Genomic DNA, 72,089 nt, shown 5'->3' on the forward strand with positions numbered 1-72,089 from the left:
AAAAATAAAAAAATGACATACTCACCTCTCCGTCGTTGGGTGTCAGATTCTCACCTGTCCTGCGTCCATGGCTGCTCCCCGCTATCTGCCACGTCATCGGTCAGTGACGTTCAGACTGCAGGGGGCGCGGCGTGCACTAACCACGTCACCGCGCCCTCTGCTGTCTGAAGTCACTGACCGATGACAGACAGCAGCAAGCAGCCATGGACGCAGGACAGGTGAGTATCGCTGTACTTACCTGTCCTGACGCTGTGTCTTGAGCCCCCAGCTTCTCCGCGCTCTCTCTTCCTGCCTTCAGCGGTCACATGGTGCCGCTCATTAATATGCGCATATTCATGAGTTTTAATGAGCGGCACCACGTGACCGCTGAAGGCAGGAAGAGAGAGCACGGGGAGAAGCTGGGGGCTCAAGAGACAGCGTCAGGACGGGTAAGTATGACCTGACACCCCCGCCCCCCTCCCCTTCTGACCCCCGGTGTATATGACTCGAATATAAGCCGAGAGGGGGACTTTCAGCCCCAAAAAACGGGCTGAAAATCTCGGCTTATATTCGAGTATATACGGTATATCTCCCGCTGCCCTTGCCGTGCTCAAGCAGCGTTTACACCTTCCGACTCACCGACTGGTGTGTGATGTCCCCACGTGTTGGAACTTTACACTACAGATGTTGGCAAGTATTTGTGAGCAGAAGAGGGCAGTTGTTAACTACCAGCATCAACAAAGCCATCACTATTCAGTTCAGACTCCACAACATAAGACCTCAGGAGTGGACATGGATTTCAGACATATGTACCATCCACCAAAATTTTGAGGACTCCACCAAGATGGTGAGCGGCGATGACGCCATAATTAACATCACCATCCCACTTCTCTGTGTTCTGAAATAATCTCTGCTCACAGTCAAAGAGGATGCATTTCAGGCAGAGCACGATGAGATGGAGCAAAGAACCATACAGGGTGATTACACACAGCCCAGCCTCATCTCATCCCAATGTGGAATGTAAAGCTGCGCAACTGCATGTAAGTTTTTTTTATTTTCTGTGTGAAGCAGACTGTGAGCTCTTATTTCCACTCACACATGATGGGAGGAGGGATGGATCTGTGCACAAGATTCTCTGTGTTTCTTTCCTTGCTGTAATACGCACTGGGAGATTTGTGTTTTTAAAGCAACAATACTGGATTGAAGTAGAATATAATAGTGTAATTTGAATTATTTGGAAGTAAAAGAAACCTATTTTAAGAGGAAACTTGTAAGTGATTGGTCATTAATGTGTTTGTACCTGCTTCTAGTTATGTGATTGAGGATCAGCAAAATGAGGTAACCAACTGCATGGCTGATCTAGTAGGTGAGAGGCCTGAGCCTTCCTACTTTAGCCAGCGTTTTTTTGTGTGGGTGAGATGCCTGATCCTTCCCACTGTTCATGGAGCTGGTCTAGTAGGTGTGAGGCCTGAGTCTTCCTACTTTAGTCAGCTGGTCTAAAGGGTGAGAGGCAAAGAGTCTTCCCATTACACCCTGTAGGTTTACCGGGTGAGAGGCAAGGAACCTTCCCCTACACCTTGACATGCTCAATATGACTTGCTAAAGTGTGGCCCATAGACTAAGTCCAGGCACACTGAGAGGGCAGTTGCAGAAAGGTGAGCTCTCTGGAGAATAAGTTGAAGCCATGGGCAACTTGTTCTGTGGGCAGTCAGGTCCCCTAATGGGATCCAAAACAGCTTTACAGATTGTAAAAGATAGAGAAGGAAAGGAAGCAGTGAAAGATATGGGACCAATATTTAAAGAGGCAACATGCCAGAGTGTGGATGTTTGGATGTACAAAAATGGCACAGTTTCAGGAAAGAGAATAAGGTTGGATAAAAGAAAAGGGAAAACAGCAACAAGTGAATAAATGGTGTTGTGTGGCAAAGAAAATACATCAGTATGGAAATAAAGAGACTACAGTGGGAAATAAGTTGTATTATTATGACTGTTTCGATGCACAAAAATCTATGACTATGGACTGCTACTGTGGCGCCCCAGAGGGTTCAGTCACCACAGAGGTACTGCACTTCCTCCTGAGGTGTAGTATCCCACTTCCCTGGTAAGATGGAACACCTTACCAGACTCCACCACTCACAACCAGCCCAGACACAGTAGTGTAGCAGAGCACTCTTCATGGCTCCCTGCTTGGAACATGAAGAGTGCTGGGAGGTGGGTGGAGCTTAGAATGCACCAGAGAGCGGGAGAATGTTAGGAAAAAGGTCAGTTGGTGAGAGAAGATCCCCAGAGAGGGATGGAGTGAAGGAGGTGCTGCAGCAGACTTCAGTGACCTGGAGCTGCTGGCACAGGAAAGAGCGATAGAAAGCCTGATTCTTCAGAAGGAAGAAAGATTAGTGCGGAACGTAAGGAGAAGAGAATTTAGGACTAGGGTCAGAGCAGAGCCCTTCCTCAAGTTTGAAGTGCATGGCCTGGGTCCGGTCCCCGAGGCTGTTTGTGAAATTAATGTTCCTGCAGCAGACACCGGAGGAATAGGAGCGGTGACCGCTCTATTCCCACAAAAGACTCGAAGACACGGTGGCAACCTAAGTGTGAGCCGGGACATGACGGATGGAGTCCCTGAAGCAGGCTACAGTTTTTTTTTTTTTTTTTTTTTTTTTTTTTCCCTTTCTCAGTTTGATGGCCTTGTCCAGCGTTAGTTATTTACCCTGCATAGTAATGCCTGCTCTGGCCTTGTGCTAATTGGTTAATTACTGATTGTGGCCTTTTGGTGGCTGAAGCTAGCAGACATTTCATTTCATATATATTTAGCTCTGGCTGGGATAGCACGCGTGCGGGCTTACGCGTGCAACAGATTAAGTGCAACAGGATAAAGTGTTTTGCAGTTAGACAATGCAGTTGGACAGGGCAGGAGACGGGTAAGGTGCATAAGTTTTTCATGCACGCTTGCTTCTTGGTCAGTTGTACTAAATATGCATTGATCATATCAACCTGCTGCTTATTTGTCTTCACTTCTGCTTTTTAACAACTCGCCTGCCCTTTTACACATTCTGTGCACTCTCTGCATATCCACCCCTCCCTTTTCCCCTCTCCCATGTTTAACTCTGAGGCTCTATTGACATTTCTTACCCACACCAAACCATCCAAAACCTCCATGCAGCACTCAAAACGTTCATACAAATCATCCCACCACCTGCTTTTTCTGTTTTTTCTCCTTTTAATAGTTGCAGGTGACATCTCCCCCAACCCTGGGCCTCCCTCCACCAGCATACATTACTCTCCTCCAGCTGCATATAGAAACCCTGCTAATCTTATTAACATTCAGTGCATGCCTTCTCCTCTCACTTTCCAATGTGCTCTCTGGAATGCACGGTCTGTGTGTAACAAACTGACTTACATTCACGATCTTTTTCTCTCTAATTCCCTTAACCTTCTGGCTATTACAGAAACCTGGATCCAGCATTCAGACACCACCGCTGCTGCCGCTCTCTCGTTTGGTGGGCTGAAATTTTCACATACCCCCAGACCTGAGAACAGACAGGGTGGAGGTGTTGGTTTGCTCCTTTCATCACAATGTGCTTTCCAGGTCATCCCCCCGGTTCCATCACTTACATTTCCTTCCTTTGAAGTCCACGCCGTCAGACTCTTTAAGCCCTTCTCCTTACGAGTGGCGGTCGTTTATCGCCCTCCAGGCTCCTCCCGCCAGTTTCTAGACCACTTCACCACCTGGCTTACTCACTTTCTGTCCTGTGACATCCCCACCCTCATCATGGGAGACTTTAACATCCCCATCAATGATCCGCTCTCCCAGTCTGCCTCTCATCTTCTTTCTCTAACTTCTTCATTCGGCCTCTCACAGTTTACTAATTCTCCTACACATGAGGACGGGAATACTCTGGACCTGGTTTTCTCCCGTCCCGGCTCGCTGCACAACTTTACTAATTCACCTCTCCCGCTCTCGGACCACAACCTTCTTTCCTTCTCTGTCAAGAATTGTCTCCTCACCCGGGACACCCCCACTTACCACACTTATCGGAATACACGTACCATTAATACCCAACAGCTTAGGGACAATCTCCACACATCTTTAGCCCCCATCTCCACCCTCTCCTGTCCAGACATAGCATTGTCACACTTCAATAATACACTGAAGAATGCCCTAGATGAAGCAGCACCTTCTATACGCAGAAAGACCCGACACAGACAAAAGCAGCCCTGGCACACAACACAAACACGCTCTCTTCAGCGCTGCTCGAGGTGTGCAGAGCGGCAGTGGAGAAAATCTCTCTTAGCAGAAGACTTCATCCACTATAAGTTCATGCTCAAAACCTATAACTCTGCCCTTCATCTGGCCAAACAATCCTACTTCACCACCCTCATCACCTCACTATCCAACAACCCAAGACGACTTTTTGAAACCTTAAACTCCCTCCTGAAACCTAAAGTACAGGCCCCCATCACCAACCTCAGCGGTGAGGATCTGGCCACTTATTTCCTAGAAAAAATCAACCACATCCATCAGGATATCTCAGCCCTATCTCCTCAGTGCCTGGATCCCCTTCCCTGCCGCACCTCAAGCTCACTAGACATCTTTGAGCCTGTTTCAGAAGAAGAAGTTTCCAAGCTCCTCGCTTCTGCTCGGCCTACAACCTGCAACAGTGACCCTATTCCTTCACAGCTCCTGCAGTCTCTCTCACCAGTGGTCACCACTCACCTGACTAAAATATTTAACCTCTCTCTTTCTTCAGGTATATTTCCCTCCTCATTTAAACATGCCATCATAACCCCTTTACTTAAAAAGCCATCCCTGGACCAGAACTGCACTGCTAACTACAGACCTGTCTCTAACCTTCCCTTCATCTCTAAACTCCTGGAACGCCTGGTCCACTCCCGTCTAATCCGCTATCTCTCGGATAACTCTCTTCTCGACCCCTTACAATCTGGTTTCCGCTCTTTACACTCTACTGAAACTGCCCTCACTAAAGTCTCTAATGATTTAATAACAGCTAAATCGAAAGGTCATTGCTCCCTGCTGATTCTCCTGGATCTCTCTGCCGCATTTGACACTGTGGATCACCAGCTCCTCCTCACTATGCTCCGCTCTATAGGCCTCAAGGACACAGCCCTCTCCTGGTTCTCCTCCTACCTCTCTGACCGCTCCTTCACTCTATCTTTTTCCGGCTCCTCTTCCTCTTCTCGTCCCCTTACTATCGGGGTCCCGCAGGGCTCAGTCCTAGGCCCCCTCCTCTTCTCTTTATACACTGCCCCTATTGGACAAACAATCAGCAGATTTGGGTTCCAGTATCATCTCTATGCTGATGACACCCAATTATACACTTCTTCCCCTGACATCACCCCTACCCTAATTCAAAATACCAAGGATTGTCTGTCTGCTGTCTCTAGCATCATGTCCTCCCTCTATCTGAAACTAAATCTCTCTAAAACTGAACTTCTTGTGTTTCTCCCCTCTACTAACCTCACTCTACCTAACATCGAAATAACCCTGGAGGGTTCAACCATAACTCCCAAGCAGCATGCCCGCTGTCTTGGGGTCATATTCGACACTGAACTTTCCTTTACTCCGTACATCCGATCACTCAGTCGCTCTTGTCACCTGCATCTTAAAAACATCTCCAGAATCCGACCTTTTCTCACCTTTGAAACTGCTAAGACTCTTACTGTCGCTCTTATTCATTCTCGTCTGGACTACTGCAACTCTCTTCTGATCGGTCTCCCTCTTACCAAACTTTCTCCTCTCCAATCCATCTTGAATGCGGCAGCCAGGGTCATATTTCTGTCCAGCCGCTTCACCGATGCCTCCATCTTGTGCCAGTCATTACACTGGCTACCTATTCGCTACAGGGTCCAGTATAAACTCATCTCTCTCACCCACAAAGCTCTCCACTGTTCTGCACCGCCTTATATCTCCTCTCTCATCTCTGTCTATCGCCCTACACGTGCCCTCCGTTCTACAAATGACCTAAGACTAACATCCCCCGTAATCCGAACCTCGCACCTCCGTCTCCAAGACTTCTCTCGTGCTGCTCCAGCTCTCTGGAATGCACTTCCCCAGACGATCAGACTGATACCTAGCCCTGACCTATTCAAGCGCGCTTTGAAAACCCATCTCTTCAAAGAAGCCTATCACATCAACTACTCAGCAAGCTAACTTTGCCCTGTTCCCTCCTTCCAAATATTATTCTGAATCTGCACCCTACTATTCATCTGTCTCCACACCCTTCATGCACATGATAACTGCACTTGATACTTGTCTATTGCGCTTAAACACACGGGCTGATGACCGGATCATGCAGCTTTATATGAAAATCCCTATTATAATTGCCAGACCTGAATTAACAAGCATTTCTCACCTACTGTGTCCCCCCATTTCCTTGTAGATTGTAAGCTTGCGAGCAGGGACCTCACTCCTAATGTCATTGTTTGAATTGTCTTAACTTGTATTGAATTTATTGTCTGTACATGTCCCCGCTTAATTGTAAAGTGCTGCGGAATATGTTGGCGCTATATAAATAAAAATTATTATTATTATTATTACAGTCACTTGTCATGCGAGTGGAGTTCTAAGCAACATCTGAGAGGAGGAACTTGAGTTTAACACACAACTACAAGTACTTCAGTATAAGCGCTAGTGAGGAGACATTCTGAACAGGCACACGAAAGGGAGAGATGGAAAGGTTAATTCCATCTGCCTTGGGGTTGGCTGAGCCCCTGATCTGGAGCCCGCAGCATTGAAGCGGGCACCTGTCTGTGCCAAAAAAGGTGAGTAAAAGAACTGGAACTGCACTCAGCTGTCTTATTGCCTTCTTCCTGCGCCAACCCGCTCAGCACTGCTACATCTGTGTGCCTAACACTGTACCATTTACCAACCTCATCTACACTGCCTGCAACTACAGCTCCACCTGTGGGGAGCTTCAACATCATTGCTGCACCACACCATCTGTCCCAGAGAAGCAACCCTGCAGCGCTGGTCAAACTGACCAGAAACCACAGGTGGCGTCACAAATCATCTTAATAACTTTATCCCCATCACTCTACCCCTTTTACATTGACTGCCTGAGGCCACGGGCCGGGTCCCCGACACTGTGACATCTCCCATTGAAAGCAACGAGCCCGGCACCGAGTACCCCATGACCTCTCGGGGCGAGTCACTACTACCCCACCTCTGTATAACCAGAGACCCAGACAAGACAGATGGACTTGTAAACACTGTGTTCAACCAAACCCAGACTGGAGAGATATTTGTATGACCTGTGCTGCAACCCGACCTAAGCGAATTGCGCTAAAACTGGTCTGGGCAAGATCACATGTAGTGACAGAAGAAGCTGACTCAGAAGTGGGGGCATTGACTTTTAGGGAGGAAGCTAACAGTAGTTCTGAGAGGGACGAAACTGTAGAGCAGCATGTCACCCCCACTGATCATCCGGTCACCTCCACCTCCAGACAGCCTACCACATCAGGACCTAGAAGGGAAACTAGAGCAAGACAGATATAAGAGTATTATCCATAAAGCCCTTCTGACCAGCTAGCTATGCTGCAGCAGCTGCATAACCCTGAGGACCAACGTTTCCCTTTTTACATACAAATAAAGGAAATACAGCAGGCATATAGGTGTACCTGGGCAGACCTAGAGAGTTTGGTGAGTGTAAAGGCAGGTGAAGTACCAGGACGCATACTGTAATTAAGACACATACAGATGTGGCAAAGGATCAAATATCTGCACTGTCCAGGGAGGACACGAAAGTCTTGCCAGTCTGACACTGTCACGCCACGCTCACCTGGAGTCAGGACCCCACACCCATTGTCACCACTTCCGGTGCCGCAGCTGCTCCAGGGGTCCCGTTGGGTGTGCACGCGCACCTCTCACACTTAGTCTCATGGCTGCACAATGTTGCTAGTGCGCAAGCGCGCTCTTTCCTACTTTGACTGCAGCCAAGCCATCTCTATGGTCCTGGAGGACCTGACCAGGAAGTCCCAGCGCTCATGCCCTATATCAGGCTACCTCTTCCTATGGGAGGTGCCTGATTATTGTTGTTCTTCCCTGCTAGGCCTGCTTTGTCCCTGCTCGGTCACTCTCTGTATTCAGGTCCCTTGATAAGTGCTCCGCCGTGCTTCCCAACATGCGCTCTGCTCTGTGTTCTGTTGTGCTCCATTGCACACGCTCAGCTTCTGCCTTGTGTCATTTCGTGCTTCTTAGTGATTCTTAGCACACCTTCTTCCTTGCCTTGCTCTCAGGCGTGCTTCCTAGTGCACGCTCTGTTTAACCTTGCGCTTTGGTGTGCCCTCTTGCACTTGCCCTGCTTTGCCCGTACCAGAGCATGCTTGTCAGTGCGTGCCATACGTGCTCCCGTGTATTCGCCTTGCACTATCCAGTATCTACCGCACTCCCATGTACACGTCGTGTATTGTCCTGAACCCTCCATACTTCTGTACACTTGCCCTGAACTATCCTATCCCCTGCGTGCCCCTATGTCCACTCTGTGCTATGCCATGCTTCCCAGCATGTGCTCTGATCTGTGTTCTGTCGTGCTCCATTGCACACGATCAGCTTCTGCCTTTTGTCCTGTCGTGCTTCTTAGCACACCTTCTGCCTTGCCTTGCTCTCAGGCGAGCTTCCTAGCACACACTCTGTTTATCCTTGTGCTCTGGCGTGCCCTCTTGCACGCGCCCTGCTTTGCCCGCACCCGGGCGTGCTTGTCAGTGCATGCCATATGTGCTCCTGTGTACTCGCCTTGCACTATTCAGTATCTAATGCACTACCGTGTACATGCCCTGTATTGTCCTGAACACTCCGTACTTCCGTACACTTGCCTTTTACAATACTATACCCTGCATTCCCATGTGTCCACGCTTTGCACACTCTTGTACTCTGCACATTCCCTGTTGCACTTTGCTAGACACACTCACTCATGACTTCTGAGAGCCGGCCACCTGGCTCCAGCAGTCGTGGTACCTTACTCCCTTGGGCTTGCCCCTGACACTCCCTGTATAGTGGGTGGTCCTCACTAGGTCAGCTCCCCTGGGTGGGCTGGTGCCAAGACCCGGAGGGTCCACTCCAGGAGTCATCACAGGCACGCATGGCTGAATTTATGTTATGCTGCCTTTCCTGAGACCCTCGCATTCTCAAAATTTTGAGTGACAGTCATTGATGGTTGGTGACACTTCTAGACCCACTCTACAAGCAAAACTTTCTCTATCTCTCATTCTCAAGGTGGACAGATCTACTAAAATGGGGCAGTACCAGAAGGCCCCTGCTGCGGAATTATTAAAAAAAATTCCCATGTGAAAACGCTGGTGGCAGAGCTCACAGTTCGTTGGACAACTAAGGAGTACAGGCAATAGAGACACAACTCCAATCCAGCAGAGGCAGGGGAACACTGGCAAAGTTCTGGGAGAGTTTTATCGGACTTTCCTGTCCCAATGTCCCTGAGGTATGGAGTACTCTCACAAGGAGTGCAAAGTTTTGGAAGATGCTGAGGGACCTTACTAACGTCCTCCGTGATTCCTCTGTGCCTTATAATTATTGGGTATGTAAGCTGGACACGTAGAATGGACTGGCTGTCTACGCCTTGGAGGTCCTTGCCTGCCCTGCCACTAGCGTTTTGTCAGAGCAGGTTTTTAGTGCTGCCCATGGGTATACGCTGCCTGATTTTGGCTATTTGCTGTTGTCCTCCATCTCATCATCCTCATCCTCCACTACCATATCACCAGGGTGATCAAGGTTCTTCATGCAAAATCCACATAATTTTTTTAAAAGGGGTTATGATGCCTGTAACGAAACATTTGCTATATAGTATGCTCATGTATACCCCCCAAGGGTAAATGTTTGACAGCCCATACACTTTGAGACCCACTGCTTTCTATTGGGAACATTTTGGGGCATTGGAGTGCCTACAAATTTTTGGCAGCCCTTGCATTTGCTGTAGAGGAAAACACTATGGGAGACCCACTTCCTATTGATGGGAACACTGTTTTCAGGAGGCCCTCCTGTACGTCTCTTCAAAGGGGTATTGGAGTGCATCCAAATTTTGGGCAGTCCTGCCACTCACTGCATATGGAATAACAGCATAGGAGACCCAATGTTTAATAATGGGAACAACAAAGCATAGCCGGCTGATAGTTCTCTAATAGTGATGAGCGAGTGTGCACATTACTCAAGTTTTCCGAACATGCTTGGGTGTTCTCCAAGAATTCTGGGTGTGCTCATAAATTTAGTTTGAGTCATTGCAGCTGCATGATTTGCAGCTGCTAGACAGCCTGAATACATGTGGGGATTTCCTAACAAGCAGGCAATCCCTGCATGTATTAAGGCTAATTAGCACTGAATATGAAAGCAAGTTCAAAAACGCTACATGTGAACATAGCCCAAGGTGTGGAGGAGCATTTTTGTTTTTGGTTATTTATTTTGCCTTATATACAAGTCATTACTCTGAAAAGGATGTTTCTTTTCTCCAGGGGAAGAGTCCTGAGGAGAGAATTTGCATATTCCCAGTGCCTTCTGGGATAAGTGCGCGCAAATTTTGGCTCATCTTTCATCGTTTTTAAGAAATCTCAAGATGGAAGAGGCCAGGAGCCATTTGGTGAGCTGCATTTCTTGCTACATGTTCACAGACTTACCAGTGGAAAAGCCAAACTTCACATGCCACAAATGCAAGCTTGTGTCCCTGTTGGAGGAAAAGTTGCAAAATCTCGAAGAGAGGTTAGCTATGTTGAAGATCATTAAGGAAGGTGAAGAGTTCTTAGACAGAGCAGAATTATCTCTTCATGTTACAGAAAGAGAAGAAATGCGAAGTGCACCTGAACAAACAGAGGGATGGAAACATGTGACCCAGAGAAGCAGGAGGATCAGGAGGCAGTCAGCACCCATACTGCTCAGGAACCAGTACCAGGCTCTCACGCAGGAAAACGATGAAGAAATACATCAGGATAAGACTTTGCCCACAGACAGCAACCTTGTACGCCCTCAGAGTCCTCCTGGATGGAGAAAGAAAAATGTTGTGAAGAAGAAACGGAGAGTGGTGGTCATGGGGGATTCCCTGTTGAGAGGAACTGAGGCCGCTATCTGCAGACCGGATATAACCTCAAGAGAAATGTGCTGTCTTCCAGGTGCAAACATTAAAGATGTGTCTGACAGGATATCAGGACTCTTCAGACCTACAGATGACTACCCATTCCTGCTACTACATGTGGGGACAAATGACACCGCAAGAAACGACCTGGAAACCATCTGCAGAGACTTTGAAGACTTAGGCAAGAAAGTGAAAGAACTGGGAGCGCAGGTGGTCTTCTCTTCCATTCTCCCAGTGGATGGCCATGGAACAAGGAGGTGGAATAAGATTCTGCAGGTGAACAACTGGCTACGTCGATGGTGCAGTCAGCAAAGATTTGGATTTCTGGATCACGGAGTGAACTACTTATACGATGGACTACTTGCTAGAGATGGGGTGCACCTTACGAAGACTGGAAAGCATGTATTTGGAAGTTGCCTTGCTACACTTGTAAGGAGAGCTTTAAACTAGAACAACATGTGAAGGGAAGCAAAAGACCAGAAAAAGTCACACACCTGACAAATGCTATTGAGAACTCTGCTATTAGAAGTGGAAAGGAAGAACAAAGACAAAAGAATCTAATTAATAAAAATATTGGAGAAAGAGAAACCAATCACAAACTAAAATGTTTCTATACTAATGCACAAAGCATGGGCACCAAACAAGGAGAATTGGAACTACTAACACAGGAAAAGAAATATGATGTCATTGGAATCACTGAAACTTGGTGGGACAATACACCTGATTGGAATACAAGACTAGAAGGATACAACTTATTTGCAAGAAACAGACTTGATAAACAAGGAGGAGGTGTCGCATTGTATGTTAGAAACGCGTATATCTGCACAGAGATTGAAGCTTCAGAGACTGGGAGTTCTGTGGAAACTGTGAGTTCTGTGGAAACTGTTTGGGTAAGAATACAAGGACAGAACAATGGAAAGGACACCATTGTAGGCATTTACTACAGGCCGCCTGTGCAAGCTGAAGCTATGGATGAACTCTTTATGCATCAAATGGCCAAGTTCCCCCAAAAATATGACATAGTTGTCATGGGAGATTTCAACTATCCAGACATTTGTTGGGAATCTCTCTCAGGCAAAACTAACAGGTCAAGGAAATTCTTATCCTCTCTTGCTGACAACATTATCTTCCAAAAGGTAGGGGAGAAAACAAGGGGAACTGCTACCTTGGATCTAATCCTTACAAACAGGGAGGAAATGGTTGAGGAGGTAAAAGTGGCTGGGACCCTAGGAGGTAGCAACCATGCTATTTTAGAATTTTGGATAACTAGAGGCGGAAGACCTGTGAAGACTCAGACGTCAAGGTTAGATTTCAGAAAGGCAAATTTTAAGGGATTCAGAAAGAGAATTGGAGGGATCCAATGGCTGGATATCCTAAAAGACAAAAATGTCCAGGAGGGATGGGAAATCTTGAAAAACGAAATTCTCAAAGCACAGTTGTTAACAATTCCGAAAAGAGGGAAGAATAGGAAGCATTTAAGGAAACCAGGATGGATGAACACAGAACTTAAGCACATGCTAAAAAGGAAGAAAAAAATGTTTATAAAATGGAAAGAGGGAGGCATATCTAAAGAAGAATATAATGCTCTCTGCAGAACCTGCAGGGCACAAATCAGATTAACTAAAGCTGAAAATGAATTGAGGCTTGCAAGAGATGTCAAAAGCAATAATAAAGGATTTTGGGGATATGTCAAAAGTAAAAGAAAAGTCAAAGATGCTATAGGATTTTTACAGGATGAAAATGATGATATGGTAAGACAGGATGTTGAGAAGGCTGAACTTTTAAATTCCTATTTTGCATCTGTTTTCTCTCAGAAAGGAAATGAAACATCAACTGTTCTTCACTGTCCTATTAAGGGAATAGAAGAATCCAGGATATCTATAAACAGAAAGATAGTGAGGAAACACTTAGCTAACCTAAATGAATTCAAGTCTCCAGGTCCAGATGAATTACACCCCAGAGTACTGAAGGAGATAGCAGAAGAAATTTTTGAACCCCTCTCCATAATATTTGAAAATTCTTGGAGAGCAGGAGAAGTCCCAGAAGACTGGAGAAGAGCAAATGTTGTTCCTATCTTCAAAAAGGGGAAGAAGGTGGACCCAGGCAACTTTAGGCCGGCGAGTCTGACTTCTATACCAGGAAAGATCTTTGAACAAATTATTAAACAACATGTATGTCGGTACCTGGATAAGAATGAAGTGATTAAACAGAGTCAGCATGGGTTTGTAACTAATAAGTCATGTCAGACTAACTTAATTTCCTTCTATGACGGAATCACTGATTGGGTGGATCAAGGAAATGCTGTAGATATAGTATATCTTGACTTCAGCAAAGCATTTGACAAAGTCTCTCATACAATCCTTATTGAAAAAATGACTAAGTATGGAATGGACAAGGCAGCTGTTAGGTGGATTAATAACTGGTTTAGTGATCGGGCCCAAAGAGTGGTTGTAAATGGCTGCACATCCAGTTGGAAGAATGTCTCAAGTGGGGTACCACATGGCTATGTCCTGGGCCCTGCATTGCTCAACATCTTTATCAACGATTTAGATGAAGGAATTGAGGGGAAACTGATTAAATTTGCTGATGACACAAAGCTAGGAGGGATAGCTAATACTAGAGAAGAGAGAGAGAGGATTCAAAAAGATTTAAATAAACTGGAAAAGTGGGCAGCAACTAACAGAATGGTTTTTAACAGGGAGAAATGCAAAGTACTACATCTGGGCAATAAAAATGAAAAAAGCATATACAGAATGGGAGGAATAGGGCTAAGTGACAGCACATGTGAAAAAGACTTGGGATTCTAGGATGTATTAACAGAAGCATACAGTCTAGATCACGTGAAGTCATTATTTCCCTCTACTCCTCTTTGGTCAGACCTCATCTGGAATACTGTGTCCAGTTTTGGGCACCACATTTTAAAAAAGACATCAACAAACTGGAGCAAGTTCAGAAAAGAGCGATCAGAATGGTGACCGGTCTGCAAACCCTGTCTTATGAGGAAAGGTTGCAGGATTTGGGAATGTTTAGTTTGCAAAAGAGAAGACTGAGAGGAGACTTAATAGCTGTCTACAAATATCTAAAGGGCTGTCACATTGTAGAAGGATTAACTTTATTCTCATTTGCACAAGGAAAGACTAGAAGCAATGGGATGAAACTGAATGGGAGGAGACACAGATTAGATATTAGAAAAAACTTTTTGACAGTTAAAGTGATCAATGAGTGGAACAGGCTGCCACGAGAAGTGGTGAGTTCTCCTTCAATGGAAGTCTTCAAACAGAGGCTGGACAGACATCTGACTGGGATGATTTAGCGAATCCTGCTTTGAGCAGGGGGTTGGACCAGATGGCCCAGGAGGTCCCTTCCAACTCTACGATTCTATGATTCTATGATTCTATATTTCCCAGGAAAATCCATTTTAGTTTTGTTTTTGTATGTTTTATTGTGCTTCTGTAAAAGTGGCGTAAGTCTCTGACATCATTGTTCACAGCAGTGACCTGGGAGTCAGAAATGCTTCCAGGGGTCTTCCCCATGCTGTTCTCATGTCATTTGAGTACTGTTCCCATTGATTTCCACAAATTCTAGTTCCTTTGTAGACCGCCGGGAGGCCAGCGGAAAAATGCTCATGTTTCCCATAGACTTACATTGGGCTCGTTGCCTGGGTCGAGGACCCGAGCATTCCAATTTTTTCAACCTGAGCAACAAGCACCTAAGCATTTTACTATTCGCCCACCACTACTTCTCACCTCTGCGTGTTTCCATGTTGGAGACTGGGTATTCATGTAAAGCTCTTGGCCACTGACCGCCCATGGTGTAAAATGTCCTACTTTCATACTTTGTGCAAGCTTAAAACTTGTATTATGAGTTAATCTCCAGTTTGTTATCTTATATGAATGTTCCGCTTCCCCGTGTTCATTAAAGTAATTTATAGGCTTCGTTGTATCGGGTGAATTCTTCGTCATTTGGATGAAGCGCTGTAACTTCCGTGTGTATTGTACAAATCCGGGTGTGGAATTTTCTTGATATTTGTCTTTTATGAATAAGAACATTTCATGTAGAGCTTTAGCCAGAACTTCTACTGCGTAATATAATCTTGGAGAAAACCCTGATGAGAGGTAATAACAATAACTAGGCAGAGTATACTCAACCGAAATATTATAATCATCCACTGTCCAATTGATCGAAAAGAAGTAATATCTCTCTTCATCAGTTAATGTCTGATCTAATATTTTCCATTCATTATCTTGGGTTGTATTGGGAATTTTCCTGTTGTTTTTCAAAATGTCTTCCATACTAGGAGAAATGTCAACTACTAAACTTCCGTTCAATATTAGAAAATCTCCCTGTTTAGTGAGGTAACTGGAGACCCAGAATGGTGGAAAGATGAAAGTTTTGTCAATAAACAGAGAAGATAAGAGCTCTATTATTTCATACTCTTGAGAGAAGGTCCCACAAATGATAATGATACTGACTTCTGGATGCTTAAAAATCGCTAAAATATTATACAACTCTATATCCCTTTTAAGTTTTATGGTGAAGGCCACACAGATCCCATGTTCTCTCATGAGTTTTGTTAGTGTCTGCAGTTCATTCTCTCCATTATCATCATCTGATACTAAAATCCCAACCCAGGTCCAGCCAAAATGCTTCAGCAGTTTGGTGATTACCATGTTGTGGATTTGGTGATTTTGGACTGTACTGAAAACATGTGGATTGAGGCGTCTGTCAGATAATGAGCGATCGGTGGATCCATAACTGATCTGCAAAACACAAGAAACATTTTGGGGGCGACTGATTAATGTGCTGGAAAAACACCTTCAGAAGCCGCAATATCTTTGAGCAAAAAGGAAATTTGTAGCGATGATCGAATAGTCAAATATTCAGAATTGGTGAAAAACGGCACAAATACTTTCTAATATTAGGGTAGTCGTACCGAATAACGAATCTAATACAAGTCAATTGGAAAGCCCATTATTTTTCTGCTGGACCCAATAAACAGGTCTGGGGGCTGAGAAAAAAGCTGAAATGGATGGAAAGAGCTGAAAACTAAATGGGAGCAGCATGGAGACGATGCCGGCATGACATTCTGACTCACATATGGGATCTGGGAATAATGTTGTCAGACTATTGCACCAGTTTTACGGATTTTAAAAAGACCTACCAAACCAAATCAAAAATCTTCTTTAACCACTTCATGACAGAAGCTTATTTTGGTTTTGCATTTTTATTTTTTATTTTTCCGGCAATATGGCCATGTGAGGACTTATTTTTTGGAGGACAAGTTGTACATTTGAAAGATTCTGGTAAAAGGGTAGGAAAGAAAGAAAGCGCACCGATCTAAATGTAAATGTATAATTAGATTGCAGGTGTCACTCACCTTTTATAAATCTTGATATCTTGCATATAGGTCACTTAGGACCATTAGGTGTTCAAAGGTGGATTTCTTCTGTGGTCAGTATGATGCAAATCTCTGATAGCTTGTACGTCACGCAGACCAAGAAACCATAGGAATGTATTCCAATAAACTTTATACCAGAACATTTGCGCTCCCGTAGGTGTAGGATCCAAGGCTTCTTATTATCCAAAAAAGTTTTTAATATTTCTCAAGAAAAGACAGTATAAAATGTCTTCCTCAGGTATATTGTGATTAATGTTCCAAAATTGTGGATAGCCTTATAAGAAGTAGTATTATGCTAAACAGGGTGTGGACCACTGAAATGAGTTCCTAACACACCCACTATAGAACTGCAATACAAAGTAGAAGTCTACAAGAGCACATAATGATAGCAAAAGCAAATGCATTATATCTATTTATATAAAACTGAATGTATGTATGTGTGCACCATCAACCAATCACGAAGCATCTTTCATTTCACCAGAGCTGGTTAAAAAAAGCTGAGCTGTGATTGGTTGCTATGAGCAACAGTTTTCCTTGCAACCAATCACTAAGAATCTCTCATTTCATACCTGAGGAAGACATTTTATACTGTCGAAACGCGTTGTATGTGCTTTTCCTTGAGAAATATTAAAAACCTTTTTAAGATAATAAGAAGCCTTGGATCCTACACCTACGGAAGCGCAAATAGCCTACATTTGAAAGATATCAAGATATCATTGGTTTTACCATGTCGTTTACTAGAAAAATGTGAAAAAAATTCCAACTGCGGTGAAATTGAAAAAAAAAAGTGCAATCCCACAAAATAAACTGCATCATTTTCCGGGACCTGTAGTGTCTCCATTTTTTGTGATCTCAGGTTTAATGAGGGCTTATTTTTTGCACGACGGGGTGACGTTTTTGATTATCCCATTTTGGTGCAGATACGTTCTTATGATCGCCCGTTATTGCATTTTAATGCAATGTCATGGCGACCAAAAAATGTAAATTGGCCGTTTTTAATTTTTTTCTCTCTACGCCTTTTAGCGATCGGGTTAATCCTTTTTTTTTATAGATCGGACAATTCTGAATGCGGTGATACCAAATATGTGTATGTTTGATTTTGTTATTGTTTTATTTTGAATGGGGCAAAAAGGGGGTGATTTGAACTTTTATATATTTTTATTTTTTTAATATTTTTAAAAACATTTTTCTTTAACTTTTTGCATGCTTCATTGGCCTCCATGGGAGGCTAGAAGCTGCCATAGCCTGATCAGCTCTGCTACATAGAGGCAATGATCAGATCGCCTCTATGTAGCTGAATTGTGACTTGCAATGAGCGTCGTCCACCGGGTGACACTCATAGCATTCCAGCACTGATAATCATAGCTGTCTGCCCCACGCTTCCAGCTCATCTCAGGACCTCCGCCTGGTCCCTGCCAGACCGGACTTTTACATATGGCACTTTAGTGAGGTTTGAAAAAGACCCGACATAGGGTGGAAACGTTACCTCAACGCACTATTCCCTGTGGTGTTTTCAATAAAAAATTGAAAATCAAAATTTCCCAGAGTGCAGCTGTTTACACTTCACCTGAGACCTCTGGCTGTCATGCCAACACACTGGTGACCCGCGATCACGTGACGTGGGTCACTGGTGTGTGCATTTCTGGCGCGATTGACAGCAGCATTTAAGGGGTTAAAAGCCATTGGTGGATCGCGATTCCACCTGCGGCTATGGCGGAAAAGATGTGTGCTCACTGCCGGAGGCAACATCAAAGGGAGGGATACTGACATCTGCGTACTATTACGCCCAATGTCAGTAAAGGGTTAAAAGGAAAAATGCTAAGAAACATTATTTCATTCACAATGACATGTTTATAGCACAAAATAAAAAAAGAAAAGAATATAAATCTATACCTCTCCTTCTGCATATTTTTACTTCAAGCGTTTTGGCTTTATTGTTTCCTTTATTTTTCCTTTATCATCTGTGAGTAAAGTTGAGCGAAACGGGTCGGTCAGATTCAGACATCGCCGACTTTCACCAAAGTCGGATTTCGCCAAGCAAAACCTGACCATAGCGTGAGGTCGGCCATGCGGTCGTCGACCCGAGCGCCAAAGTCGCGTTTCCCATAATGCTTGCAAGCTATCTGTGTGTGACTCCGGAAAAAAATAGACAGAGATTAAAATTTTTCCATATATACACCGTATAGAGCTGTCCGCTATTCAAACAGTATCGGATATCTGGTGTTTGAATTACGGCCAAGACTGTGGTGACCTGTAACCAAAACCCCACTGGCACGCTTCCAAATCTCCACTCTTGATAACAAAATAAAACTCGTACACCAAATTGATGGGTGACGGTCGGTCACAGCTTTTATTAAATGCTTTTAACACAAACATTTAAATGGCACTTAACTTTATTAACACGCGCTCGCCGCCTAATGCCCTGCTGCCAATTTGCAGGCAAGTCAGCCAGCGAGCCGTAACTTTGTGCCTTTCTTCCTTTCACCGCCACGGAGGATCCTGTTTCTCAAACAGGACTACGACCCCCACCCATCAACAACAACGCTTTCTCAACACCATCTTGAAGCCCAGATAGGAAGATATCGAGCCCGATATCATTCAAATGCACTCTGTCTGGCCTTAGCAGACCCACATTATCACCCTCCAACTGCCTGTGTCGGATGACTACTCCAAACTTCTCCCACACGAACTTCGAAATACGAGAGTTAATTGTACTCCTGGTCCGCTCAATGGCCATTCCATCTCTGGCTCCTTGACATACCGCCTACGGGATAATTTCGGACCAAACCAACACTAGTTCCAGAAAAAAGCTAGGAAAATGCTCCATATCTGCCCTCATCAAGGTTATGAGTTTCGCCACCTTGTGTGCACACAGGTCATTTCCCCCCGCATGTAAGACCAATATTACCGGCCCTGTAGATCCTCTTGCGATGTTCACTACTTCCGGTAGGACTTGAGGCCATAGCAAACCCTTGATGCCCCGCCACATAACATTCACCTCGAGGAATCCCAGGTGCTTCCCACCTGGGCGACATTCGGCCCGTTGCACTGCCCAAAAGAAGTACGAATGTCCTAACAACCAGACCATTGGTCTAACAGCATCTGTCGGTAAAACAAAGTGTTAATACAACAAATCAGGCCGGATATAATGAGCAAAGCATGCCAAACTCCACCTCCCTATTCTCTGTACCTCGGCATCCGTCAAACCCTCCTTAGCGTCCTCGGTGGCAGCCCCAATGCGGAACAAGTGAGTGCCATAATCCCTGGACGAAACCCCCGCTGCCCCTAATCATTCAGTAAATACAGCCTGAAATTGGTACCTTGTTAAAGGTGACTAATCGGCATGTGTTAAGAAAAAATCACCCCCTCGCCTAACGGTCGAATATGCAGTCAACATAGCCACCGGGCTCATCGGAGAATTCACCGCGTGCAGCAAAACCCAAGTACCCCGGCCCAAAGGATCAGTTTTCGATTTCTGAATCCGAACCTGAACCCCTGAATCCAGAAACATCACATCCTCGACTAATAAACCACCCGTTGAGCTCGACTTCGACCGCGGAACCAATTCACTGATCCTTAAGGCCCCAAAAAATGCCAACCCAAAAGCCGCCGATAAAAGGGCAGATTCAAAAACAGAACTACACACAGATTCAGTAATAGCTATAAGACAACCCAGTAAAACTAGTGAAATTGGACGTCTACACTCATTGCTGGGCTGCAGTTTTCTCCACCCTTTCATGGCCTTCTAATAATAAAAGACTTGGTAACATCCACCCAACCCAATAACTGAAACTGAAAAGCCAAACTCGACAAATGCTGCTTCGCCGATGTACCTGACAGGCCTCTGTTGTTAAGCTGACTAAGATATTCCATCGTGACTTGCAATCTCGCATCTGCGACCAAACAGGAGGCACCATTCATCCCAAGCCTTACCGTTTGCCTGCCAAGTTGAATCAAATGAAACGAACCTGGTTCTTTTTTTGGGACGATGCCCAGCGGTGACACTCTGAAATTTTGAAAAAGCGGACAAGAAAAGAGGCTGGCCATTCTGCAAAGAGCAACCTCCTTCCTAATTTTAGAGAGAGGAACCTCTGGATGTTCGCACGCGGATTTCAAATTGGCCGGAAAGCTAGGCGAGCTTTGCAATTTAAACAGAATGAAAAAACGAATGAAAAACCAAAACGCAGTTGACCTGCTGCCTCCTTGTTAGGATACAGGTCGAGCCACGGTCCTATCGAGACCACGCTCACCGGTGTCCTTCCGATCAGTTTGTTGCGGCTTAACTGGCAGTTTACCAGCTGGCCGGGGACACCGAGCCGCTGGGTGGGATCCCCCACACGCCAAGCATTCATGTTTGAATTTGCAGAGGCCATAGAATCGACAGTGTCCCTCATTAAACAACTAACAGGCACCGGGTCTTTGCATGACCACTGAATTCAGGCCTGTTGAGCCTTGTCCCGTAGTCGCAGCTGGAAAGGGGTATTGTTTTGCGTCATTATAAGATGCAACCAAACCTCCGTTGCTTAGACCCCCCAAACTATTTCTGGGTGTAGAGCAAGGCGCCTCCAGAATTCCTCATCATATCGCCACCAGGCGGAACCACCGTGCGCCTTGTAAGAATTGTAAATCATATCTTGATATATAAACAACTCCGAGCAACGTTCCGAGTGCTTCTGCCCGATAATGCAACCCAGTACGGCAAAAGCCTGCTACCAGTTGTTCATGGTTTTTGCCACCTTTTGCCGGACCCGATCCGAAAACCTCTCAGCAGGTCTCCGTTCCTTGTCAACCGTGTGTTGATCTACCGAAATCAATGCCCAAATATTAATGTAATCATTGTTCCAGATTTTAGATTTTGTATCCTCGTCTATGTGCGATCCCAGTGCGCTAACGCCACAAAATATGGCATCCTTATGCACCCCCGCTAGCGAGGAATCAACCCTATTAACTTCCTTCACCTCACCAGGTGGTGCGGGCAATTGCCCGATCAGCGCCCTCAGAGCCAAAATAAGTGCCACATTGTCCACAGTCTTAACACCCGCAACAAAACACTCACCCGAATCCACTGGCAGAGGAGAGACTCCCATAGGTGGGTTGTAAGGTAACTGGCTCCTCCACTGAGCCAGCAGAGGAACTATCCTGCCTATTTCCCATGACTAGCACCGCCGGGCTGCTGGGGTTAATTACCGCACTATACTGCGGTTGCACCTGCCTCCTAGGGTGCGCAATAGCGTTGGGCACCTGCCGGGACTGAGTGGTGGGAGTGAAGGGCTGTAACGGCGCCAATGCTGGACTATGCACGTCGCTCCAGTGAGACGCTGCAGCCTCGTGCATCTGACTGGCAGGCAGGAAGTGAGGGGGCGGGGACTTCCTCCTAGCCACGTGCCGACGAGAGACACCAGCGGCCACCGGTGAAATCTTCCGGAGACGCGCAGGAGGGCGGGAAAGCCATGCAGACCGCCTGCCTCCTTGCTGACCCGCCACCGCCGACTGTCCCTGAAGTAGCGACACGGCAGCGGCCAGATCAGCAGACGGGTGACCAGAGATGGGGCCAGGCAGCAACGCAGAAACTGACAGCTGGGAGCTGGAAAGGTGAGTGCTGAGCCCCGCAACCAGAGACTGTAGCCAGTGCTTAATTTAGATTGTGAGCCCCATCGGGGACAGTGATGAAAATGTGTGCAAACTGTAAAGCGCTGCGGAATATGTTAGCGTTATATAAAAAAATAAAGATCATAAAAAAAAAAAATAAAGATCATAAAGTGCTCACCTTCCTGCTCCACTCTCAAGCACAGGGCCTCGACAAGAGGGTCTGCCATGCCTCACACCAGACAGCGCTAGCAACAAGCGCTTCCAGGACCTAGATACCCGGGGGAAGAGGGCCAGCTACCCATGTACCTGTATTTTATACATACAGGAAGAGGCTGGGATAACCCCTTACTGACCCTATTGGTTCCCTGACATGCCAGCAAAAATTAACCCCTGCCCGACAATTAATAGGGTGAGCAGGCAAACGCGCACTACCAAACATGAGGGAACAAGGGGGAGGAGGGAGCACCACAGTCAGAGGCACTCTCCTTAACCAGTGCAGTACCTGCCAATCTATACAGAAACAGCATGCGTGTGAGACTCCGTAAAAAAATAGACGGAGATTAAAATTTTTCCATACATACACCGTATAGAGCTGTCTGCTTCTCAAACAGTATCGTATATCTGCTGTTTGAATTAAGGTCAAATCTATACAGAGACAGAGTGTGTGTGTGTGAGACTCTGTAAATACATATACCGACATTTCTAGTTTTCCATACACAGTATAGAGCTGTTCGCTTCTCAAACAGTATGGTACTGTAAATCTGCTGTTTCGATTATGGTCAATACACATAGAGACAAAGTGTGTGTGAGTCCGTAAATACATATACGGACATTTCCATTTTTCCATACACCGTTTAGAGCTGTCCGTTTCTTAAACAGTATTGTATATCTGCTGTTTCGATTACGGTCAAATACATAAAGAGACAAAGTATGTGTCTAAGTCCATAAATACATATACGGAAATTTCCAGTTTTCCATATGTGGTGCCCCTGCGGGTTCAGATGCCACAGAGGTACTGCACCTCAACCATAGGTGTGGTATCCCACGACCAGGTAGGATGTATGCACCCAACCAGATTCCAACACTCACACCCAACACACACAGTAGTGTAGCAGAGCACCCTTCATGGCTCCCTGCTTGGAACACGAAGTGTGCTGGGAGGTGGGCAGAGCGTAGCAAGGCGGGAGAATCTAGGCTGAGGTTAGACAGATCCCCTGAGAGGGAGGGAAGGAGCAGGACGTAGTCTGCACAGCTCCCAACTGCATGGGGAGTGCCAGACGGATTGGACTGAAGCATCAGATTCTCCGTAAGGAAGAGTGGTTCTTCCAGGGACACGTTGGAAAGTTATCCTGTGGTCCCATTCGACGCTGACCGTCGTCAGGTGGAGGAAGGAACCAGACTGGTCGTAAATGGAACGGTCCCTAGCCTAGATCACATTCCTCTGGGTGCCAATAGCAAGCCGATAGCTTTGGTTTCTTTATGGACCATCACCCTGACCACAGTTAGTACAACTGGAAAGGCGGCTATATAGAATCACAGAAACGGTGAGGTGTTGTCTGGAGAGGATTCGCAGCTGCTGGCCCAGAACGATAATTGTGAAGTGCTGGAGTGGAAGTTAGGCGGAAAAGCAGCATTTAGTTTGGAGATGGCCAGGAAAGGAACACACTGATCGGGAAAGCTGGAAAGATGCATTTCATCTTATCTGGAAGTTATCTGGACCCCTTTCCTGGAGGACTCAGCACTGAAGTGGGCACCTGTACTGCAGACAGACTGTGAGTAAAGCCTTTGGAACTACATGCAATTGTGTCCTCCACTTTATTCCTGCGCCACTCATCCAGCACTGCTACATCTACCTCACTATCTAACAACTCATCTCTACTGCCCTGGGACTACAGCCCTACCTGTGGAGGGACTCAACATCTCAGCTGCACCCAACATCTGTCCCAGAGAAGCAACTGCAGCGTCATTCTGACCAGGAACCATAGGTGGTGTCACGAATCACTACATAAACTTTATCCCCATTCAATACTACCCCTATTACATGACGGCCTGGGGCCACGGACCGGGTCACCGCCGCTGTGATATCTCCCATTGAAGTTAACGGACTCAGTACCGAATATCCCATGGCCCCCCGGGCATATCACATACACCGTAAAGAGCTGTCCTCTTCTCAAACAGTATCGTATATCTGCTGTTTCGATTCCTGTCAAATACTTACAGAAACAAAGTGTGTGAGTCCGTAAATACATATACGGACATTTCCAGTTTTCCATACACCGTTTAGAGCTGTCCGCTTCTCAAACAGTATCATATATCTGCTGTTTCAATTACGGTCAAATACATACTGGGAGAGCGTCTGTGCCTAAGGAAATATATACGGAGATTTAAATTTTCCCTTACACAGTTGTATGCTCCTCATACAGTACCATATATCTGCTGGTATTTTTGGTACATTTTCCCAAACATGAGGAGGTACGGTGGAAGAGGCCGCGGACATGGGCGGGGGGGCAGCTGGTACTGATGGTGGTGGTGCATCTGATGGTTATGCCAAAAGCACAATAGCAGCTAAGGCAGGAGATGTTGAGCCTGCGTCATTGTTTGGCTCAAGAAGGCCTGTAAGGTTCCCTTTTCTGGGAGTAGGTAAACCGCTTTTAAAGCAGGAGCATCAGGAACAGGTTTTGGCTTACATTGCCGAAACAGCCTCCAGCTCTATCGCCTCCTCTTTTGAAGTTTAAAAAACTGGAAGCAGTCAGTGCAAGATTCTGGTGAGGAACAACACCTTTCCTTGTGTCCTTCACCCCCACCAAAAGTGAAGGATGCGGCAGGCCACATTTCAGATTACTCCATGGAGCTATTTACACATACCATGCCTGGGTTATCAAGGCAAATCCTGAATTCCCCAGTCCAAGATGAATCTGACATGGAATGCACTGATGCACAGCCACAGCTAGGTGATTCTGCTGGTACATTGCCCTCGCAGTGTACTGAGCCAGAATGTGACCCTGATGAAACTCAGGTGCCCCTTCCCGCATACTATACCACCTTGCATGGTGACACAGAGGAAGGTGCAGATGAAATTGAAGAGGAGGTGATGGATGACCCAGTTGTTGACCGGATTGGCATGCATTGGGGGAAGAGGGTGCCGCTGGCAATAGCTCAGAAGAGGAGATGGATCCACAGCAGGCATCATCATCGCAGCAGCGGTTATCTGGCAGGCCCGTAGCTGTCCAAAAACGTGGTAAAAAAAAGTTGCAGGACAGCTTGGCCAGACTGTCAAATTAGCACAGCGTGCAAGCTCTGAAAATTTATACCATAGTAGGAAGAGTGCAGTGTGGCACTTTTTTGACCAAAATCCTATTGATGAGGCAAAGGTTATCAGTAAGAAGTGTGGAAGGACCTTTAGCCGAGGGAAAAATCTCTGAAATTTGAATACCAGTTGCATGCTTAGACATTGTCATGCTCGCCATGTCTGTCATGTCCGCCATGTCTGTTTTGCCTCATAACCCCTGGAGCGGTGTTCATGCGCATCTCATGACTGCTATCCTGCATGTTCCCTAGAACATGTCCGCCATGTCTGTTTTGCCTCATAACCCCTGGAGCGGTGTGCACACTCACCTCATGACTGTTGAGCTGCGGGATGCCTGTGTTTCTGCTCTGCCTTCTGTCATTGTCTAATCATGTCTAGAACCCCTGATCATGTGTCCTTCCTAGGTTCCAGCAGAGGCTGGTTCTGCATTCATCTCTGCATGTCTGGAACGCTGATCATGTGACCTGCCTAGGTTTCAGCACTGGTTCTGCTATCATCTCTGCATGTCTGGAATTCTGATCATGTGACAGGCCTAGGTTTCAGCACTGGTTCTGCAATCATCCCTGCATGTCTGGAATCCTGATCATGTGACTGCTCCCTGTGATCCTGGAGGACTGAACTGGAAGTCCTTCCCTGGTTCTGACCCGGAAGTGGAGGTGCTATGCCCTGTATCAGACTGCCCTTTCCTATGCTCAGGGACTGAGTATTGTGTTACTTCCCTGCATGGCTGCTTGGTCTGCTGGGTCGCTCCCTCTATTCTGTGCCCTTGCACTTTGCTCTGTCGTGCGTCTCTGCACACGCTCCGTGCTCGTATTCTGTCTCTTGTCTCGTGTTGTCCTTCGTGCTTTGTTTGTCCTCGCTATGCTTCCTTGTTATGCTATGTTCTGTACCCTGTCCCTGACGTGTCTTTCTACACATGCAGGCCACCGTTCTGTACCCTGTCCCTGACGTGTCTCTACACGTGCAGGTCACCGTTCTGTACCCTGTCCTTGACGTGTCTCTCTACACGTGCAGGCCTCTGCTAAACTCTGTCCCTGGTGTGTCTCTCTACACGTGCAGGCCCCTGTTCTGTACCCTGTCCCTGGCGTACCTCTCGGCACGTGCAGGCCTCCGCTCTGTGCTCTGTCTAGTCCCAAGGCTCTCCCTTGGCCCGGCTCTGGGCTTTGGCCTACGCTCCGCTGCTAGACTCTGTCCCTATCCCTGACATGGCTCTCTACATGTGCAGGCCCCTGTTCTGTACCCTGTCCCTGGCGTGCCTCTCGGCACATGCAGGCCTCCGCTCTGTGCTCTGTCTATTCCCAAGGCTCTCCCTTGGCTCGGCTCTGGGCTTCGGCCTATGCTCCGCTGCTAAACTCTGTCCCTGTCCCTGGCATGTCTCTCTACACGCGCAGGCCTTGTCTTGTACTTTGCCCTGGCATGCACTCTGCATGCGCAGGACTCTGCCTCTTACCCTATGCCTTGTCTCTGATGTTTCTTGCGCTCTTGCACTTTTCGTACTAGGCTTTGCCGTGCTGTTTCGCACACGTCTCTGTCCTGTACCTTTGCCTAGCCCTGCCTTGTGGCTCCGTGCCCTCTTGCCTGGTCGCCCTGTGCCTGCCTGTTGTGCCTCAGCCGTTCCGCCTCTAGTCGTGCTCGCCTGTGTGCCTCAGCCGTGCCCGCAGTCCAGTGCTATAGTGGTTACTGGCTGTGTGAGTCGCAGCTGTGCCGCCTCTAGTCGTGCCCGGACCGTCGGTACCGCCTGCCGATGCCCCAGCCGTGGTTTCCGTGCTCCCTTGCACGCTCGCTGGTTTTTGCACTGTGCCTTTTCGTGCTACTCTTGCACAAAGTCTTTTGCTTACTTTGCTCTGCTCTGAACCCTGTCTTGCCTGCCGGATTCCGAACCTGCCGACCGCTGCCAGAGGTCCGGACCTAGATGACTGCGGCCTGATGTCCGGAGCTGATTTACGCAGTCTGATTCCTGGACCCTGTCGGTCGATGCCAGCACCCCGGATTCCGATGCCAGCGTACCCTATCTTGGTCCCTGGCGTGTCCTCTGCACGTGCAGGCCTCCATCCTGTATCTCTCCCTGGCGTGTCTCTTCGCACGCGCAGGCCACCGTCCCTGTACCTGGCATGCGCAGGCCTCCGTCCCTGTACCTGGCATGCGCAGGCCTACGTCCTGTGAACCTGACCCTGGCGTGTTCATGACACGCATCCTGTTTCTAACTTTGTCTTGTCTCCTTGCATGGAACCCTGATTTACATATCGGATGTCCAGAACCTGCCGATCACCTTCAGAGCTACAGAACCTGATGTCCCGGTTGATCATTGCCTGCTGTCCGGAGTCCGATGTCCTCGTGCCTCTGTCTACCATCTGCACATACCATGCTTTGGACCTCGGCGTGCCCTTGCACGCACCTTGCTCTATGTACTCTGTGTGTTCACGTCTTGCACCTGTTATACCCTGAAGTGTTCCTGATGCCTTGGACCTCGGCATGCCCTTACACACATCTTGCTTTATGTACTTTGCGTGTTCACGTTTTGCACTTGTTGTACCCAGAAGTGTTCCTTAATGAAGTTTCCTTGAACTAACGTCTTGTCTCGCCTTGTCTTGCTTCCCAGAGCCGGCCGTCTGGTCCAGCTGCTGTGGTGGCTCACCCCCTTGGTCTTGCCCCTGACACTCCCTGTATAGGGGGTGGTTCCTCACAAGCTCAGTTCGCCCTAGGTGGGTGCCACGGCCCAGAGGGTCCACTCATTCAAAAAGAACGACTCAGCTTAAGCTGACGCTCGTCACAGACATTTAACCACCATGCACTTGCAAGTGTGGATGGACTACAAAACCTCAGGTAGCACATGTGCACCTGCTCCGACTGGAGGTAGCCAGCAACGTTCCATCGCTTCCCCCACTGTAAGCCTGTCGGTAAGCACACCACCAGCAAGTAATGTTGAGGTGTCATCGCAAGGCCAAAGCAGTCAGGGAATCACAATGTTTTTTCAATGAAAGACTGAATCTAGGCCATCAACACCATCACCAACCCCCTCTCAGTCCGCCATGTCCACCGCTAGTTCTGCCATATGCAGCTCTCAAGTCCAGCTCACCCTAGCAGACACTCTGAGTAGGACAAGAAAGCACTCTTCCTCTCATCCGCTTACAAGGGCTTTGAATGCCTACATTGCCAAACTGATCTAATTAGAGATGATGCCATTCCGTTTGGTTGAAAGCGCAGTGTTCCGAGAGCTCATGGCCTACACTGTCCCATGCTATGACCTACCCAGCCGGCAATTCTTTTCTAGAAAAGCCATCCCTGCCCTCCACCTGCATGTGAAAGACAGCATTGTCCATCCACTCAAACAATCAGTGAGTGGAAAGATGCACCTCACAACAGATGCATGGCCAGGGCTGCTACGTGTCAATCACTGCACACTGGGTTAATGTGGTGGATGCAGGGTCCACAGGGGACAGCGATGGTGGGACAGTGCTGCCTAGCCCACGATATAGGAAACAGTTGGCTGTAGGCGTTCGACCCTCCTCCTCCTCCAGAAGCGAAAGCTCATCAACAGAGTGCAGTCGCACGAGCATTCCATCCTCAGCTGGCAGTGTTGCACACGAGGTGTCCCACTATCGAACAGCTAGTGGTAAGCATCAGCAGGCTGTTTTAAAGATGATGTGTTAGGGCGACAACAGACACACCGCGGAGGTACTGGCCAAGTACTTGCAGCGAGAAACTGAGTCATGGCTGGGCAGTCTACATCTTGAGCCAGGCAAGGTAGTCAGTGATAACGGCCGTAATTTTGTGACGGCCATAGCCCTTGCAAAACTCAGACACATACCTTGCCTGGCTCACACCTTGAACCTGGTGGTGCAGTGCTTCCTAAATAATTATCAAGAGTCAACATCCCTGCTCCATAAGGTGAGAAGACTGTGCTCGCACATCCGTCTCTCGCCCGAATACTCAATTCATATGCAGAGGCTGCAGTGATCGCTCCATCTCCCAAAGCACCACCTAATCATACATGTTGCAACAAGGTGGAACTCCACCATGCACATGGTTGACAGGCTGTGCGATCAGGGGCAGACTGTAATGCATTTGTGGGAGGATACACGGGCAGGCAGTTTGAGGGCAGACATGGAGTTGTCGGGTGTGCAGTGGTCAAAGCTGAAAGACCTCTGTAAAGTCCTTCAGTGTTTTGAGGAATGCAGACAGCTGGTAAGCGCAGACGATGCCATCATAAGCATGAGCATTCCACTTATACGTCTGCTCATGCAAACTTTGATGCACATTAAGGATCAGGCATCTGCAGCGGAGGAGAAAGAGGAGGAGGAGAAGGGAAGCCTTGATGACAGTCAGCCATTGTCTGCCCAGGGAACTCTCCTGGATGAGGTGGAAGAAGAGGAGGAGGATGAGGGGGATGATTATTTTGGGGAGGAAGATGCTACTCGGGGGGCAAGAGAAAATGTTGGCTTGCCAGGGTCAGATACAGGGTTTGTGCATGACTGGAGGGATGTGGATTTGGCAGAAAGTGCTACTCCACCCACCACTGTCAGTGCATCATTGACACCTGGAACATTGGCCCACGTGTGATTATGTATTGCGGATCCTAAAAAGGGACCCCCACATTGCCAAAATTATGATGGATAACGACTACTGGTTGGCCAGCATCCTCAATCCACGTTATAAAGGCAAATTATAGAACATCATGCCACAGGAGAACCTAAAGCTAATATTGGCGAAAAAACAAGCAACTCTGGTAAACCATTTCTTAGAGGCATTCCCAGCACACAGCAGCGGTGCAGGTTCTACCACGAGACGTACTGGGTCAAATGGAAGAGGTGTTCGTGGTGCACACAGCAGAACCGGCATTGGAGAAAGGCCTTTCATAACCATGTTGTGGACTGATTTCTCGAGGACCACTCACACGACTGTTAATACAAAATTGATTGCAACAGACAGGAGACAGCAATTGTCAACTATGGTTCAAAATTACCTCTCCTCCCCTATTGATGTTCTCCCTCACAGTTCATTCCCCTTTGACTACTGGGCCTCTAAACTGGACACCTGGCCTGAATTGGCACAATATGCCTTACAGGAGCTCACTTGCCCTGCTGGTAGTGTGCTATCTGAAAGAGTCTTCAGTGCTGCTGGATCAATCCTGACAGAAAAAAGGACCCGTCTGTCAACCCAAAATGTTGATGATCTAACCTTCATTAAAATGAACCATGCAGGGGTTTCAAAGGATTTTGTCCCACCTTCCCCTGATGACACATAGGTTGCCAGAAAAATGGCTCGCTTTTGTCCTCCTCTTCCTTGGACTTCTCCAATTCCTCCATTTGCAGCTGCTGAATGTCCAGCCTACACATCAATATATGGCATTTTTTCAACCTCCCTAACTGGACTGACCCCCCCGAGGGCCGGGGTCACCACCTGGCACACCCGGGCAAGTGTCGTTGCCCTGAACAGGTTTGGGGCCCACTTGCCGTCAAACACACTGGCGTACTATGAGGGGCCCTGTGCCAGTACCAGCGCCCATGAGTGGGCCCCCTGCTTGCTCAGGGCCCCAGTACTTGCAATACTTACCTCTCCCTGCTCTACCGCTGTGTAGTCTGGGCAGTTAAATTCTTCACAGAGACCGCCACTACAAATATGGTGAACTGATCGATGATGGTTAAGACGTAGCTATGGTCTGTCCTGCTGGGCTCTACCTTCAGATGATCAATGGCTACCATTTCTAATGGACGTTGACTCACAATCGGATGCAGTGGTGCTTTAAGATCAGCTTTCACAGTTTTCCTAATCACAGACATGTGACATTCCTGCCACCATTATTCAATGTCTCCTCTCATGTCAATCCAATAGAATCGCCTACGGCCTGTGGCTTCTGTCTTTTGCACTCCAAAGCGACCAGACAGATCATGATAGGCAGTGAGAACCATGTCTACATCTCTCCCTGGGCTCATAATTTGATGGAGACTAGCAATGGTGATGGGATCCACGCTACTGCGATACAGCAACCCTTTCTTCACAAAGAACCGTTTTTGCTGTCTCCACAGACAAAGTAATTGAGGGTCAGCATCGCCTCTGCCAATTCTCCCGGGAGGTTATCCCCTGATTCGTAATTCCCAAATTTCTGCAATCACTCGACTTTCCATGTGTACTTGTATCCATCTAGTTTCCTGTAGCGGAGAGTCTGGACTGGCTTACTGAGACTGAAATATATACGAAGATTTAAAAGTACCTCAACACTGTATACTGGTGTACGCTTCTAATACATTTCCCTATTTCTAATTTTTACATTCTGGTGTAATCCATACTGAGCCTGTGACAGTTTGTGTCTGACTCTGGGAAACTATACGGAGATTTCAAATGACCTCAACACTGTATGCAGCTGTACGCTTCTAATACATTACCCTTTTCGACTTTTTATATTCTTGTCTTATCGATACTGAGCCTGTGATCGTCTGTGTCTGCCTCCTGAATTATACATGGAGATTTACAATTACCCCTACACTGTATACAGCTGTACGCTTCTGATCCATTAATCTTTTACTGCTTTTTATATTGTGGTCTAATCCATACTGAGCCTGAGATCGTCTGTGTCTGACTCCAGAAATATATACGGAGATTTACAATATTTTCACTATACTATATATACACCTGCTATCTGGATGATACAGTACTAGTGTTGAGTGATACCGTTTGATACCCAAAAATATCGTATCAGATGGTATCGCCCGATACGAAAAAAATATCGGGTATCGCCGATTCCGATACCGGAAGTCCCATTCAAGTCAATGGGACTTCCAGTATCGGAATTTAAAAAAGCCCTTTATTTCCTTGTTGGCTAATTCTACATAATTGAAAACAAATAAGAATCATGTAGAATGTATTGTGGGAGGTGGAGGAGACATTAAAGGCATAGTGGTTTATTCAAATCACATGGCATAGCATTAATTCCAATTTTTTTTTCAAGACGTTCGGAGTTAAAAAGATATTGACTATGTTAACCTTTTTTATATTTTCTCAGATATGTATGTTTCACAACTTCCATGCTCTTCACCTTCTTTTGTACTTCTCCCACACTTTCTCCTTCATGATCCGCAGCAGTAGCATTTTTTTCATCAACTTTTTCTTCACCTTATTCATCTTCTTCTTCTTTACCTTCTTCCCATTATTTTTTTTTCCATTCTCCATATTCTTCTTATTCAGCTATTATTAATTTTCATATGCTATTTCTTCATCTTCTTCCTATTCTTCTTTTTCTTCATTTTCTTATGGTGACAGGCATTCCTGTAGTACCTATCTATAAAAGTTATAAGATTACACCTTACGTTCTGCCTGTCACAAAAGATTTACAACAGGATTTGTCCGAGTTCAGTTTGGCCTGCAGCAGCAGGAATTTTCCAGGGACACCATGAGGAGGAACGGACTCACCCCCATTTACTGCTTAGTCTTCTTCTGCTTATAATTTTGATTTCTTCTATGCTGATTTTTAGTCTTATGCTTAATGTTCTTCTGCTTTCTGTTCTTCTGCTTTTACTTCTTCTGCTTCTTGTTCTTCTGTCTTTTGTTCTGTATCTTGGTGGTTGTCTTCATGTTGTTTGTCCTCTTGGTCATATTATTTAGGGTCATATTTCTGGTCTTCTTTGGTGTGGTCTTCAGGGTCGTCGTCATCAGGGTCGTCGTCATAGAGATCAATAAGGATTACCAAAGACAATTTCAAAAAGCTTGATCTTGGAAATGTAGCAGAAGGTACAAGAAGGCTGAGAAACTGGCGAGAACCAGCTGACAGTACTGGAACCCGTAGTGGCAGCAGAAGGAACAATAGCCAATGGCTTACCAAAGGTAAGGGAGAAAACAAGGGGAACTGCTACCTTGGATCTAATCCTTATAAACAGGGAGGAAATGGTTGAGGAGGTAAAAGTGGCTGGGACCCTAGGAGGTAGCGACCATGCTATTTTAGAATTTTGGATAACTAGAGGCGGAAGACCTGTGAAGACTCAGACGTCAAGGTTAGATTTCAGAAAGGCAGATTTTAATGGATTCAGAAAGAGAATTGGAGGGATCCAATGGCTGGATATCCTTAAAGACAAAAATGTCCAGGAAGGATGGGAAATCTTGAAAAATGAAATTCTCAAAGCACAGTTGTTAACAATTCCGAAAAGAGGGAAGAATAGGAAGCATTTAAGGAAACCAGGATGGATGAACACAGAACTTAAGCACATGCTAAAAAGGAAGAAAAAAATGTTTATAAAATGGAAAGAGGGAGGCATATCTAACGAAGAATATAATGCTGTCTGCAGAACCTGCAGGGCACAAATCAGATTAGATAAAGCTGAAAATGAACTGAGGCTTGCAAGAGATGTCAAAAGCAATAATAAAGGATTTTGGGGATATGTCAAAAGTAAAAGAAAAGTCAAAGATGCTATAGGATTTTTACAGGATGAAAATGATGAAATGGTAAGACAGGATGTTGAGAAGGCTGAACTTTTAAATTCCTATTTTGCATCTGTTTTCTCTCAGAAAGGAAATGCAACATCAACTGTTATTCACTGTCCTATTAAGGGAATAGAAGAATCCAGGATATCTATAAACAGAAAGATAGTGAGGAAACACTTAGCTAACCTAAATGAATTCAAGTCTCCAGGTCCAGATGTATTACACCCCAGAGTACTGAAGGAGATAGCAGAAGAAATTTTTGAACCCCTCTCCATAATCTTTGAAAATTCTTGGAGAACAGGAGAAGTGCCAGAAGACTGGAGAAGAGCAAATGTTGTTCCTATCTTCAAAAAGGGGAAGAAGGTGGACCCAGGCAACTATAGGCCGGTGAGTCTGACTTCTATACCAGGAAAGATCTTTGAACAAATTATTAAACAACATGTATGTCAATACCTGGATAAGAATGAAGTGATTAAACTTGGTCAGCATGGGTTTGTAACTAATAAGTCATGTCAGACTAACTTAATTTCCTTCTATGACGGTATCACTGATTGGGTGGATCAAGGAAATGCTGTAGATATAGTATATCTTGACTTCAGCAAAGCATTTGACAAAGTCTCTCATACAATCCTAATTGAAAAAATAACTAAGTATGGAATGGACAAGGCAACTGTTAGGTGGATTCATAACTGGCTTAGTGATCGGACCCAAAGAGTGGTCGTAAATGGCTGCACATCCAGTTGGAAGAATGTCTCAAGTGGGGTACCACAGGGCTCTGTCCTGGGCCCTGTATTGTTCAACATCTTTATCAATGATTTAGATGAAGGAATTGAGGGTAAACTGATTAAATTTGCTGATGACACAAAGCTAGGAGGGATAGCTAATACTAGAGAAGAGAGAGAGAGGATTCAAAAAGATTTAAATAAACTGGAAAAGTGGGCAGCAACTAACAGAATGGTTTTTAACAGGGAGAAATGCAAAGTACTACATCTGGGCAATAAAAATGAAAAAAGCATATATAGAATGGGAGGAATAGGGCTAAGTGACAGCACATGTGAAAAAGACTTGGGTATACTAATAGATCACAGACTGAATATGAGTCAACAGTGTGATGCAGCAGCAAAAAAGGCAAATGCAATTCTAGGATGTATTAACGGAAGCATACAGTCTAGATCACGTGAAGTCATTATTTCCCTCTACTCCTCTTTGGTCAGACCTCATCTGGAATATTGTGTCCAGTTTTGGGCACCACATTTTAAAAAAGACATCAACAAACTGGAGCAAGTGCAGAAAAGAGCGACCAGAATGGTGACCGGTCTGCAAACCCTGTCTTATGAGGAAAGGTTGCAGCATTTGGGAATGTTTAGTTTGCAAAAGAGAAGACTAAGAGGAGACTTAATAGCTGTCTACAAATATCTAAAGGGCTGTCACATTGTAGAAGGATCAACTTTATTCTCATTTGCACAAGGAAAGACTAGAAGCAATGGGATGAAACTGAATGGGAGGAGACACAGATTAGATATTAGAAAAAACTTTTTGACAGTTAGAGTGATCAATGAGTGGAACAGGCTGCCACGAGAAGTGGTGAGTTCTCCTTCAATGGAAGTCTTCAGAGGCTGGACAGCCATCTGACTGGGATGATTTAGCGAATCCTGCTTTGAGCAGGGGGTTGGACCAGATGGCCCAGGAGGTCCCTTCCAACTCAACGATTCTATGATTCTATGATTCTATGACTACTGAGGAACAGCTGACGGTGCTGGACCCCGGTTACTATGCAGGAGGTACCTGTGCTAGTAACCACTACCAAGGACCAGCTGACCTTGCTGGACCTCGGATACCGAGATGGAGGCACCTAGGCCAAAGGCTCTGTTGAGAACCAGCTGACAGTGCTGGAACCCGGATGGGTAGCAGAAGGAACAAGAGCCAATGGCACTACCGAGTACCAACTGACAGTGCTGGACCACGGTTACTAAGCAGAAGGTATCTGTGCTAAAAAGCACTACCAAGGACCAGCTGACGGTGCTGGACTTCGGATACCGAGATGGAGGCACCTAGGCCAAAGGCTCTGGCGAGAACCAGCTGACAGTGCTGGAACCCGGATGGGTTGCAGAAGGAACAAGAGCCAATGGCACTACCGAGGACCAACTGACGGTGCTGGACCACGGTTACTAAGCAGAAGGTACCTGTGCTAAAAAGCACTACCAAGGACCAGCTGACGGTGCTGGACTTCGGATACCGAGATGGAGGCACCTAGGCCAAAGGCTCTGGAGAGAACCAGCTGACAGTGCTGGAACCCAGGTGGGTAGCAGAAGGTACCCATCCAAAGCAAAGTAGCCAGGCCGCAAGCCGGCCGCAGTAACCGAAACCCACAGTCCTACATGGGGTCCATGTCCCACTGGCACTACGGATCCAGCCTTCAGTGCCAGTTCCCACAGCGCACATAGGAGTCACCTAAACTGCAGGCACGGTAGAGTCGGCTAACCCGGCCGCAAGACGACAGGACAACGGATAGGTGGCATAGTGACCTTGACAATACCCGGAAACAGCTGGCGTGCTGGAACCAGGCTGGGCAACAGGGAGTACCCGTGCCAAAGACACTGCCGAGAACCAGCTGACGGTGCTGGAACCCAGATGGGTAGCAAAAGCTACAAGAGCCAATGGCACTACCGAGGACCAACTGACGGTGCTGGACTGCGGTTACTAGGCAGGAGGTACCTGTGCTAGAAAGCACTACCAAGGACCAGCTGACGGTGCTGGACCTTCGGATACCGAGATGGAGGCACCTAGGCCAAAGGCTCTGGAGAGAACCAGTTGACAGTGCTGGAATCCGGGTGGGTAGCAGAAGGTACCCATCCAAAGCAAAGTAGCCAGGCCGCAAGCCGGCCGCAGTTACCGAAACCCACAGTCCTACAGGGGGTCCATGTCCCATTGGCACTACGGATCCAGCCTTCAGTGCCAGTTACCGCAGCCCACATAGGAGTCACCTAAACTGCAGGCACCGTAGAGTCGGCTAACCCGGCCGCCAGACGACAGGGCATCGGATTGGTGGCATAGTGACCTTGACACTACCCGGAAACAGCTGGCGTGCTGGAACCAGGCTTGGCAACAGGGAGTACCCGTGCCAAAGACACTGCCGAGAACCATCTGGCGTTGTTGGAACCCAGGGACAATCATGGTGAAGGCCAAGGCCTACTTGGTGGTAGTTTTAGATTGTTTGTAGGCTACAACAGACTGTCAACGTGCTCCCATTAGGCATCTGTCTCCACTCTGTTTCCAGGATTTCACGTGACCACCAACACCGCCAGTTTATGCGTACAGTAGCCGTCTGCCCAATCCACACGTGTTCCTGTGCTACTGGGGTTCTGTAATGTCAGCAGATCCCCTGATGTGTGTCTGCCAATGTCTCCTGCTCTGTCCACATTCCCACCACTTGCAGTGGGAAGGTGGACAGCGCAGGAGACAGTGCCGGACACACATTGGGGGATCAGCTCACGTAACAGAACACCAGGAACACAGGAACAAGTGTGGAATGCGTGGACGGCAACTGTGAGCAGGAACTGGCGGTGTTTGAGGTCAGGGGAAATACTAGAGACAGATTGGAGACAGAGGCCAAAACAGAGAATGTTTAAATCTGAAGTAGTTACAATTTGGAGGCAGGAGCAGTTTGCCCTCCACACAGCAGGGGATCAGCTGACGTTACCGAACCCCACTTTCACATGAACGAGTTTTTTTTCTGTGTGGACAGCACTTCCGAGCAAAAACTGGCGTTGTTGGAGCCCAGGGACAATCATGGTGCATGCCGAGGCCTACTAGGAGCCAGGTGTAAATCGGAGGTATTTTGACTTTGGAGGGAGCAGGACACTTTGCCCTCCACACAGCAGGGGATCAGCAGACATTACCGAACCCCACTTTCACATGAACAAGTGTGTTTTTCTGTGTGGACAGCACTTCCGAGCACCAACTGGCATTGTTGGAGCCCAGGGACAATTATGGTGTAGGCCGAGGCCTACTTGGTGGCAGTTTTAGATTGTTTGTAGGCTACAACAGACTGTCAACGTGCTCCAATTAGGCATCTGTCGCCACTCTGTTTCCAGGATTTCACGTGCCCCTCAACACCGCCAGTTTATGGTACAGTAGCCGTCTGCCCAATCCACACGTGTTCCTGTGTTACTGGGGTTCTGTAATGTCAGCAGATCCCCTGATGTGTGTCTGCCAATGTCTCCTGCTCTGTCCACATTCCCACCACTTGCAGTGGGAAGGTGGACAGCGCAGGAGACAGTGCCGGACACACATTGGGGGATCAGCTCACGTAACAGAACACCAGGAACACAGGAACAAGTGTGGAATGCGTGGACGGCAACTGTGAGCAGGAACTGGCGGTGTTGGAGGTCAGGGGAAATACTAGAGACAGAGTGGAGACAGAGGCCAAATCAGAGAATGTTTAAATCCGAAGTAGTTACAATTTGGAGGCAGCATCAGTTTGCCCTCCACACAGCAGGGGATCAGCTGACGTTACTGACCCCCACTTTCACATGAACGAGTGTTTTTTTCTGTGTGGACAGCACTTCCGAGCAACAACTGACGATGTTGGAGCCCAGGGATAGTCATTTTGTAGGCTGAGGCCTACTTGGAGGCAGTTTAAGATAAGACATTGTTAGAATTTGGAGGCAGCAGGAGAGTTTGCCGTACACACAGCAGGGGATCAGCAGACGTTACCGAACCCCACTTACACATGAGCGAGTGTTTTGTCTGTGTGGACAGCACTTCTGAGCACCAACTGGCGATGTCGGATCCCAGGGAAAATCAGGTAGTAGGCTGAGGCCTACTTGGAGCCAGGTGTAAATCTGAGGTACTTTGAGTTTGGAGGGAGCAGGACACTTTGCCATACACACAGCAGGGGATCAGCCGACGTTATCTCACCCTGCTCAGCATCACCCCACCCTTGCTGTACACACTGACTACTAGAGCCTTGTGTACCTCCCTCCTCTGGAGAGATGTGTTCCTCCTCCTCCATTGACTCCTCGTCATCCTCCTCACTAAGTGTCCCCTGCCTGGGCCTTTGTGTGGAATCACGTTGCGCAGACTTGCTAGAAGCAGATGGCATTTCTGACTCCTCATCCTCGACCTCTTCAAAAACCTCCTCACTTAGTGCTTGTTAGGTTTTTTGAAGCAGACAGATAAGGGGGACAGCCATGCTGACTAGTGCATCATCTGCATTGGCCATCCGCGTGGAGTCATCGAAGGCATGCAAAACTTGGCAGATGTCCCTCATAGTGGCCCACTCAGTGGTGGTGAAGTCTGTCCGGCGCACAGTGCGACTTGTTTGCGCCTGATGCAGCTGGTACTCCATTACTGCTGCCTGCTGCTCACACAACCGCTCCAACATATGTAACGTTGAATTCCACCTGGTGGGGAGGTCACATATGATGCGATGTTCTGGCAGGCGGAATCAGCATTGCAGAGATGCAATGCGCGTTGCTGGAACGCCGCAAGTGAGCACACTCTAGGCGAACCTTGTGCAGCAGTGCATCAAGATCCGGATAGTCCCTCAGAAAGCTCTGCACAACCAAATTGAGCACGTGTGCCAGACATGGTATGTGAGTGAGGTTGCCTAGGCTCAGAGCTGCCACTAGATTTCGGCCATTGTCACTCACTACCAAACCTGGCTGGAGATTCGCTGGCACAAACTACACATCGCTCTCCTGCTTGATTGCATTCCAGAGCTCCTGTGCTGTGTGGCTCCAATTCCCCAAAGAAATTAATTTAAGTACGGCCTGTTGACGTTTGGCCACACCTGTGCTCATGTCTGGCCTAACAGGCTCATGCAGTGCTGATTCCGAGGAACTAGAGTAGGAGGAGGACTCAATATGTACAGACTGCATTCCTGCAATCCTTGGAGTTGGCAGAATACGTACAGAGCCACTCTCCAGATCTGTACCCGGCTCCACAACATTGACCCAATGGGCAGTGAGGGAAAGGTATCATCCCTGTCCATGGCTACTGGTCCACGCATCGGTGGTCAGGTGGACCTTGCTACTGACGGCGTTTAGTAGCACATTTTTAATTTTTCCCTCCACCTGCCTTTGCAGGGCAGGGACGGCTTGCCTGCTGAAATAAAAGCGGCTGGGCACATTGTATTGTGGAACTGCCAATGACATCAAGTTCCGGAAGGTGTCAGTCTCCACCAGCCTGATTGACAGCATCTCAAGGGCCAGTAGTTTGGCAATGGCGGCATTCAGAGCCAGAGCTCGGGGATGGTTTGCCGAGTATGGCCGCTTTTTCTCCCATGCCTGTGCTACCGATTGCTGGTGAGTGGCCTGGGAGTGTGCTGATGACTGAGAACGTGGTTCTGTGGGTGGAATTTCACTGGGTCTCTGGACAACAGTGGCAGAGGTTCTTCCATGGCGTTCCAGTGAGGAAGCCGAACCAGCTGTGTGTGAGCTGGAGGAAGAGGCCCCAACAGGAGCTGAAGAGGTGGTAGGTGCTGCTGAAGGTTGGCCTACGTCTTCAGTGTGTCTGTGTAACTCCACCTCGTGCTTGGTACGCACATGTTTCCACATATTTGTGGTATTGAGGTTGCTCACATTTTTCCCTCGTTTAACTTTCTCATGACACAGCTTGCATTTGACAAAGCAAATGTCATCTGCAACTGTGTCAAAAAAAGACCACGCACTGCAAGTCCTGGGAGTGCTCATTTTCTGTTTTGGAAGAGGATTGCTCCTCACGGGTGCCAAAGTGGAGGCTACAGGCAACCAAGTCTGCCCCCGCCCTCACCCTCCTCTTTTGGCCGTTCGGGGAATCTTTTCGTCAGAGCTGCTCCCACCACCTTCCTGTGGCTAACGCCATGATGGGTCAAGGACCTCATCATCTCCACTCCCCTCTTCAAGCATCGGCTGGTCCTGGGTTGTCTCGCCAGCACCGTACGCACCAGAAATTGGCAACTGAGTCTCATCATCATCAGATGAGCACTGAGGTGTGCTGACAATAAGCACTGGCCCACCCGCCTCTTCAGATTCATAGGGATGCATCACTGCATACTCCCTCTTCTTCAAGCTCTAGAATGCTGCTTGGCTGGCCACCTCTTTCCAAGCCAACAGATTCTGAGAACAGAAGTAAAGATTGAGATGGCTCCTGTCCAGGGCTCTCAGACTGCCTGGGCAATTTGGCAGGTGGTGAAGAGACAGATGGTTGCTCTTCAGTGCTCTGGCCTTGGGAGGATGCGGAAGTCATTGAAGTGGATGCGTTAGCTGCCATCCATCCGACAATGGCTTCAATTTGTTCGTCACGCAGCAGTGGGGTACGGCGAGGTCCTACAAAGCTGCGCATGAAGGACTGTTGCCTGGTAAAAGTGGGGGATGCCGGGTCACTGGTAGCCGCAGCAGACACCAAATCCCCACGTACTCTCCCTGCTGAATTCCCGCGTCCTTTCCCTGCTGAAACTCCACGGCCACGACCACGTGCCTTACTCCCTGCCTTCTTCATCTTGGTAGACTGATAAAGATAGGCAGAAAAGTAAAAAAGGGGGGGGGCTTAGTGTTCTTATTCCTGAACACCTGCTAACCAGTATAAGAAACACTAATTTGGCTAAGAGTGTGTGTACTACACTTTAATACGATCTAATGTGGCCTACACAACTCTAAAGTAGAGTGTTTGGTGAACTTTATTTCCTTTTTTTTTTGGGGGGGGGAATAAAAGGATGTGACCAAAGTTTGAAAGCTATAGTATCACAAACTTTTTGGAGCTATTACAATGCAGGAAGCTAACCTACAATGCAATTGATGAGGCTCCAAAAAATAGGGTGATACTAGTCTGGCTGGCCCTGAAGGGCACAAGCCAGCAAAAAGACTCCTCTATCTAATCCTATATAGTGTTTGCAACCAACCAATGACAATGGATGCGGATGGAAGCACACTAATATAGGAGCAAAAATCTGGACAAATTAGCTGCAAAAAAAGGACTATGTATGAGGCAGTGACGCACGCTGAGCGGACTACAGCCAGCGGTGGCTGTAGAACACACTGCAACATGAGCTGCACTCACACACAGAGAGACCTATCAGACAGCCAAAAACAGTGCAGAGAAATGGGCTATAGCACTGAAAGGCTGCTGAAAGGCTCCGCTGTCCACTCCTTTAGTGTTTGCAACCAACGTATATGGATACGTATGGAAGCACAGTATACAGGAGAAAAAAAAGCAGCAATAAAAGAAAAATGTGTATGAGGCAGAGACACACGCTGGGCGGCCTACAAGCAGACGTGCCTGCAGGACACACTACACTGCGTGCGTCTGCACTCACACTGCCCTTGCAGACAGCTATTAAAACAGCGCTGCTGGGCTAAAAAAATGCTACAGTGGTGGATTATGTAGCCTGGGTAGAGCAATAGATATGTTTGATGATCGCTATTTCTAACTGTCCCTCACAGTCTTCAACAGCAGCCTGTCCCTAACTGAATTCACAGCAGAGTGAACCCGAAATGGCGGCTGCTGCGGTTTTTATAGTGCATCATGACATCATTTCAGCAGCCAATCACAGCCATGCCAGTAGTTAACATGCCTACATGCCTAACAGGATGTGCCCACACTTCTGAGGATCCCCATTGGCTGAATCAAATCGAGCGGGCTCCTAGCATTATGGGAACTTCTGATTCCAGTATTCGATATGAAAAAAATATCGGAACTAAGTATCGGAATTCCGATACAGCGAATATCGGCCGATACCCGATACTTGCGGTATCGGAATGCTCAACACTATACAGTACCCTTTTTCAGCTTTTTATATTCTTGTCTAATCCATACTGGGCCTGAGAGCATCTGTGTCTGCCTCCTGAAATGCATACAGAGATTTACAATATTTTCACTATTCTATATATATCTGGTATCTGGTGATACAGTACCCTTTTTCAGCTTTTTAAATTCTCGTCTAATCCATACTGAGACTGTGAGTGTCTGTGTCTGACTCATGAAATATATACGGAGATTTATAATTATCCCTAGACTGTATACAGCTGAATGCTTCTGAAACAGTACCATATATCTGCTGGTATTTTGGGTCCATTTTCACAAAAAGTAGGACGTATGGTGGAAGAGTCTGCGGAAGTGGGCGGGGGGCAGCTGGTACTGATGGTGGTGGTGCATCTGCTGGTAGTGCCAAAAGCACAATAGCACCTAAGGCAGGAGGTGTTGAGTGTGCACCATGGTCTGGCTCCGGAAGGCCTGGAAGGCTACCTTTTCTGGGAGTAGGTAAACCGCTTTTAAAGCCGGAGCATCAGGAACAGGTTTTAGCTTACATTGCCAAAACAGCCTCCAGCTCTATCGCCTCCTCTTCTGAAGTTTCAAAAAATGCAAGCACTGAGTCGTCTGTGCAAGTTTCTGGTCAGGAACAACACCTTTCCTTGTGTCCTTCACCCCCACCAAAAGTGAAGGATGCGGCAGGCCACACTACAGATTACTCCATGGAGCTCTTTTCACATACCATGCCTGAGTTATCAAGTGAAATCCTAAATTCCCCAGTCCAACATGAATCAGAGATGCAGTGCACTGATGCACAGCCACTGCTAGATGATTCTGCTGGTATATTGACCCAGAGCACCACATTGCCCTCGCAGTGTACTGAGCCAGAATGTGACCCTGATGAAACTCAGGTGCCCTTTCCCACATACTATACCACCTTACACGGTGACACAGAGGAAGGTGCAGATGAAAGTGCTGGTTCCCTGAGCAGGTGGGGGCCAGACTTGTGGGTGAAGGCACTGGCACAGGGCCCCTCACAGTACGTAAAAGTGTCTCTGCTGGTGGGAGGGCCCACTCTCTGCCAGACACACCGGCGTACTATGAGGAGCCCTGTGCCAGTGCCATCGCCCACAAGTGGGTACTCCCTGCTTGTTCAGGGCCACAGCACTTGCAATACTTACCTCTCCCTGCTCCACTGCCCTGACGTCTTCCGCGTTTCCTGACAGTGACATTCAGGTCAGAGAGCGCGATGACATCACGTCTGTACGCCCTCTGCCTAAACAGTCCAAGGCACACTCAAGTGGAATAACTTGCACAAAGAGTAAATTTTATTGTGAAACAAATATTAAGCCAGGGAGCAGATTTTCATATGCGATTAAAGATGACGCTTCGACCACGCCAGGGTCTTAATCATATATCACTGCAAGAAAAATAAATAACGTGCATAAATATAAACACAGTTCACCAAAATTAATTAAACATAAAGATATAAAATGAGGGATCACCCAGAGTACATAGTGGAGCAAAATAGAAAAAAACACAAAATATGTACAATATATACAATGGACATAGCTCCAAATAGGAGATAAAGTTATACACTTCATAATAAAGCATAAGGTCTTGTACAAAGAGCAGATCAGAGACATGAAAAGAGAGGTATTTGTTACCTTAGATTGCAGTGCATATACGAAATAAAGCGCAATGGTGCAGAGGATATAAAGTGGTCCCATAAGCTGCAATGAATTATAGCTAGTGTTGAGCATTCCGATACCGCAAGTATCGGGTATCGGCCGATATTAGCTGTATCGGAATTCCGATACTGACTTCCGATACTTTTTTCATATCGAATACCGGAATCGGAAGTTCCCATAATGCTAGGAGCCCGCTCGATTTGATTCAGCCAATGGGGATCCTCAGAAGTGTGGGCACGTCCTGTTCGGCATGTAGGCATGTTAACTACTGGCATGGCTGTGATTGGCTGCTGAAATGATGTCATGATGCACTATAAAAACCGCAGCAGCCGCCATTTCGGGTTCACTCTGCTGTGAATTCAGTTAGGGACAGGCTGCTGTTGAAGACTGTGAGGGACAGTTAGAAATAGCGATCATCAAAAATATCTATTGCTCTACCCAGGCTACATAATCCACCACTGTAGCATTTTTGTAGCCCAGCAGCGCTGTTTTAATAGCTGTCTGCAAGGGCTGTGTGAGTGCAGACCCACGCTGTGTAGTGTGTCCTGCAGGCACATCTGCTTGTAGGCCGCCCAGCGTGTGTCTCTGCCCAGTGGCGGATCTTAATAGGGGCGGATGGGGCGGTCGCCCCGGGCCCAAGGTTTTTTGGGGGCCCAGGGGCAGGGGCGGGCTGGGCTGGGTGGCAGAGAGGCAAATGCCCCCCGGGCCGCTCCCCCAGCACCTGTACAGGGCCGCCCGTGCCCTGTGCTGTGACGCCGCCAGCAGCAGACAGCCGCCAGCGTCACATTCTATGAGGGGCCGGGAGCTGTGCACGGCGCATGGTGCACGGCCGTCACCTTGACGGCTGCTCAGCTCCGGCTCCCTCCGGCTGTACTTCCGGGTCAGATGTCGGGCGTGCGCGATGACGTCATCGTGCACGCGCCGACATGTCCCGGAGGATGCTGAAAGCAGAGGCGCTGCTGGGGAGCGAGCCGGCTGTGAGGTAAGTATGGGGAACTTTTTTTATTTTTTTTTATTTATAAAATGAATTAAATGGGGGAGGGGGGGAGTGGGGGCTGTACACAATGAAGGGGGGGTGACTGGGGCTGTAGATGATGAAGGGGGGGTGACTGGGGCCTGTATATGATGAAGGGGGGGTGACTGGGGGCTGTACACAATGAAGGGGGGTGACTGGGGCCTGTATATGATGAAGGGGGGTGACTGGGGCCTGTATATGATGAAGGGGGGGTGACTGGGGGCTGTATATGATGAAGGGGGGTGACTGGGGCCTGTATATGATGAAGGGGGGGTGACTGGGGCTGTACATGATGAAGGGGGGTGACTGGGGCCTGTATATGATGACGGGGGGGTGACTGGGGGCTGTATATGATGAAGGGGGTGAGTGGGGTCTTCACATGATGAAGGGGGGTGAGTGGGGCTACACAGGATGAAGAGGGTGAGTCGGGGCTACACATGATGAAGGGGGTTGAGTGGGGCTAGACATGATGAAGGGGGTGAGTGGGGTTGTACAGGATGAAGGGGGTGAGTGGGGGCTTCACATGATGAAGGGGGTGAGTGGGGCTGTACAGGATGAAGGGGGGTGACTGGGGTTGTACAGGATGAAGGGGGTGAGAGGGGGCTTCACAGGATGAAGGGGGATGAGTGGGGGCTTCACATGATGAAGGGGGGTGAGTGGGGCTGCACATGATGAAGGGGGGGTGAGTGGGGCTGCATATGATGAAGGGGGGGTGAGTGGGGCTGAACATGATGAAGTGGGGGATAAGTGGGGCTGCACATGATGAGGTGGGGGATAAAGGGGACTGCACATGATGAATTAAGGGGTAAGTGGGACTGCACATGATGAATTAAGGGGTAAGTGGGACTGCACATGATGAATTGGGGGTAAGGGGAACTGCACATGATGAATTAAGGGGTAAGTGGGACTGAACATGATGAATTGGGGGTAAGGGGGACTGCACATGATGAATTGGGGGTAAGGGGCACTGCACATGAAGTGGGGGTAAGGGGGACTGCACATGATGTGGGGGTAAAATTAACTGCACATGATGATGGGGGAGTGGGGCTGCACATGAAGTTGGGGGGAAGGGGACAGCACATGATGAAATGGAAGGGGGGATAAGGGGCTGCAAATGATGAAGCGGCACTGCAGATGAAGTGAGTGGGTGATAGGGGACTGCAATGGATGAAGTAAGGGGACTTTAAATTAAAGTGGGGACATTAAAGTGGATCCCCTATGGCCAGGATCACGTTGGGCGATTTTGTGCGTATTGGCCATAGGCCTACAGCTTATGTGCAACGTCTTTTTAGGCCATGTCCACACGTGGTGGAATGGTGGTGGGTTTTCCGTATGGACCCGCAGCAAACCAAGTGCTGCGGTCCGTACGGCTGTCAATTCCCGCACGGGGACCGCAGCGCTCAGGTGGGAAGGGGGGTACAGGGGCCCAGGTTTTATGAACAGCCCCGGGCCCATAGTCCACTTAATCCGCCACTGTCTCTGCCTCATACACATTTTTCTTTTATTGCTGCTTTTCTTTTCTCCTGTATAGTGTGCTTCCATACGTATCCATATATGTTGATTGCAAACACTAAAGGAGAGGACAGCGAAGCCTTTCAGCAGCCTTTCAGTGCTATAGCCCATTTCTCTGCACTGTTTTTGGCTGTCTGATAGGTCTCTCTGTGTGTGAGTGCAGCTCACGTTGCAGTGTGTTCTACAGCCACCGCTGGGTGTAGTCCGCTCAGCGTGCGTCACTGCCTCATACATAGTCCTTTTTTTGCAGCTAATTTGTCCAGATTTTTGCTCCTATATTAGTGTGCTTCCAACCGCATCCATTGTCATTGGTTGGTTGCAAACACTATATAGGATTAGATAGAGGAGCCTTTTTGCTGGCTTGTGCCCTTCAGGGCCAGCCAGACTAGTATCACCCTATTTTTTGGAGCCTCATCAATTGCATTGTAGGTTAGCTTCCTGCATTGTAATCGCTCCAAAAAGTTTGTGATACTATAGCTTTCAAACTTTGGTCACATCCTTTTATTTTTCCCCAAAAAAAAAAAAAGGAAATAAAGTTCACCCAACACTCCACTTTAGAGTTGTGTAGGCCACATTACAGCATATTAAAGTGTAGTACACACACTCTTAGCCAAATTTGTGTTTCCCATACTGGTTAGCAGGTGTTCAGGAATAAGAACACTAAGCCCCCCCTTTTTTACTTTTCTGCCTATCTTTATCAGTCTACCAAGATGAAGAAGGCAGGGAGTAAGGCACATGGTCGTGGCCTTGGAGTTTCAGCAGGGAGAGGACGTGGGGATTCAGCAGGGAGAGGACGTGGGGATTTGGTGCCTGCTGCGGCCACCAGTGACCCGGCATCCCCCACTTTTACCAGGCAACAGTCCATCATGCGCAGCTTTGTAGGACCTCGCCGTACCCCACTGCTGCATGACGAACAAATTGATTTTTCCTGGGCTCCGACAACGCCAGTTGGTGCTTAGAAGTGCTGTACGCACAGAAAAACACTCGCTCATGTGTAAGTGGGGTTCTGTAATGTCAGCTGATCCCCTGCTGTGTGTACGTCAAACTCTCCTGCTGCCTACAACTTCTGACTACCTCTGATTTAATATGTTCTCTGATTTGCCCTCTGTCTCCACTCTGTTTTGAGTATTTCCTCAGGCCTCCAACACCGCCTGTTTCTGCTCTCAAGTGCCTTCAACACTTGTTCCTGTGTTACCATGGTCCTGTAACATCAGCTGATCTCCAGAGGTGAGTCCGGCAATGTCTCCTGCTTTGTCTACATTCCCACTACTTGTAGTGGAAAAGTGGACAGAGCAGGAGACATTGCCTGACTCACCTCTAGGGATAAGCTGCTTTTACAGAACCCCAGTAACACAGGAACAAGTGTTGGTTGTGCAGACGGCATTTCAGAGCAGCAACTGTCGTGTTTGGAAGCCAGAGGAAATACTCGAAACAGAGTGAAGACAGAGGCCTAATTGGAGTACGTTGACAGTTAGTAGTAGTCTAGAAACAATCTAAAACTGCCACCAAGTAGGCCTCAGCCTACTACCTGATTTTTCCTGGGCTCCGACACCGCCAGTTGGTGCTCAGAAGTGCTGTACGCACAGAAAAAACACTCGCTCATGTGTAAGTGGGGTTTGGTAATGTCAGCTGATCCCCTGCTGTGTGTATGGCAAAGTGTACTGCTCCCTCCAAACTCTAAGTACCTCAGATTTACACCTGGCTCCAAGTAGGCCTCAAACTACTACCTGATTTTTCCTGGGCTCTGACAACGCCAGTTGGTGCTCAGAAGTGCTGTACGCACAGAAAAAGCACTCACTCATGTGTAAGTGGGGTTCGGTAACGTCAGCTGATCCCCTGCTGTGTGTATGGTAAAGTGTCCTGCTCCCTCAAAATTCAAACGACCTCTGATTTACACCTGGCTCCAAGTAGGCCTCAACCTACTACCTGATTTTCCCTGGGCTCCGACAACTCCAGTTGGTGCTCAGAAGTGCTGTACCCATAGAAAAAACACTCGCTCATGTGTAAGTGGGGTTTGGTAACGTCAGCTGATCCCCTGCTGTGTGTATGGCAAAGTGTACTGCTCCCTCCAAACTCTAAGTTCCTCAGATTTACACCTGGCTCCAAGTAGGCCTCAACCTACTGCCTGATTTTTCCTGGGCTCCGACAACGCCAGTTGGTACTCAGAAGTGCTGTACGCACAGAAAAAACACTCGCTCATGTGTAAGTGGGGTTTGGTAAAGTCAGCTGATCCCCTGCTGTGTGTACGTCAAACTCTCCTGCTGCCTACAACTTCTGACTACCTCTGATTTAATATGTTCTCTGATTTGCCCTCTGTCTCCACTATGTTTTGAGTATTTCCTCAGGCCTCCAACACCGCCTGTTTCTGCTCTCAAGTGCCGTCTGCACAATCAACATTTGTTCCTGTGTTACCATGGTCCTGTAACATCAGCTGATCTCCAGAGGTGAGTCCGGCAATGTCTCCTGCTTTGTCTACATTCCCACTACTTGTAGTGGAAAAGTGGACAGAGCAGGAGACATTGCCTGACTCACCTCTAGGGATAAACTGCTGTTACAGAACCCCAGTAACACAGGAACAAGTGTGGGTTGTGCAGACGGCATTTCAGAGCAGCAACTGTCGTGTTTCGAAGCAAGAGGAAATACTCGAAACAGAGTGAAGACAGAGGCCTAATTGGAGTACATTGACAGTTAGTAGTAGTCTAGAAACAATCTAAAACTGCCACCAAGTAGGCCTCAGCCTACTACCTGATTTTTCCTGGGCTCCGACACCGCCAGTTGGTGCTCAGAAGTGCTGTACGCACAGAAAAAACACTCGCTCATGTGTAAGTGGGGTTTGGTAACGTCAGCTGATCCCCTGCTGTGTGTATGGCAAAGTGTACTGCTCCCTCCAAACTCTAAGTACCTCAGATTTACATCTGGCTCCAAGTAGGCCTCGGCCTACTACCTGATTTTCCCTGGGCTCCGACAACGCCAGTTGGTGTTCAGAAGTGCTGTACGCACAGAAAAAACACTCGCTCATGTGTAAGTGGGGTTCGGTAACCTCAACTGATCCCCTGCTGTGTGTATGGCAAAGTGTCCTGCTCCCTCCAAACTCTAAGTTCCTCAGATTTACACCTGGCTCCAAGTAGGCCTCAACCTACTACCTGATTTTTCCTGGGCTCCGTCAACGCCAGTTGGTGTTCAGAAGTGCTGTACGCACAGAAAAAACACTCGCTCATGTGTAAGTGGGGATCGGTAACCTCAACTGATCCCCTGCTGTGTGTATGGCAAAGTGTCCTGCTCCCTCCAAACTCTAAGTACCTCAGATTTACATCTGGCTCCAAGTAGGCCTCGGCCTACTACCTGATTTTCCCTGGGCTCCGACAACGCCAGTTGGTGTTCAGAAGTGCTGTACGCACAGAAAAAACACTCGCTCATGTGTAAGTGGGGATCGGTAACGTCAGCTGATCCCCTGCTGTGTGTATGGTAAAGTGTCCTGCTCCCTCCAAATTCAAACGACCTCTGATTTACACCTGGCTCCAAGTAGGCCTCAACCTACTACCTGATTTTCCCTGGGCTCCGACAACTCCAGTTGGTTCTCAGAAGTGCTGTACGCACAGAAAAAACACTCGCTCATGTGTAAGTGGGGTTTGGTAAAGTCAGCTGATCCCCTGCTGTGTGTATGGCAAAGTGTACTGCTCCCTCCAAAGTCTAAGTACCTCAGATTTACACCTGGCTCCAAGTAGGCCTCGGCCTACTACCTGATTTTCCCTGGGCTCCGACAACGCCAGTTGGTGTTCAGAAGTGCTGTACGCACAGAAAAAACACTCGCTCATGTGTAAGTGGGGTTCGGTAACGTCAGCTTATCCCCTGCTGTGTGTACGTCAAACTCTCCTGCTGCCTACAACTTCTGACTACCTCTGATTTAACATGTTCTCTGATTTGCCCTCTGTCTCCACTATGTTTTGAGTATTTCCTCAGGCCTCCAACACCGCCTGTTTCTGCTCTCAAGTGCCATCTGCACAATCAACATTTGTTCCTGTGTTACCATGGTCCTGTAACATCAGCTCATCTCCAGAGGTGAGTCCGGCAATGTCTCCTGCTTTGTCTACATTCCCACTACTTGTAGTGGAAAAGTGGACAGAGCAGGAGACATTGCCTGACTCACCTCTAGGGATAAGCTGCTGTTACAGAACCCCTAAACACAGGAACAAGAGTTGGTTGTGCAGACGGCATTTCAGAGCAGCAACTGTCGTGTTTGGAAGCCAGAGGAAATACTTAAAACAGAGTGAAGACAGAGGCTTAATTGGAGTACGTTGCCAGTTAGTAGTAGTCTAGAAACAATCTAAAACTGACACCAAGTAGGCCTCAGCCTACTACCTGATTTTTCTTGGGCTCCGACACCGCCAGTTGGTGCTCAGAAGTGCTGTATGCACAGAAAAAACACTCGCTCATGTGTAAGTGGGGTTCGGTAACGTCAGCTGATCCCCTGCTGTGTGTATGGTAAAGTGTCCTGCTACCTCAAAATTCAAACGACCTCTGATTTACACCTGGCTCCAAGTAGGCCTCAACCTACTACCTGATTTTCCCTGGGCTCCGACAACGCCAGTTGGTGCCCAGAAGTGCTGTACGCACAGAAAAAACACTTGTTCATGTGTAAGTGGGGTTCGGTAACGTCAGCTGATCCCCTGCTGTGTGGACGGTAAACTGCTGCTGCCTCCAAATTCTAACTACTTCTGATTTACACCTGGCTCCTAGTAGGCCTCAGCCTACTCCAAGATTGTCCCTGGGCTCCAACGATGCCAGTTGGTGCTCGGAAGTGCTGTCCATACAGAAAAAACACTTGTTCATGTGTAAGTGGGGTTCGGCAACGTCAGCTGATCCCCTGCTGTGTGTATGGCAAAGTGTCCTGCTCCCTCCAAAGTCAAACTACCTCCGATATACACCTGGCTCCTAGTAGGCCTCAGCCTACTCCATGATTGTCTCTTGGCTCCAACAACGCCAGTTGGTGCTCGGAAGTGCTGTCCACACAGAAAAAACACTTGTTCATGTGTAAGTGGGGTTCGGTAACGTCAGCTGATCCCCTGCTGTGTGGACGGCAAACTGCTGCTGCCTCCAAATTCTAGCTACTTCTGATTTAAACATTCTCTGATTTGGCCTCTGTCTCCATTCTGTCTCGAGTATTTCCCCTGACCTCCTACACCGCCAGTTCCTGCTCACAGTTGCCGTCCACACATTCCACACTTGTTCCTGTGTTCCTGGTGTTCTGTTACGTGAGCTGATCCCCCAATGTGTGTTCGACACTGTCTCCTGCGCTGTCCACCTTCCCACTACAAGTGGTGGGAAGGTGGACAGAGCAGAAGACATTGCCAGACACACATCAGGGGATCTGCTGACATTACAGAACCCCAGTAACACAGGAACACGTGTGGATTGGGTTGACGGCTTCTGTGCGCATAAACTGGTGGTGTTGGTGGTAAGGTTAAATCCTGGAAACAGAGTGGAGACAGATGCTTAATTGGAGCACGTTGTCAGTCAGCTGTAGTCCATAACCGATATAAAACTGCCACCAAGTAGGCCTCGGCCTAAACCATGATTGTCCCTGGGCTCCAACAACGCCAGTTGGTGCTCGGCAGTGTCTTTGGCACGGGTACTCCCTGTTGCCAAGCCTGGTTCCAGCACGCCAGCTGTTTCCAGGTAGTGTCAATTTCACTTTGCCACCAATCCGTTGTCCTGTCGTCTTGCGGCCGGGTTAGCCGACTCTACATTGCCTGCAGCTTAGGTGACTCCTATGTGGGCTGCGGGAACTGGCACTGAAGGCTGGATCCGTAGTGCCAATGGGACATGGACCCCCTGTAGGACAGTGGGTTTCGGTAACTGTGGCCGGCTTGCGGCCTGGCTACTTTGCTTTGGATGGGTACCTTCTGCTACCCACCCGGGTTCCAGCACTGTCAGCTGGTTCTTGCCAGAACCTTTGGCCTAGGTGCCTCCATCTCGGTATCCGAAAGTCCAGCACCGTCAGCTGGTCCTTGGTAGTGCTTTTTAGCAAAGGTACCTCCTGCCTAGTAACTGTGGTCCAGCACCGTCAGCTGTTCCTCGGTAGTTCCTCCTCGGTAGGGCTCTTGTAGCTTTTGCTACCCATCTGGGTTCCAGCACCGTCAGCTGGTTCTCGGCAGTGTTATGGCACGGGTACTCCCTGTTGCCATGCCGGTTTTCAGCACGCCTGCTGTTTCCGGGTATTGTCAAGGTCACTATGCCACCAATCCAATGTCCTGTCGTCTTGCGGCCGGGTTAGCCGACTCTACGGTGCCTGCAGTTTAGGTGACTCCTATGTGGGCTGCGGGAACTGGCACTGAAGGCTGGATCCGTAGTGCCAATCGGACATGGACCCCCTGTAGGACTGTGGGTTTCGGTAACTGCTGCCGGCTTACGGCCTGGCTACTTTGCTTTGGATGGGTACCTTCTGCTACCCACCCGGGTTCCAGCACTGTCAGCTGGTTCTTGCCAGAGCCTTTGGCCTAGGTGCCTCCATCTCGGTATCCGAAGGTCCAGCACCGTCAGCTGGTCCTTGGTAGTGCTTTTTAGCAAAGGTACCTCCTGCCTAGTAACCGTGGTCCAGCACAGTCAGCTGTTCCTCGGCAGTGCAATTGGCTCTTGTAGCTTTTGCTACCCATCTGGGTTCCAGCACCGTCAGCTGGTTCTCGGCAGTGTTATGGCACGGGTACTCCCTGTTGCCATGCCGGTTTTCAGCACGCCTGCTGTTTCCGGGTAGTGTCAAGGTCACTATGCCACCAATCCATTGTCCTGTCGTCTTGCGGCCGGGTTAGCCGACTCTACGGTGCCTGCAGTTTAGGTGACTCCTATGTGGGCTGCGGGAACTGGCACTGAAGGCTGGATCTGTAGTGCCAATCGGACATGGACCCCCTGTAGGACTGTGGGTTTCGGTAACTGCTGCCGGCTTGCGGCCTGGCTACTTTGCTTTGGATGGGTACCTTCTGCTACCCACCCGGGTTCCAGCACTGTCAGCTGTTCTTGCCAGAGCCTTTGGCCTAGGTGCCTCCATCTCGGTATCCGAAGGTCCAGCAACGTCAGCTGGTCCTTGGTAGTGCTTATTAGCACAGGTACCTTCAGCTTAGTAACCGTGGTCCAGCACCATCAGTTGGTCCTCGGTAGTGCCATTGGCTCTTGTTCCTTCTGCTACCCATCCGGGTTCCAGCACTGTCAGCTGGTTCTCGCCAGAGCCTTTGGCCTAGGTGCCTCCATCTCGGTATCCGAGGTCCAGCACCGTCAGCTGGTCCTTGGTAGTGCTTTTTAGCACAGGTACCTTCTGCTTAGTAACCGTGGTCCAGCACCGTCAGTTGGTCCTCGGTAGTGCTATTGGCTCTTGTTCCTTCTGCTGCCACTATGGGTTCCAATACTGTCAGCTGGTTCTCGCCAGTTTCTCAGCCTTCTTGCACCTTCTGCTATATTTCCAAAATCAAGCTTTTTGAAATTGTCTTTGGTAATCCTTATTGATCTCCATTACGACGACCCTGATGACGTCGACCCTGAAGACCACACCAAAGAAGACCAGAAATATGACCCAAAATAATATGACGAACAGGACAAAGAACATGAAGACAGCCACCAAGATACAGAACAAAAGACAGAATAACAAGAAGCAGAAGAAGCAAAAGCAGAAGAACAGAAAGCAGAAGAACATTAAGCATAAGACTAAAAATCAGCATAGAAGATATCAAGAATTATAAGCAGAAGAAGACTAAGCAGTAAATGAGGGTGAGTCCGTTCCTCCTCTTGGTGCCCCTGGATAATGCCTGCTGCTGCAGGCCAAACTGAACTCGGACAAATCCTGTTGTAAATCTTTTGTGACAGGCAGAACGTAAGGTGTAATCTTATAACTTTTATAGATAAGTACTACAGGAATGACTGTCACCATAAGAAAATGAAGAAGAAGAAGAATAGGAAGAAGATGAAGAAATAGCATATGAAAATTAATAATAGCTGAATAAGAAGAATATGAAGAATGGAAAAAAAAAATAATGTGAAGAAGAAGAAGATGAATAAGGTGAAGAAAAAGTTGATGAAAAAAATGCTACTGCTGCGGATCATGAAGGAGAAAGTGTGGGAGAAGTACAAAAGAAGGTGAAGAGCATGGAAGTTGTGAAACATACATATCTGACAAAATATAAAAAAGGTTAACATAGTCAATATCTTTTTAACTCCGAACGTCTTGAAAAAAAAATTGGAATTAATGCTATGCCATGTGATTTGAATAAACCACTATGCCTTTAATGTCTCCTCCACCTCCCACAACACATTCTACATGATTCTTATTTGTTTTCAATTATGTAGAATTGGCCAACAAGGAAATAAAGGGCTTTTTAAATTCCGATACCGGAAGTCCCATTGACTTGAATGGGACTTCCGGTATCGGAATTGGCGATACCCGATATTTTTTTCGTATCGGGCGATACCATCCGATACGATATTTTTGGGTATCGAACGGTATCGCTCAACACTAATTATAGGATAATGAGAAAGTGAATTGCAATGAGATAATAGTAAAAAAGGAAAAAAAAAAAAGGGATCCCTTATTTAATTAGGAAGGTGCCAAAAAAAGCGCTGTTACAGCACAATGTTGATTCCTGGACGTTTTATGTGGTGCAGGACCTATAGGGTCATGGATATAATTAATGGTGTTATCTGAATAGCAGGTAATACTAGTGAGGTGAGAGTGCAGCAGAGGTGTTACCTTATCCCGCTGTGTGGCAGAGCGGCGCTCCGGCGCTTGGCTGTGGCAGTGTGCATCTGTGAGGAAAGTCCCACTATTTAAGCCATGAGAGCGCCCAGGACCGGAAGTGCTGTGTTCTGCTGGCTGTGGGGCTACTGAGCATGCCCATGACATCTAGGCGAAGCTGCTGCGATGGAAACTAGCTAACAATAGCCAGCGCTGGGCAGCAGGGAGTCCATTAGCAGTAAATAGAAGTTTATGGGGGCGTCTTTATTCATGCAGGAAACAATATAGAATGACGCTAGTAACAAAGAGGTTGTGAGTAGGCAGATTAATGTACACTAACTAGGCAGAATATCAGTGCAGTTGAACTGGCATATGTAGGGAGGACAATTCTATTCGGCCAACCTTCAGGGTCACCTCTTTATACCCCACTTGAGGCAAGGGCTGACCATTGCTGGCAAAGATGCTAAGGCGTCCATCTGGGCTGCGAGTGATGTTTGAATCAGCCCAATACCATTTAAAGACGATATATGGAATCATTGTCACCTGTGAGCTGGTGTCCAGTAAAGCGTTCATGGGGATGCCATAAATCACGACGAGCAGGACCGGCCATCCTCCCACGTACTTGTCTCACCAGCTTTGCTGGCCTGGACGTCTTACTCCTGGGGGTTGGCGCTCTGCCCCAGGGGTCGCTCATTTAGGCTATGTGCACACGTGCAGAAATGCTTTCCGCCACTCCCATCACGGGTAAAACGCATGCGAATTCGCCTATGCTATACAGCATCAATAGTAAAAGATAGGATGTTAAAAATATTAAAAAAAATAAAAAATATTGTTATTATCACCTTCCGACGGCCCCCGATCTGCTCTGCGGCACTCCCGGCATCTTCCAGTCCAATTAATGCTTTGCGCGAAAGACCTGAGATGACGTCATGCTCGCGAGAGCGTGATGTCATCAGCGGTCATTCGCGCAAAGCATTACTGGGACCGGAAGATGCCGGGAGCTTGGTGAGAGCGGTAAGGACTTTGGGGGCCGCCGGAGGGTGATTATATCTCTATTTTTTATTTTTATTCTATTTTTTTATGGGATTATGGTACCCAGGGCCTGGAGGAAAGTCTCCTCTCCTCCAGACCCTGGGTACCATCTGCAAATTGAGCACTCACTTTACACATGGTGGGCATAGCCACATGCGTAAAGTGAGCGTTTCAATGCAATCCTATGGGTGCGGAATCGCCGCGATTCTGCAAAAAAAATGAGCATGCTGCGTATTTTTCTGTTATGCAATTCTGCAGCGGAAAAATCCGCAGCATTAGCGCAGCATTGCGGAGTCCTATAGGAATGTATGGGATGCATTTTCTTTGCATTTTCGTGGTGATTCCGCAGCAGAAAAACGCCGCAAAAATGCAAAAAAACGCAACGTGTGCACACAGCCTTAAATTACAGAATCTTTCTACGTGCCCTGTCTTATTGCAGCGGCGACAGATGGGCTGTCCTTCCTCATCATAACGATCACTGTCTCTCCCTCTGGTTGGTGGAATTCTCCTGTGCCATCACCATGGGACGTCATCTGGATGGAAGGCCAGCTGGTTCTTCTTTGGAGCTGATATAGAAGAGTTAATGGTTTGCTTTTATATCTCTTTAATTGCCTTTAAGACTTCTAATGCCTTCTGCATTATTATTGCTAGAGTTATTCTTATGTAGACTACTAGTCTCTGTGTTCAAGGAAGCTATACTTGTTATCATATTTGTTCTCAATAGTCAGTTACAACATGTTCTGGACAAATTGTAAACATTATATAACCCTGGAAGTGATGATGGGGGCTACATGAGCTCCATAGAGTTACATTTGTTGTAAATGGTATAAAATATTGCCTTGTGTTGCATTACGTCAGATAAAGTGATTTGACCACGACTTGTGTGTTGAGTCTCTTTGTCTCCAAGCGCTTGTGAACAGAAGGGCAAAAACCTCATAATCCGGACTCACTGGTGATCTGGCATAATCTGACGCTTGGTCAGAACAAAAAGCAGCCACAACAGTTTGGCGCCCAACGTGGGGCCGTGGACACCAGCCTATTAGGAATCCGTATGTGGGAGCTTTCTGGGAGGTTGAATATGCAGAATCCAGGCTGCAGCAGGTGAGAACATTTATTCTTACATTGATTCTGCATCTGCTATATCTCCAGGGATGTCTACATACCTCTGGGTAAGACTGCACAACACGGTTCAAAAGAACCCACATCACCAGTGAGCGGTGAGTATGTCCGTATGAGAGTTGAATAATAGAGTAATAAGATAATAAATGTCATCTGTATTTTCTGTCAAATACTAGTATACTAACTGGTTGTGTACTGGTGTACTGTGTAGCACAAAGCCTGGGATAGACTCTGTTCAGCGTTTATTTTGGATTGGCAGTAAATCATTTGAGGCTGTATTTTGTATTGGGCTGTGGTTTTTGGTTGCTCTGGTTTTCATTGCTTCTTGTTGTTTAAGAAGTTGGCGTTGGTGTTCTCAGAGTGTCAGTGGACATGGCTGTAGGTTAAAGTATCAAATCCAAAGTGCAAGATAGGCAGGCTGAGTGAATCCTTGTATATATGTCTATGAGAACCCCTGAATGAGATGAGAGATGAGTAATTGAGACAAGGGATTTTTTTGTTATTTTCTTTTTTTAAATCAAATGACCGTATGAATGAATCATCACACATCATTTTGTGTCAAGAGATTTGTTACCTTTCTAGTTGTGGGAGATCGCGGACAGATGCGTTATAGATATTTCAAATCTACATCTGAGACTGAATGAATTGAGTAATGATATAGCTCGTATTATACGTGGCATTACATTGTAAAGTTTCCTGAATGCATTTGGCCATAAAAGGGCAAGGCGTGGTTACTCACATTATACATTAGTTATCTGCTCTTACAGTGAAATCCCGTGATTTTGAGTTTTTCTTGTAGAAATTGATTTTGATTAAGTCTAAAGAGCTATGGCATTCTGTTACCTTGTGAAGGACACTACATTCTTCCCATGGGAGGGGGAAGGATGGTGCTGAGCAGTTTCTTTTCTCCCCTTCTCTCGCTCCTCTCGTCTTATCTCTGCTGAGTGTCTTAGTAAGAGGATTCACAGAGCTGCGCTCAAAATTCTCTGTGGTTGTCTTTGGTGAAATGCTCGCTATTTGATTTGTGCATTTTAAAGCAACAGTACTAAATTAAAGTGGAATGAAATTTTGTAAGTTGAAGTTGAAATTAAAATGTGGTGCCTAATTTAGAAGGAAATTGTAAGTGATTGTTTGGAAATTGTAAGTGATGGTCATTAATGTGCTTGAACCTGCTTCTAGTTGTGTGATTGATTTGTATAGCAAATTGTGGATCAACAAAGGAGGCAGCCGACTGTATGGCTGATAAAGTAGGCTAGAGGCCTATCACACCTGGGCCTTCTTACTTTAGTCAGCAGGTTTTTTTGTTGTGGGTGAGAGGCGAGGGCAAGGAGCCCTCTGCATATACCTTGGCAGGCTCACTCTGACTTGCTATGTGTGGGCTGTAAGACAGAGGTCCAGACACACAGAAGAGCCTTTCAGAAGCAAGATGAGCTGTCTAAGTTGAAGTAGCCTTCCCACAATCCATGGAGCTGGGTTGGAAGGAAAAAGGCCTATTCCTATTCTAGCCAGCTGATCTAACGGGTGAGAGGCAGAGAGCCTTCTCGTTGCATCCTGTAGGTCTACCGGGTGAGAGGCAAGGAGCCTTCCCGCTACACCTTGGCAGGCTCGCTCTGACTTGCTACGTGTGGCTGCCCGTAGATAAGGTTAGGCACACTAGAGGGGCATTTCAGAATAAAGGTGAGCTGTTGGGAGAAAAAGGTTGAAGCCATGGGCATCTTTTTCTGTGAATAGTCGGTGCCCCAATGGGATCCAAGACAGCTATGCAAATTGAAAAAGACAGAGAAGAAAGGAAGCAGTAAAACAAGTGGGACTAATATTGAAAAAAGCAAAAATACCAGAGTGTGAATGTTTGGATGTACAAAAAGGCACAGACAAGGGAAGAAAATAGCAAGTGAATAAATGATGTTTGAGAATGTGCAGCAGTATGGAAGGTGTATTATGAATGTTTTGGTTGAAAAATTTAACCAGAAACCCGGACAAAACAGATGGACTTGTAAACACTGTGGTCAGACTCAGACAAACCCAGACTGAATTGCTACTTATGTGACCTGTGCCACTGACCTAAGTGAGTTGCGCTAAATCCTGTCCAGACAAGATCATATGTAGTGACATAATAGTGTGGATAGTGGGTAGTGGGGACATTGACCTTTGAGGAGTGAGCTGACAGTAGACATCAGACGACCAACCACATCAGGACCTAGAAGGGCGACTAGAATAAGAAAGATGCAGGTGTTTTATCCCTGGAGCCCCTCTGACCAGCTAGCTTTGTTGAAGAAGCTGCCTGACCCTGAAGACCAACCATTCCCGTTTTACAGACACATAAAGAAAGTACAGCAGACATATAAGTGTACCTGGGCAGACCTAGAGAGGTTGGTGAGTTTAAAGGCAGGTGACACACTAGGACATATAATTAAGACACACACAGATGTGGCAAAAAATCAGGCTCGGGGCATGGATGATAAATCTGCACGGTCTGGGGAGACATACTGTGAATAGAGTTGAGCGATACCATCCGATACTTCAAAGTATCGGATCGGAATGGATCGGCCGATCTTCAAAAAAAGTATCGGTATCGCCGATTCCGATACCGGAAGTCCCATTCAAGTCTATGGGACTTCCGGTATCGGAATAAGAAAAATCCTGTTTTTCCCTTGTACAGCCTCTCTGGGGTCTGTACGGGCCTTTCGGGGGGGCTGTGCCGGCCTGCCAGGGGGTCTGTGCAGGCTCCGGTGGTCTGTGCCGGCCTGCCGGGGGGCTGTGCAGGCTCCGGTGGGCTGTGCCGGCCTGCCGGGGGGCTGTGCCGGCCTGCCGGGGGGCTGTGCAGGCTCCGGGGGGCTGTGCCGGCCTGCCGGGGGGCTGTGCCGGCCTGCCGGGGGGCTGTGCAGGCTCCGGGGGGCTGTGCAGGCTTTGGGGGTCTGTGCAAGCATCGTCCGATGGGACTACAAGTCCCATCGGGCGATGCCTGCTACCATGACAGTGATTGACACATTAGCCAATGATGGGACAGTAGTAGTCCCATCATCCGGCTAATGTGTTGAATGTAAAAAAAAAAAAAATTACATGCTACATACATGCTACATACATACAACATGCATACTACATACATGCTACATTCATACTACATACTACATACATGCTACATTCATACTACATATATACTACATGCAACATACATACTACATATATACTACATGCATGCAACATGCATACTACATATATACTACATGCAACATACATACTACATATATACTACATGCAACATACATACTACATATATACTACATACATACTACATGCATGCTACATGCTACATACATACCACATACATACTACATACATACTACATGATACATACATACTACATATATACTACATGCAACATACATACTACATATATACTACATGCATGCAACATGCATACTACATATATACTACATGCTACATACATACTACATATATGCTACATACATACTACATATATACTACATGCATGCTACATACATACTGCATGCTACATACATACTACATATATACTACATGCATGCTACATACATACTACATGCTACATACATACTACATATATACTACATACATACTACATACATACTACATGCATGCTACATACATACTACATGCTACATACATACCACATACATACTACATACATACTACATGCTACATACATACTACATATATACTACATACATACTACATACAATACATTCATTCAATACATACATAGACATACAGTACATATAACATAGAGTAACATACTTACCAATACTTGTCACATTGTTCCCCGAAGCCATTGTCTTTTACGGAATAAATATTAACATAACAAACCACAAAAATACTCGCCCACGATCCGAAGCAGTCCACGAGTGTGTCCCACGACGATCTTGGGTAGAGAACTGCAGCATCAGCTGTTGCTGCCGTTCTCTACGGGCTGCAGGAATCCAATGACGGAAGGTAGGTATCCTTCCGCACTGTATTCCTCCGCCACTTAAAAAAATAAAGTCCCTAGTCTCACTTTATGCCATTGCTGTGTGGGAAATTCCCACGCAGCAATGGCATAAAGTGAGACTAGGGATTTTTTTTTTTTTAAGTGGCGGAGGAATACAGTGCGGAAGGATACCTACCTTCCATCATTGGATTCCTGCAGGCCGTAGAGAACGGCAGCAACAGCTGATGCTGCAGTTCTCTACCCAAGATCGTCGTGGGACACACTCGTGGACTGCTTCGGATCGTGGGTGAGAATTTTTGTGGTTTGTTATGTTAATATTTATTCCGTAGAAGACAATGGCTTCGGGGAACAATGTGACAAGTATTGGTAAGTATGTTACTCTATGTTATATGTACTGTATGTCTATGTATGTATTGTATGAATGTATTGTATGTAGTATGTATGTAGTATATATGTGGTATGTATGTAGCATGTAGTATGTATGTAGTATGTATGTAGCATGCATGTAGCATGCAGTATGTATGTAGCATGCATGTAGTATATATGTAGTATGTATGTAGCATGTAGTATGTATGTAGTATGTATGTGGTATGTATGTAGCATGTAGTATGTATGTAGCATGCATGTAGTATGTATGTAGTATGTATGTAGTATATATGTAGTATGTATGTAGCATGTAGTATGTATGTAGCATGCATGTAGTATATATGTAGTATGTATGTAGCATGCAGTATGTATGTAGCATGCATGTAGTATATATGTAGTATGTATGTAGCATGTAGTATATATGTAGCATGCATGTTGCATGCATGTAGTATATATGTAGTATGTATGTTGCATGTAGTATATATGTAGTATGTATGCAGTATGTATGTAGCATGTATGTAGCATGTATGTAGCATGTATGTAGTATATATGTAGTATGTATGTAGCATGTAGTATGTATGTAGCATGCATGTAGTATATATGTAGTATGTATGTAGCATGTAGTATGTATGTAGCATGCATGTAGTATGTATGTAGCATGCATGTAGTATGTATGTAGTATGTATGTAGTATATATGTAGTATGTATGTAGCATGTAGTATGTATGTAGCATGCATGTAGTATATATGTGGTATGTATGTATGTAGTATGTATGTAGTATATATGTAGCATGTAGTATGTATGTAGCATGCATGTAGTATATATGTAGTATGTATGTATGTAGTATGTATGTAGTATGTATGTAGCATGTAGTATGTATGTAGCATGCATGTAGTATGTATGTAGTATGTAGTATGTATGTAGTATGTATGTAGTATGTATGTAGCATGTAGTATGTATGTAGCATGCATGTAGTATATGTAGTATGTATGTATGTAGTATGTATGTAGTATATATGTAGCATGTAGTATGTATGTAGCATGCATGTAGTATATATGTAGTATGTATGTATGTAGTATGTATGTAGTATGTATGTAGCATGTAGTATGTATGTAGCATGCATGTAGTATGTATGTAGTATGTATGTAGTATGTATGTAGTATGTATGTAGCATGTAGTATGTATGTAGCATGCATGTAGTATGTATGTAGTATGTATGTAGTATGTATGTAGCATGCATGTAGTATATATGTGGTATGTATGTAGTATGTATGTAGTTTTTTTTTTTTTTTTTAACATTTAACACATTAGCCGGATGATGGGACTACTACTGTCCCATCATTGGCTAATGTGTCAATCACTGTCATGGTAGCAGGCATCGCCAGATGGGACTTGTAGTCCCATCGGACGATGCTTGCACAGACCCCCGGACATCAGCACAGCCCCCCGGCAGGCCGGCACAGCCCCCCGGCAGGCCGGTACAGACCCCCACAGGGTGCACAGACCACCGGCAGGCCGGCACAGCCCCCCCGGCAGGCCGGTACAGACCCCCACAGGGTGCACAGACCACCGGCAGGCCGGCACAGCCCCCCGGCAGGCCGGTACAGACCCCGGGCAGTCCACACAGCCCCCCGGCAGGCCGGCAGAGACCCCCCGGAAGGCCCGAAATGACGGCGCATCATGATGCGCACACACCGCGCATCATGATGACGTCAGGCTGTCAATCAACTTTGAACTTCCGATTCCGATGCCGACTTCCGATATTGAAAAAATATCGGAAGTCGGTATCGGAATTCCGATACAGCAAGTATCGGCCGATACCCGATACTTGCGGTATCGGAATGCTCAACACTAACTGTGAATCATTAAAACAATGGGCTACAGTAGAACAATCAGAGCAGTCCGTACTCCTGACTAACGTGACTCAGCAAAGAGGAGAGAGTGTAGAGATGTACTTTGGACGGTTACAGCTGAAATGGGCAGACATGGGGTACATTTGCATAAACCCACTTGATGTTAGAGTACTGGTGAATGCATTCATTGATGGTATGAACAAAGACTTACGAGATGCAGTACAGACAGCCAGACCTGAATGGAGATATGTAGATCCGAAAGACCTCCTTAAGGTAGCTAAAGTAGTTGAGCAAACAAGGACAATAAGACGACCTGTCATGTATGCTGGAGCACAAGGAAAACAAGGAGACGTAGTTAGGGACATAGAAACGGTGAGGTGCTGGAATTGTGGTGAGAATGGGCACTATGCCCGCCACTGCAAAAACCCTACTAAGAAGACGGATCTTTCACCTCCTTCACCTTCAGACTAGGAAACTGGCAACCTAGTGACAAATGTGTGCCCTGTTCTTGTCCCCTCCGGACCTGGTCCTGCCTTCATGACCACAATAACAATGCCGGGAGGGAAAGAGGCAGAATTTTTGATTGCCACTTGGGCAGCCAGGACTGTGGTGCACAAGGATTTGATAATGCCAGACATGATTACTAATGAGATTGTGGAATGTGTATGGGACTCGCGACCCCTGGTTTACAAGAGGGGCAAGTGACAGAAGCCCCTATGACTAAACAAATAAGACTAAAATTATGAGATAGCCAAGAGGTACTTACAAAACTTATTGTTAGTGACAATACCCCTATGAATTTACTGTCATGATTAAATTGAAAGAAGGAAACCACTCCTCCTTGTTTAAAGCAATACCCCCTTGAGCCTAGCCGAATCAATGGCCCCGAGCAGAGATATTAGAGAGTATGTTAAGGCAGGGGTTCTAGTGCAAAGATCTTCCCCCTGCGACACCACTTTGTATCCCTTTAGGGAAAAAAGGACTCAAGGGTTTGCTGACACTTACAGAATGGTTCATGACTTAAGGGCTATTAATGATGATACAGTGAGTGTGACCTCAATCGTCCCTAACACACACAATACTGTCACAGATCCCAGTGATGTCAAAATGTTTCACAGTCATTGATTTAGCGGGTGCATTTTTCTCTGTACCCTGCACCCTGACTGTCAGTATCTTTTTTTCTTTACTCATAAAGGTAAACAATATTGTTGGACAGTCCTCCCACAAAGTGGGAAAGAAATCCCCTGCCATCTATTCAGCAGCGATGGCAGGGATCCTTGAGTAGCGGCAATCGCCTCATCCACTGATTGTACTATTACAGTACGTGGATGACCTTTTGCTGTTCTGCCTGGACCAGAGGTCCTGCAGGGAAGCCACAGGTCCCAGGCCAGACAGCTCCTGTCTGTGGATTCAGAAAAGGGGGAATTGGTGACCGTGTTGGCAGGTGGGGAAGAGTGCTTTGGCGTGGCGCGTGAGCATGGCTGCGTGGAGCTGGTGGGTCGGGAGACAGTGGGTTTTGCACATGTTCATGAAAGAAAAAAACAATCCTGTTCCTAATGGAGATTTTGAGTTTTCTTTTTTGTAGATGGCTCCAGATACCACCAGGATGGACGATTCTACACTGGATATGCAGTAGTATCCTCACATGAGGTAATCCGAGCTGAACCACTCCCTCCTCACATGTCAGTGCAGGAGGCAAAGTTGAAGGCACTCACTGAGGCCTGTAGAGCCGCTGCAGGTAAAGTCGCTAATATTTACACTGACTCGAACTATGCATGGGGAATAGCCCATGATTATGGCTCTATCTGGAGAAGCAGAGTGTTCCTTAAATCAGCAGGTAAGCCCATTAAAAATGCAGAGCTGAAACAATTGATGGAGGCATTGATGTTACCAGTCCAGGTTGGCATTGTCAAGGCAAAAGCACACACAAAAGGTGACTCCGTGGAGGTAGAGGGCAACAGAAGGGCGGATGAGGCTGCTAAAGTAGCAGCAAGGCGGCCTAGGGAGCAGTGGACAGTGGCGAGAAGTCAGCGTATTCCAGCCACATTGAGCCTAGATGTCCTGAAATCCCTCCGGCAAAAGGCTGCCCAAGCAGAGAAGGTACACCAGGGGAGACTGGGAGCAGAGCTGAACTCAAATGGAGTATGGGAGAATAAGTCCCTGTTCCCAATCATGGCGCAAGCAGCACGTGGCCCCACTCACACCTCAAAAAGTCACATGTGTGCCATGGTAGATGCCTTTTAGATCGCTCCTGGTTTCAGTTACGCAGTCGTGAAACTTGTACAATTATGCCTCATCTGTGCACAGCACAACCCAGGTAAAACAGTAAAAGTCCCTAAGAAAGCGACACCTAGGCCTCTCTACCCGTTTCAGAGACTGCAGATTGACGACATACAGCTACCAAGGTAGGAGTGTTAGGAGTGGTGGAAGGCACTAAATAAAAATTAAATAAAGTGCCTTCGCCACTCGGGGTCCACCATGCGGTGAATGGAAAAACCGCTGGTAAAGAGGCAGAGCACTGTGGCGGTAATGTGCACAGGGTTTAACTGCACCCAGTGCACTAAAGCAAGCTCTGTTAAAGTCACAGAACTGCAAGCCTAAAGCATACAAAACCGCTGAGTCTGTTCTAGGTCACAGACACGGTATTAAAAGTCACAGGAGTAGCCTTAGACATCAGGACTACTCCGTCTAGACCTACCGTGAAGTAAGTTGCGTGGCGTCGCAACTGCGAACACCCGTCAGGACTGCTACCACAGCGCGGTGTGAACTAAGCCGCAAGGAAAGCACCGCTAACACGCAAGCGCAATGCAGGATGCTAGCTGCTGGAACAGATGAAGCTAGAGCGCGCTGGCGCTAGCGCTGCTACTGACTAAATCCCACACACTCACACAGACGTATTATCAGAGGGAAGGGGTTTCTTAATAAGTCAGTCACCAGTCCAAGCATCCATCACCATACACACAGCAGCAGTATGGAAATACTAGCGCATGGTGGAACGTTCATGCGCACTTTTTATAGCGTATGGGACTGACTGGAAATCTACAGGTCTCCCAAAGGAGCCAATCGGATCCGGAGCGGGACCTGAGCACCTGACTCCTGAACTCCAATGGGAGCTCCTTCCGTGAGCATGCTCAGATGACGGAACAAAGGACTTAGCCTCTGGAGAAAAATGTGAGAATCTGGATTCCTGCCTAGGCATGGTAGAAACCAGATTCCTAACAAGGAGTGTATGCAAATATCCTAGTATGTGTAGATCTCTTCTCTGGTTGGCCGGAAGCCTATCCGGTAAAATGTGCAAATGCTAAAACGACTGCAGACAAACTGATGAAAGAACTGATCTGCAGGTATGGTGTCCCAGAAACCATAGAAAGCGATAGGGATACACACTTCACAGAAGAAATAATGAGGGAAGTCATGCAGACTCTGGGTGTACAGCAAGCATTTCATACACCATATAGGCCACAAAGTAGTGGGAAAGTGGAAAGACTAAATGGACACTTAAACTGAAAATTCAAAAGGCCATGGCAGACACAGGAAAGAGCTGGGTAGAGTGCTTGCCTCTTGCACTCTTTCCAGACACAATCCAAATAGAAAGACAGGCTTGTCTCCCTTTGAAGTCCTGTTTGGTAGTGCACCAAAGGCTGGTCTGTAGAGTTGAGCGAAACGGGTCGAAAAAATTGAAAAGTCACCGACTTTCGCCAAAGTCGGGTTTCATGAAACGAAACCCGAGCTTAGCGTGAGGTCGGCCACGAGGTCGGCGACTTTAGCGCCAAAGTCGCATTTCAAAAGATGCTTAAGCGCCCTTTTTGCAGCCAATCAGGAAGAACGGACACTGTGGGCAACGTGATGACATACAGTAGGCAGCGGTCATCACCATCTTGGAGAAGGGCATGCAAGTGATTGGCTTGCTTTGTGGGGCGTCACAGGGGGTATAAAAGGGCGGGGACGCCAACTGCCATGTTACTCAGGCTGATCTCAGAATAGGGAGAGCTGCTGCTGATTCTGTAGGGAGAGTGTTAGGCAGGGAAGAAGATGCCAAAAACTGAATCTGCTGCTAGCGATTTTGCCTGTACAACACATCAGTCACTGTGCAGTGCAAGGGGAGGCTATATTTTGGTGCATCAGCTCTGTTGGTTATTAGGCTGCCTTTTAAGGCTACCTGGTAGCTGCATTGCTGTGTGCACACTGCTGAGCAAACTGCTTTTTTCAAAGCAATCCGGATTTTATTGTTTTGTCCCTTTTTCACACACCGTACACCGGTGTACGCTCCTCACACAGTACCGTGTAACGGCTGTTATCACGGCCACAGTGAAGCTATCTGTGTGTGACTCTGTAAGGATAAGTCGAGGACATGTTCCATTCTTACAGACCTCCACCTTATAGTTTTGTCTGGTTTTCAAACAGTTTAGTATATTTGCTGTTTGATTACATTCAACACTATAGAGAGACAGCGTGTGTCAGTCCGTATACTAAAACACAGAGCTTGACAATTTTACATACACCGGACAGCCGTGTACGTGCACGCTCCTCTCTCAGTACCGTGTAACGGCTGTTATCATGGCCAAATTGACACTAAGTGTGTGACTCTGTAAGGATAAGTCGAGGAGTTGTTCTGTTCTTACAGACCTCCACCCTATAGTTTTGTCTGGTTTTCAAACAGCTTAGTATATTTGCTGTTTGATTACATTCAAAACTATAGAGAGACAGCGTGTGTCAGTCCGTATACTAAAATACGGAGCTTGACAATTTTACATACACTGGACAGCGGTGTACATGCACGCTCCTCTCTCAGTACCGTGTAATGGCTGTTATCACGGCCAAATTGACGGATATCCTGAGGAAGGTGCCAGGAAGGGCGCCGAAACGCGTAGGAAGGAATAAAGAAGTACTTTGTTACTACATCTTGCATCCCAGGTGATTTTGTGGATTCAGCAGCGCGGACTGTGGCACATCTTGCTTCCCATATTCTCTGAGGGCAAGAGTATAACTGACACCGGATCTAGGTCCAGTGAGCATTAAATAGCCTCATTCTGCCAGAGAGAGGCAGTACAAATAACCCATAGTCTAACCAGGACGGGCTAAAGCAAAATCCCATCCTGGATCATGACACAGCGTGTGAAAGTCCGCATACAAAAACACGGAGCTTGACAATTTTACATACACCGGAGAGCGGTGTACGTGCACGCTCCTCTCTCAGCACCTTGTAACGGCTGTTATCACGGCCAAATTGAAGCTAAGTGTTTGACTCTGTAAGGATAAGTCAAGGAGTTGTTCCGTTCTTACAGACCTACACTCTAGGGAGATTCCAGTTCTGCCCAATTCTATATACACCTTGTAGTTTGTCATACACTACGCAATTTCTGCCGGTCACATTGCGGTGTTAAATAAACAGGGCCTGACTGAATCCCACAGTGTCCTGAAGTGTAGAGACATTCCAATTCTCCCCAGTACTATATAAACCTTGGGCCTTGTTTTACAGTACCAGAGAGTTGGTGGAAATTTGGGTACATTTTTCCAAAAAATGAGGAAGTGTGGTGGAAGAGTCTGTGGAAGTGGGCGGGGGTTGGCAGCTGGTAATGATGGTGTTGGTGTTGGTGGTGAATCTGCTGTAGTGGCAAAAGCAAAATAGCACCTAATACAGGAGGTGTTGAGGCTGCGTCATCGTCTGGCTCCACAAGGCCTCGAAGGTTACCTTTTCTGGGAGTAGGTAAACCGCTTTTAAAGCCGGAGCTTCAATAACAAGTTTTGGCTTACATTGCTGACTCAGCCTCCAGCTCTATCGCCTCCTCTTCTGAAGTTTTAAAAAATAAAAGCACTGAGTCGTCATTGGAGGCTCATGGTCATGAGCCACACCTTTCCTTGTGTCCTTCACCCCAACCAAAATTGAAGGATGCGTCAGGCCACACTACAGATTACTCCATGGAGCTGTTTTCACATACCATGCCTGGGTTATCAAGTCAAATCGTGAATTACCCAGGCCAAGATGAATCTGACATGGAGTACACTGATGCACAGCCAATGATAGATGATTCTGCTGGTACATTCACTCAGAGCACTACATTGTCCTCGCAGTGAACTGAGCCAGATTCTGACCCTAATGAGACTCAGGTGCCCCTTCCCGCATACTATACCACCATACACGGTGACACAGAGGAAGGTGCACATGACATTGAAGAGGAGGTGATGGATGACCTAGTTGTTGACCCAGATTGGCATCCATTGGTGGTAGAGTGTGCCGCTGCCAATGGATCAGAAGAGGAGGAGGAGCATCCGCAGTGGGCATCGACATCGCAACAGTTGTTATCTGGCAGGTCCAGAGCAGTCCAAAAACGGGTTACAAAAACCCAAAAAATTGCAGGACAGCTTGGCCAGACGGTCAAAATAGCACAGCGTGCAAAGCCTCAAACTGTCTTCCCTAGTAGGGCAGTGTGGCACTTTTTTGAACAAAATGCTAATGATCAGGCAAAGGTAATCTGTAAGAAGTGTGCAAAGACCTTTAACCGTGGGAAAAATCTGAGAAATTTGAATGCCAGTTGCATGCTAAGACATTTAACCACCATGCACTTGCAAGCGTGGATGGACTAGCAAAACTCAAGCACCACATGTGCTACAGCTCCCAAAGAAGGTAGTCAGCAATGCAACATTGTTTCCCCCACTGTAAGTCCACCGGTTAGCACAGCAGCAAAGTTTGAGTTGTCGTCGCAAGGGCAAATCAGTCAGGGAAACACACTTTTATTGCAATGAAAGACTGAATCTAGGCCATCAGAAAGAACACCAACTCCATCACCATCATCAACCCTCTCTCACTCCGCCATGTCCACCGCTAGTTCCATCATATCCAGCTCTCAAGTCCAGCACACCCTACCAGAGACTGTGAGTAGGACAAAAAAGAACTCATCCTCTCATCTGCCTACACTGGGTTTGGACGCCCACATTGCCAAACTAATCTCGTTAGAGATGATGCCCTATCGGTTGGTTGAAAGCGTAGTTTTCCGTGAACTAATGGCCTATGCAGTACCACACTATGAACTACCCAGTCACCACTTCTTTTCTCGCAAAGCCATCCCAGCCCTCCACCTTCATGTGAAAGACCGCATTGTCCATGCACTCAAGCTGTCAGTAAGTGGAAAGGTGCATCTCACAACTGATGCATGGTCCAGTAGGCATGGCCAGGGCCGTTACGTGTCCATCATTGCTCACTGGGTTAATGTGGTGGATACAGGGTCCCCAGGGGACAGTGGTGGTGGCACAGTGCTGCCTAGCCCACGGTATAGGAAACAGTTGGCTGTAGGCGTTCGACCCTCCTCCTCCTCCTCCAGAAGCGAAAGGTGGTCCACAGAGCGCAGTCGCACGAGCACTGCATCCGCAGTTGACAGTGTTGCAAACGAGGTGTCCCCCTATCGATCAGCTAGTGGAAAGCGTCAGCAGGCTGTGTTGCAGATGATGTGTTTGGGTGACAGACACACCGCAGAGGTACTGGCCGACTACTTTCAGCGACAAACTGAGTCATGGCTGGGCAGTCTACATCTTGAGGCAGGCAAGGTAGTTAGTGATAACGGCCGGAATTTTGTGGCAGCAATAGCCCTTTCAAAACTCAGACACATACCTTGCTTGGCTCACACCTTGAACCTGGTGGTGCAGTGCTTCCTCACTAATTATCCAGATTTAAGAGGCCTGCTCCTGAAGGTTCGAAGACTGTGTTCGCACATCCGCCGGTCACCGGTACACTCCAGTCGTATGCAGAAGCTGCAGCGATTGCTCCACCTTCCCAAGCACCGCCTAATTATCGACGTTGCAACAAGGTGGAACTCCACCCTGCACATGGTTGAGCGGCTGTGCGAACAAAGGCAGGCAGTAATGCATTTGTGGGAGGATACATATGCAGGCACTTTGAGGGCAGACATGGAGTTGACAGGTGTACAGTGGTCAAAGCTGAAAGACCTCTGTAAAGTCCCTTCAGTGTTTTAAGGAATGCACACGGCTGGTAAGCGCAGATGACGCCATCATAAGCATGAGAATCCCACTTATGCGTCTGCTCATGCAAACTTTGACGCACAATAAAAAGCAGGCGTCTGCAGCCGAGGTAGATGAGGAGGAAGAGGAGGAGGGAAGCCTTGATGACAGTCAGCCATTGTTTTTTCCTGGACCTCTCCTGGATGAGGTGGAGGAAGAAGAGGAAGAGGAGGAGGATGATGATGGGGATGATTATTTAGGGGAGAAGGATGCTTCTCGTGGGGCAAGAGAAAATGTTGGCTTTGCAAGGTCTGGTTCTGGGTTTGTGCGTGACTGGGGGGATGTGGATTTGCCTGAAAGTGCTCCTCC

Source organism: Dendrobates tinctorius, unplaced genomic scaffold, assembly GCF_039654945.1.
Source record: "Dendrobates tinctorius isolate UK_male_01 unplaced genomic scaffold, ASM3965494v1 ptg000077l, whole genome shotgun sequence".
In the NCBI taxonomy this organism is placed as follows: Eukaryota; Metazoa; Chordata; class Amphibia; order Anura; family Dendrobatidae; genus Dendrobates; species Dendrobates tinctorius.